We start from the raw sequence: 71642 nt of genomic DNA on the forward strand, positions 1-71642 counted from the left end.
ATTTTGTGTGTACCAGTTCATTATGCACATTGGTTGCAGAGGCTTGAAGAAAACCAAGAAGTGGAGCTAATCCATGTGATCCAAGAAAGTACATACAAAACAGTTTGTTGTGTGGAACAATAAAGCTGCCTCCACATGGTAGCCACAGTGCATGAAATTTAATCCTTAATTTAACTTCCTGAAAAATTATAGACACAGAAGATGTAGGGTATGTAAGGGCAATCTTGGTTATCAGGGAGAATGCATATTAAAATATTAAAGGGCACTTATTTCAACATACATAATGATGAATGTAAAGGCAATTTTTAAAAATTGAAAGATTGGGTTGTGAATTACTTGAATTAATTAGACAGACTAGAAATTATAAAGATGACTCAGTTTCTAGTGATTGATATTTAATTGCATTTTTCAGGGGAATAAAAGCAGCGGCTTTTTACAAAATGAGAAAACATCCACCAAACAGAAGAGGTATCAGCTTTGAAGTGGGAGCCCAGTTGGAAGCCCGAGACAGATTAAAAAACTGGTATTTCTTATTTCATGATAACCCTTGGATACATTTTTGTGATGCTGACACATTGTGCTACAAACAGAGAGTCAAACCATTAATCTTCAGTCACAGTTGAATGGAAACCAGTCCTAAAGTTCTAGTACAGATAACTTTTTCATAATCAGTTTGGCATACCTCTTTCAGTTTCCAGTACATGTAGGCGAAATTGAAGATGCTGATTTGTACATGTGCTGAGGTGATTTGTATCCTTATGACGTTGTATCCTAATCTTTCTACTAGATGAGTAACCATACTGTACAGAAAAGTCTTAATCAGCTGTAGGTATCCTGACCCATGTCAGAAGTTGGCAAGAAACTGATTCAGCAACTTTAACCATGACATAAACTAGCTAGAAACTGCAGCATGGGAGAAATAGTCTGCAGTGCTCAGAAATACTCTCCTTCCAGCACCAGAAGCTGTTCAGTCTGCTTGATACTGAATTGCATGACAGAAGCAACAGGTCTCTATCCTGCTTTCTTCCTTCTAGCTGATGGAAGAGGACAGAGTGCAGATGCTTAGATTAAAGAAATATATACAAATTCTGAGGCCATTGAGTACATCAGTACTTGTTAGTCAAATCCTTATTTTTCTCTGGTTTTACTTCAACACTAGTTGAGCAGCAAAAATATGGTTCAGATTCTGTTCCGCTTCTGAACAAAATAAAGGTTCAGGTAAGCTTTTCAGTAAAGGTTTGGTTTGACTCCCTGGTAACAAATTGGTTATGATTCAAATGTTCTCATCGTTATTCTTATTTTGTACCCATAACACAGTAATATGAGTAAGAAATATTGTAGAAATTTGGGAATAACAGAGGACCAAGTTATGGTGCAGGCTGAATCTTTTAGAAGTGTGATCCCGTCCACTGTAAAAGCTACTTGATGCTCGTGGCTTGAAATGAAAGGCCTGTGTTAAGTGACTGAAGTAAAAGTAGATTCTAATCTTCAGAAATTGAGGAGATTTTAAAAGGAGGTGAAGCACTGGAGAATTTTTTCCATGTTGATTTCAAAATTAACATAATGTAGTTTTATACTGCCGAAGTTGACAGTAGCTGTCTGGTAGAGAATGCCTTACAATAATCAGGAGCCCAGCTGTATTTTGTGTGGTATGAACAGAGAATATTTGACAGGCTGCTTGCTACTTTGTTAGTCATCTTTAGGAAAAGGGAGGAGGGTGTTTTTGAGAATCTGAGCTGGACCTTTGAAGCTTTAAAGCAGGGGAGACCAGACTTTTGCACACCAAAATCAAGCTACACTCTGGCTTGAATACTGTTTCCTTTCTCTCCCCCCTCCCCCCAAGTCGGGTTCCTAGAGCATGAACACTTGCTTTGGTATGCGAACTTTTTTTTGTAAGGCTGTCAGATTTATAGCAGATAGTTTGCATCCCCAGACAACTTGCTGCCTAACCAAAGGAGGCTGTTATGTTTAGAATGGATTAGGACCAGAGTGTAGTACTTAACAGCTGTGAAAAACATTTTGAGTTAATGACCTTCGTTAACTTAGAACACCTGATGACATAGTTGGAATTGACATCTATTAAATTCCATATTTATCAGATCCACTGCTGATATTTTCTAGCTATTTAATGTGCTTTGGGGGTGTATCTTAAATTTTGAAACCTTTTTTTGGATTCCTTAGAAAGTGGTCTGAAGGAGATAGTGTAGTAAAATTTTGATCCTGTACCATTGATCACTAGCAAAACCAAGAGCTTCTAATGCATTAGGAACTCAGATGGGCATTTGATACTCCTGTATAAACCACAAGGTCCCCATTTCAAGCGTGAAGAACTCCTCATTATTGAAGATGCCTGTGCTTGCAATATATGAGATACTTTTAAAAATTGTTACTTAAAACATATTAGTGTTTGGAAATATCAGAATGTTCAACAGTTGTTTAGTTATTTACAGACATTTTTGGACAATAAAAATGCCTTATAAAAGCAACCTTTAAATAACCACTTTACTACTTATAACATGCAAGTAAAAAAACCTCTGTGTTGCAAGGAAAATTGCAGTTTGCTAGGCTGACACTGTGTTATGTGATTGCCTGAATAGTATGAGTGAGACTGTGTGGAAATAGCTGTTTTTTACATCAGCTGATAATTTTCAACAGAGGCCTTTTCTTGATAAGATACACAGCAAGAACTGGATAGGACTTCACAAGAAGAGGGGTTACATACTGTCAATTAAAAATTACTTTTAGTAAAAACTCCCTTGGAACTACACATAGAGTTCCATGGGGCAGCACTATGATTTTGCAGGCATATCTTCACAGCTTGCAAAATGGCTGAAAGGAGTTAGGAAGCTGCCTACAGGCAGCTCCTCCCCTGGGAATGCCTCCCAGGACGCCAGTGTGCACAATTGCGCTGGACATATGCCACCCCCCCTTCATGAATAGGCTGCCCGAAACACTTAAAATGCATCCTCTTTATAATGGAGATATTTTAAATTAGACTATTGTTACTCATCCAGAACTGGTGTGATAGGTTGGATTAGAAATTGTGCTAAATACCTGATTCTTGAGAGATTTAATCTAGCTATTAGCATTGCAGAATACAAGGTGGAAGCATGACATTGTTTAAACAGCTCAGCAGTGTTCAGTGGTATGTTAAATGATGGAAATTCCACTATATTGGTTTTCAATCATTGTGTTTTGTTTTAAGAGCCCAAGGGCTTCCAGTCTTTCATTGACTGAAGGTGAGTTGAGGACACATCTGGTGTTCTACTACAGGGTAGTAATGAATGGAAGCTGAAGTGTGTGGTTGCTTTCACTTTCAGGTCCATCTTTAAACAGCTGGGACAGACTCTAGGATAGCTCAGCAGTAGCAGTTGATGATGAGTAGGCAGTAGGAGAAGGGGCAGGAAACAGCATAGGTGTGTTGATGTTGGTAACTGGTGGTTTTTGTGCTAAAATCTAAGTATGAGAAAACACACATAGTAATCCTATACATTTAGGTACTGGAGAATTTGGGGTATGGTTAAGTTGATTTAGCATTTAAAATAATTAAATAATTTCAAGCCTCAGTCACAACTGAAATTTGCAAGTCATTATTAGAAACATTCAGAATACTCTATGTTAGATCACGTGCCCCCACAGCATAAGACACCGCTCACTAAAGCGAAGATAGCAATGAGTCTGTAGCCTGGGGAATGTCTTCTAGAGTTTCACTATAGATGTGATTGCAATAGCAGCCTTGTAAACAATAAAAGGATACATTACTATATGGAGTTTTTGTTGTTGTTGCTATTATTTGCTTTTAGACAAAGTAGAGGGTATGAATACGTATGATTTTTGGATGCCAGATATTTAGCACTCATTCTGTTGTGAACTTATATGAGTGATCATGTGCCTTAGACAGACAGCTTGCCATCTTGCTTCCACTGGTGATTTCTCCCTCTTGTCTGGAATGTTTCTAAATTGCCCAGAGCAGTCTTTCACTTTAGAGCTAAAAATTCCCGCCAGCAAAATGGAATGGTGAAATCTATTTCCCAGCTTTAACTGCTGTCAACAGGGAATAATTCTCCATGATAAGCCGAGATGCTTGAGGGCATCTTTTCAGTTTTTGCACCCACGTGGATATTGCACTGCTGGAAGTTTCTTCAAGGAGCATGAAGCTTTCAGTATAACTTCTGCAGTGTTTCCCAGAAGACTATTTTCACTTGTGAAAATGGACCATCCACAAAGTATTGTTTTTAATTTTAAAATAGACTAGTTTTGAATACTACTATTACAGCAGTATTAGTTGGTGGGGCTGATGAGTATCCATAATTATTACCACTCTTCTTTGTCTTATGGAATGCCCCTCCCTTTGAGGCTCACTTGGCGCTTCTGTTCATTCAGGCTTTTAATTATGGGGTTGATCTTTTTAATACTATTTTAGTCTAGAAACTGTTATTTTAAGCTGTCAGTGCCCTGTTTTTATGGTCTGTTTTTTTATTCTAGGCTAAGTTTTTAATGATGGATTTTTATTAATATCTTTTAACATTTTGTTTTTATTTTGTAAGCCACGTTGGGTAAGTTCCTAGAGAGGTGGCATAACCATTTTATAAATAAATAAATGGCTTACTTTCAATTTGTTGCTCTCCTTTTGAGCCAATATTTATATTGTTTAGGCTGTATTTTCGAGCCAAGAAGTCCTAGTGGGCAAATAACAGTCTCAGAGATGAAAAATAGATGAGAGAACCCACATTTATAGTCTTAGAAGCAAATTGTGCTATGAATAGCAGGGGGGGGGAGCAAAGTCTTCTTGCCCACAACTATTTTTTTCTCTGATTGGCCCACTTTTCTCCTGCAACTTATACCACTATTCTCCCTCCTGTCCCATCAGATTTGTTGTAACTCTTCTTTCCATTGCCACACCCTGCTCGTAGGTTGGGCTCCCAGTCCTTGTTAATGAAGTGATTCCACATGAAGCAGTTAGTGCTGGAAAATGGTATTTACACAAATGGACATCATCACTCGTTAAATTGTTAATACCCCAAGCACATACGAAATAGTCTGGATTTGCATTGTAGCTTGCCTGTCATTTTGTGAGAAACACTAATTTTTCTTAGCAAGAATATTTTAAATTAACTTTATTTGATTTAGGTATCCAGCTCACATTGAAGAAATTGATTATGAGGAAGGAAAGGTGCTTATCCATTTTAAACGCTGGAATCATCGCTATGATGAATGGTTTTGTTGGGACAGCCCTTATTTGCGTCCGTTAGAGAAAATACAGCTACGGAAGGAAGGATTACAAGAGGAAGAAATATCTTCTGTAAGTAAAAAACAGATCTTAGTGTGCTTTCCATTTTTTGAGAATTGCATGCAAATTTTATAAGCCTAGAAGGCCTTTAAGAGCTTGAAGTTAACTTGTAATTTCTTATTATCTTGTTCCTGCCACTTTTCTTTAATAAATAATATGTTTTTTTGGTTATTTTGCTAGCTTCCCTCCAGAGCTCTGCTCACAAGAGTTTAAAACAACTTAAAATGATAAAAGAAATCAGTGAGCAGTTTAACCTTGTTTTTAACCCTGAGATTCTTGTTAGCCTACTTCCCATTACAGTTTTCTAATTTTGAGTGTTTATATACTTTTTATTTATATAAAATACAAGAATAAAAACAGCCAACAGCTACCTGTTAAAATTATATCCAATCAAAAATACATAAGGCATAATTTTATTCAGAATTTTTTGTTTTAAAACTTGCTTAACATTGACCATCTCTTCCTTTACAAATCTGTCAGATATACCTTGAGTATTTTTAATTACATTCTGTCAGAAGGATTAGGTACTTTATTAACACTATAATGAAGCAGTATATTTCTGCCTGCACTTCTATAGGTTAGAATGTTAAGGATCTGTTTCTGGTTTGTTTTTTTAAGGGATTTCATACAAATGATCAGGTGTTGGCTTGCTGGTCTGATTGTCGTTTTTATCCAGCCAAAGTTACTTCTGTCAACAAGGATGGTAAGACTTCATTAAAACATTTTAATCCCATCTTAATTACCTACGGAGCCAGCTAAAGCTTTGTGTGAGTGGAAAGTGTCATCAAGTCGCAGCCAACTTACGGCGACCCCTTAGGGTTTTCAAGGCAAGAGACTAACAGAGGTAGTTTGCCATTGCCTTCTTCTGCTTAGCGACCCTGGAATTCCTTGGTGATCTCCCTTCCAAATACTAACCAGGACGAACCCTGTTTAGCTTCCAAGATCTGACAAGATTAGGCTAGCCTGGGTCATCCAGGTTAGGGATAGCTAAAGCTAGCAACAGGTATTAACATCACAAGCTTCACAGAGATTAAAGCATCAGCAGCCAGCCACCATCAGAGGTAGACTGCAAGGCCAAAATGGCCCTGGAAAGGGAACTGCTTCCTCCCTTTGCCCTGGCCCTTCCCACTGCCACACACTCCCCACCTGACAAAAGGCTGGAAAGCTGGCTGAAGGGGAAGCAAACTGCTTGCTTGTTCTCACTGGCCACTCCCAGGTGTTTTAGGGGGCAAAGAGGGAACCACAGTGAAGAAGAGTTGTTTTTTATATGCCGACTTTCTCTACCACTTAATGAAGAATCAAACCGGCTTACAGTCACCTTCCCTTCCCCTCCCCACAACAGACACCCTGTGGAGGTAGGTGGGTCTGAGAGCGTGTGACTACCCAAGGTCACCCAGCTGGCTTCATGTGTAGGAGTGGGGAAACAAATCCAGTTCACCAGATTAGCCTCCACCGCTCATGTGGAGGAGTGGGGAATCAAACTTGGTTCTCCAGATCAGAGTCCACTGCTCCAAACCACCACTCTTAACCACTACACCATGCTGGCTCTCTCCTATGCTCCTCCTCGTTGACTCTGCTGTGTGCACCTTGACTTTCTGGGTACATTTGGACAAAAGACCAAAACCATTTCAACATAGTTTCCTGTTTTAAAGAACTATTTTGAAAACTGGTTAAAGATTCAATAGAGGAACATTTCCCTTATCCCGCTGTATTCAGAGGCCATACGCTAGAACTAGAATAGTCTCCATCCAGGCAAGGCCTGGAAACCAATTGAAATTGATAAAGCGCAAATGAGCCATCCAGGAAATTGTGGAATTTCTCCACCACTGCTCTTCTGTTACTCTGCCCAAGAATGGTAAATGAGATAATTAGCCATGGTATTTTAAAACAAAAGGTGAATTATTACCTTCTTCAGAATCATAGGAAATTCACCCTGATTCTCGAAGGAATTGTTAATATTTCAGAGTGAAACCTTCACTTCCCCAAAATGATTTAAACAGCAAATAGGGAATATTTATTTAAATATTTTAACCTGCTTTTCTCTCACACTGGGGACGGGCAGAGCAATCCTGAGTGGAGGGGTGGTACACTGGTGGCCATGGACAGTGCAGCCGCGCTGTCCCTGTGAGGTTTCATGGCCAGAAAAAAGGTAGGAAAATCAATTTAAAATTAGAAATAATAAAAAAAACATTCACTTTAGCGAGGCTGTGCCAGCAAAATAGCTGGTATAGCAATGCTGTGGCATGAGGGGGCGTTCCTAAGCCAAAAGTGGTTAGGAACCTGCCTAAAGGCAGCTCCGCCCCAGGAACGCCCTGGGAATGCGTCCCAGGATGCTGGCGCAGGGAGAGATGGTAGGACAATGTTGGTGGGGTGGCTGCGCCATTGTCCCCATGCCACAGTGCCTTGTTGATCTCTGGGGCCAGTGTAAGTGCCCTAGCACTGGCATCAAGTGCCCCTTATCGTGGTGCAAAGGGGCACTTATGCCGGCACGGGTTTGCATCAGCTCCTAAGGACATTTGCCCCCCCCTTTTTCAGGATTGCATGGGTAAAGTGAGTTATGAAGTAAAATAAACCTAATACAAATTTAAATTAAGTATACAGCAGAATTCCCTTTGCAAACTTAACACTACAAGTGGTTGGCTTTACAACTCCTAGGATCCCATCAGACTTTAGTACATTGTTCAGGGAGATCAATTCAGAACTTTCTGTAAAAACGGATTATATGGAGTTTCTGACAACTCTGCTACTTGATCTGTCAGATTGGCATCCAGTTTGGACCAGTGCTGAGATATTTTATCAGCAGAGAATCATAAAGTATCATCATGGCATAATGTTTTTTTATTATTTCTTTTCACAAACATAAAACATTGAAACATAAACAATCATCATATTACAGTTTATATGGAACTTACTTTTTTGAAATAACTTTTTAATCATTAACTTCTTTGAATTACAATACTCTATATTCTCAATACGTCTTCATATCTAATAATGTATTTATTATAAAAACATGTATTACCTAAATCACTCTTATTCTGTTATGGTTTAATTCTATTCTTAATTTCTAGTATATAATTAAACATTCAATTTCTCCTGAAATTACGAGATTGGTCTGTTATGTATAAAATATGTTAGTTTTGTCATAGTTACATATTCTGTTATCTTATTCATCCATGCAGTCACATCTGGGTATATTTCTGCTTTCCATTTTGTCATGTATATTATTCTTGCTGCCGTTCATGGCTTAATGTTGAATCCCTATCACTTTGGGACTGAATTCTAGGACTCATCACATTTTGCATTATTCTAAACAACAATTCAGCTAACATAGATGTGGCAGAGAAAATACTTTGTCACTATCACCACCATCTCATAGGCCTTCAAATGAGCTGTACAATGTGCTCTTTTAAATTTGGCATGAGTCTACTGCCAACACTGTTCTAGCCATCACATTACCTATAATTATTTGTTTAAAGAATGATAGGTAAAAAAAAAGAAGACAAAACAATGTTTTAATTGCATGTATTTCAGAATTTCCCTGACTGGAATAGCTCAGACTAGCCTAATATCGTCAGATGTCAGAAGCTAAGCAGGGTCAGCCCTAGTTTAGTATTTGAATGGTAGACCACCAAAGAAGTCCATGGTCGGGACGCAGAGGCAGGCAATGGCAAACCACCTCTGAAATCTCTTGCCTTGAAAACCCTATGGGGTTGCCATAAGTCGGCTACAACAGAATTACTGATATACCAAAAATATGGTTTGGATCTTAAGGTTGGTCTCATGGAGGCAGATTTCCCCCCACCACCACCTTCTTCCCATGGCAATCCTCTGCAGACCCCCCCAAGAAGGCATTGATGCAGGTCATGGGTCTGTCATGGAAAAAGACAAGGGGGCTTCAGTGAGGAGAGGCAATTGCGCAAAACTGGCTCCACCTCACTCTTTCATTGGTAGAGGAGTGTCGTGGAGCAGGCTTTCAATTCGCCCAAGAGCAAAATTGGGATGGTTTCACCCAGTTCCTCCTCACTCGAGACTTGCTGTTCCTGGTGGCTTTTGGACCACAGAGTCATGCTACCTCCAGCAATACTTTTTAAAGAGATTCTGTGGAAAGATGTGCTGCTGTAAGGAAGCTCTTGCTCTCACAAACACAGGATCAGATTCTATAACCTCACCTGAAGTGAGCTGGGAAAAATTGGTCTTGTTATTTAGAGAGACCTGAAAAGAATAACTTATTTTGTGGAACAAGCATCTTGCTTATATTAGATTTTAAGCTCAGTGTATGTGTGCCAGCCTTTTCCTTTTTCTATGTTAAGTAATTGGGACAGTTCAAAATAAATCATACTGGTCGTTCTGACTTCTTCTTTTTTAATTCCAGGTACATACACTGTGAAATTTTATGATGGTGTAGTTCAGACAGTAAAGAATATACATGTCAAAGCCTTTTCCAAAGATCAGGTAGGAAAGATTTTAAATTAATTAATTAAAATTAATTTGCTAACATTAAAATTGTTTGAGGATGTAGCAAGGTTGCTGATTCTTGTGTTTCATTGGAGCCTAAAGATGTTAAAGCTGTTTTTATGCATTAGACCTATATTTAATCTATAGGTTTGTAGAGGACAGGTCTATTTTTTACATGCAGGGTACATACTAAAGAAAGTTACTTATTGTTTATGAATCTAAGATACAATTTCGGAACATCTATTTTCAACACATTATTTAGGACATCCATCCCTGTTTTATTCTGTATTTTTCATAAAAGTATCAAAGACTACAGACATTTTTGCCTGCTGTCCTCTACATAGGTTGCTTCCACACAGAGGTTTTACTCTGGTTTGGCATCCAAACCAAAGTGGCAAGAATGATCCCATATGAATGCCTCTGCATTCATAGTGGCAATGACAGGTAATGGAGAATTCTTGCCATATAGATGCAACCATAGTCTTTTGTGAACTTCAACTATTGTCAAATGTGGTACCTATTTAACTTATTTATGGATTTATACGTTTGTTTTTATGTTTATGCAATTGAATGAGCGGTAAAAACAAAAACCATAAACAATAGCATGACAATACTACGTGTTCACAAGATTCTAGCTATTGTAGGATCCTGTTAATTTGCTTGCTTCGGTTTTGGTCTTCTAAATAAATTTTCTTGCAATAGAAAGAAATCAAATTTTGCACTTTTGTTTCTAGTCTGTAGTGAATAATCCAAAACCCAAGGAGAGAGGTAATGAAATCCCTTCATCTCCTGAAAGATGGGAAAAGTTTAAAGAACAGAGGAAAACAGCTGAGAATAAAAAGAAAGACAAGGATGAAAAGGCGTTAAAGATTGAACGAAGGTCTAAACCTGATAAAGATGGAAAACTAATAGTTGCTTCAGAAAAAGGCAAAGTGTCTGAAAAGGCTCTGCCAAAGGATGGGAAAGAAGACAAAGAGAATATATCTGAGAATGATAGGGAATTTTCAATAGATACCCAGATTGAAAAGAAACCTGAAAATGACAGCGTAAAGACCCCACCAGAAAATCTCAAAGAGACAAAAAGACGGCGGGGTAGGCCTCCTGTGGTACCACCAGCAGGTCAGTTTTAATGTTTGAGACTGGTTTTCCTATATTCTTATAACAGGTACGATCTCTTGTATATAAACATATGCAAGGAGCCCAACATACACAGATTTCTCTGTGCATCACACAACTAGGAGCTGAAATGTGTGTTGAACCTTGATCTTCACTTTCTAGAGCTAAATGATTTTTACTTTAGTAAAAATATATTTTTATTAATTTTTTGACAGTGAGGACAGTCTCAATGTGATGTTCCTTGCCTGATGTACTTTGCCCAGGTACAAGACATAGAATCATAGAGTTGGAAGGTACCACCAGGGTCATCTAGTCCAACCCCCTGCACAATGCAGGAAATTCACAACCATCTCCCCCCCAAACACACACACACCTCAAGTGACCCCTATTCCATGCCCAGAAGATGGTTCTGACCTTCTGGGGCAACTCCACACCATCCTCTATATGACAGCCCTTCAGGTACTTGAAGATGGTTATCATATCACCTCTCAGTCATCTCCTCTCCATGCTAAACATACAGAGCTCCTTCAATCTTTCCTCATGGGACTTGGTCTCCCGACCCCTCACTATCTTTGTTGCCCTCTTCTGGACACATTCCAGCTTGTCTTACTTCTTTCTTAAATTGTGGTGCCCAAAACTGAACACAATACTCTACGTGAGGTCTAACCAGAGCAGAATAAAGCAATACCATCACATCGTGTGATCTGGACACTATACTTCTGTTGATACATCCCAAAATCACATTTGCCTTTTCAGCTACCGCATCACACTGCTGACTCATATTCAGTGTATGGTTGTCTAAGACCCCTAGATCCTTTTGGCACATACTACTGACAAGACATGAACAAGTCTGTTGTGTGTAATTCTGCACTACAGGAAGAACAGTATTTAAACATTATCTGCAACACCATAACTGTAGAGAATCAAAGGAGAGGGAAATCGGGAGGAGTAACCTAGCCTAATAGCCCAGCCTAACCTTGTCAGAGCTTGGAAGCTAAGCAGGGTAGGCCTGCTTAGTACTTGGAGGGGAGACCATCAAGGAAGACGGGTTGCTGTGCAGTGGAAGAAATGGCAACCACCTCTGCTTAACTCTTGCCTTGAAAGCTCCATGATCCTGTGGCTGCTCTGAGTCATTTGCAAGTGCGTATGTCATTTTCCTCTCCCTTAACTACAGCCTTTCTTTTTCCTGAAAGCCCCCGTGGCCTCTCCTCTTTTCCTGATTCCTTCTCTGTGAGCAGCAGCTACTACTTTTATCTGCTACCCTGTCTTCAGCTTTCCTCTCCCCGGGAAAAATATGGCCCAGATGTTCAGTGCCATCCAAGCTTGGGCCCATTTGCACTGGGGTGAACCTGCAAGGGCTGGGGGCACTTCCTTTTGCCCTCCATCCCCTCCCCAAACTATTTACTCTTTCTCTTATCGTAGCACCTCTCATATCCTTATCTTTCCCTGCTTCCTTCTCTCCTTCATACCCACACACCAATCTACCTTTTATCTGCCTCCATCTTATTTATTTACTTCATTTATATCCTGCCTTTCTCCATAGTGCAGACCCAATGCTTCTTACATCAATCTCCTCTCCTCCATTTTATCATGTCAGCAACCCTGTTAGGTAGGTTCAGCTGAGAATGTGTAACTGGCTCGAGGTCACCCAGTGAGCTTCCATAGCAGAATGGGGTTTGAGGTCCCAATCTGAAACTCTAACCACTGCAGCACACTGGCTATTGTGGGGTGGCTGCTGTTGATTAGCAGCAAGCAGCAAGGTGTGGTTGAGTCATGCAATTCAGGTGATATCAAGTTGCCCAGTAGGGGTGTGCAGCAAAAAAAAAAAAAAAAGGTCTTTTTTGAATCTGTATATATTGGAGCCAAAAAATATCAGAATTTCCAGTTTCTGTGTAGTATTGGGATCTGGGTTTTGTCCAGGTTTCCAATATTTTTCGGCTCCATTATTCCCTATGGGGAATCTTTCTGGGGTTGGGGGTGATTTTAAAGGTACTGGCACCAAAATTGCAGTGGAGGTGCTGGTGTCTATTCTTTAAATAACCCCCAAATTTCAAGTTGATTGGACCAAGAGGTCCAATTCTATGGGTCTCTGAGCAAGGTGCCCCTGGTTGTCCTCCATTGTTTCCTATGGAGGAACCTTGCCACACACACAAAATGTAAAACTCAAGAATCTCTCCACCCATTGGAAGCTCTTGCTAAGCCCCTCCAATGTAAGACCTGAGAATCTGAAACCATGCAATGCTCAAGAATTTCAAATATGTAAAATGTAAGAATCAGGAACTAGGTAAAACAGGAGAATCCATAAAACAAAAAACCCCAAGCTGGACATAAACCCAACTTCAGCAAAGAGGAAACTTTTTAAAAACAACAAAAACACTTGCAACTGACAGAACCATACCTAAAGCAGCCTGTCAAGCTGAAACAAGCCGCAGGAGACACAGAAACACAGGGAGGGGAGGGGGGGAAAGTCCTGGGAACTTCCTAACATTGGCTAATTCTCCAGGAATTTCCCAACCTGGAGCTAGCAACTGTAGCCAGGCCTGGTCCCAGTAGTTCTTCCCTCAAAATTCAAATCTGGCCTGGAAAGGGCCCTCCCCTTGCCTTTTACTGACAACCAAGCCTAAAATCTGTGGTTGCATTTTTCTGCAGTCACTGGATTTCAGAATCCTCAGCTTTGGCCAACTTTTCTGTTAGAATATAAGATGATGATAAACAGTAGATATCTCCTTGTATCTGAGAGAGAATGGAATTCTTATTTAATTAAAACTCTGAAGAGAGAGTTTCTGATGCAGGCATCTGCTGTGACGGTCAAAGGAAGCGAGTGAGAGGCACTTTCCTGCCCCCTCCAGGCATACATAGTACACTGCTGTGGTTGGAGGAAGCACCAGAAATGTTTTCTAGAAAGTTCTAGTCAAGGTTCTACGTATAGTCGAACTCCCAGTTGTGTGACTACACAGACAACCTTTCTGATGACACCATACAAGGTAGACATCCTGTTTTTGTTATTAACACAGCTGGTTTAAGTGATGTGAAATTACAAAGCTGCATTTTACCAATGCAGACAGTTGGTCCATCTAGTTTACTACGGTCTAGACTGTTTAACAGTGGCTGTCCTGGGTCCCGAGGCACAGAAAGGTTTTCCATAACACTTCTTACTACCTAAGTTTTTTTAAGGAGAGATGCCAGAGATTGCACCTGGTTTGGGATGGGCCTTCTTAGAGATGTAAATATTGTCATATCAAACCTAAGCTAATTTTACAGCTTTAACAACATAAAACACATCTTTTTTTTAAGTTAGCCCATAAAATTGCAGTATTTGCATCTTGGATTTAAGAGCTGTATAAGCATGCCCACCTTGTCTATAAAAGCATTTCATTCATTCTAAAAGGGAAAATATTTCATAGGGATTTTTTTAAGTACTCCCCAAAATTTCAAATTTTTGCATCGGAAAAATGGGGGGGGGGAGGCCTTGGAAAAAAGGGGGAATGTTTTTTCACTGGATTTTACCTGGTATTTTTCCAGGACTTCATATCTCTAGGCCTTCTGCCTGCAAAACATGATCCATCATTGAACCATTGCTACTCCCCTAATTTGCTTACGCTCTTTTTATCTCGCTCTTCACATACACTTTATGTGGCCAACAATAAATAATGTAAATAAAATGTGTTCTGCTGTAATAAATATCCTGAAACTCCACACTATATTTTGTTCAATTTATCCTCTTCATATGTTTCTTCCTTCACTAATGTCATCTACATTGACTGCTGTTTAAGTGTCTTCAAAGAAGCTCATGTATACAACAGTGAACAGACCTATCTGTTAAAACGGTTGCTGATCTTTGTTACTATGACTTGTTAGAACCAGAGACACCACTAACCTTTTAACCCTGGCACATACAACTTTTTTACAGCAAAGTGAACAGGTGATAATTATGGTACAGGAATAGTATCACCATTTATTGTAATATATATAGTACAATTGGATAGTTTGTTGTAAAAAAAAAGAGAAGATAAAATTAAGGGATTCCTAATGCTAGATCCTTGAAGCTTTTATAAGTCAGCACGAAAAATATTATTTTAAAAAAAGACAGAAGGTTGGATGCTTTTTCTCTTGTGATATTTACAAAACTTTTCCTTTCTCTGTTTACATATTTAGAGCAAGGCTCTCAAACATTACAGCCAATAACTTTAGAATTAAGAAGGCGGAAAATACCTAAAGGAGGAGAAGTCCCTTCAAAACGTCCCCGACTTCAAAAGAATATGTGTGAGTATTTTTCACTCTTAATAATGTGAGGCCTATTTAAGTAAACAGAAAATATTCTAGAGCAAGGCTGCCCTTAAAAAAGAAAGGGCCTGGTTCAAAAGACAAGATTTTCTTAAATCATTGCTTTCATTACAGTGAAGATAACCAATCATTTCCCTTATTTAAGATCTCCAGGCATCACTGTAGGCAGCAGGTTGGATAATACTAACATACCAGTTGGGGGAGAATACAGATAACATTACACACCATAAATGGTGCTGTAGCTGCTCTTTGGAGGACTGAACAAAGAATGTGGTAGTTCAAACTGCTTACGTTTTGAGATATTTGTTAAAATCTGTTCATTCAGTGTATTTATTAAATATATACTTAAAATATCTTTTAAGCACAAGAAAAATTGAAAAATTCTCCAGGCAGTGAAAAAGATTCCATAAAGAGACGGTCACGACATTCTACGAGTAGTAGTCAAGAGGCTTTAGATACTGATATTGTAATACCACAACTAGATGAAATTGAAGCCTTAAAAGATCCAGAATCAAGCCCAAAAGAAACAAGTGAAGGTAAATAGCTTACAGTATAAGTGTTTTTTCTTCATGCTTTACATGATTACATGGCCCCGTGTAATTTGGTTGCTAAATTAAATTAATTTGCATTATTGAGCAAGCAAATTATTGCTGTATAAGAAGGGATTTTAATGGATTTTGCAAGAATTGAGCATGGGTGGTTATAGAATGCAGAAGTGTAGAAGCACTAGTAGTGCCTAGCAGACCTTTACCTTTCTCTCGCAATTGCGTGAACTGAACAGACATTCAAATCAGTTTGTACATGAGTATTTTATAGCCTACTTGAAAAACAAAAAAAACCACTTGTTTCATTTCTGCTAATATCTCAGCAAGTAGGTATTATCTGAAGGTTGCATGTCTGTGTGTTGTTTTCAACTTATCTTCTTTTCTTTGTCTTTTAGGTCCATCAGAAACATGTGTTGACTCTGACCAAAATATTAGTGAACAGTTGCCTCCATCTTCAGAAGTATCTCAGACTTTAGTAGATGAGAACAGATTAAAGGAAGTGAATATAAAAGAGTCTTCCTCTATACCTGAATTACAAGAGACTTCAGAGGCATCTGTTACAGGTGTGTGTGTGTGTGTGTGTTTATATTTATATATGTATATATGTATATTCAATATTTCCCAATTTGTCAACAACAATACTATGTGGAACCTTGTCTAAAGCCTTACTGAAATCAAGATAAACTTATGTATTCAGCATACCCTTGATCCAGCAAGGTAGTAACTGTCTCCAAAAAGAGATAAGATTAGTCTAACATGACTGTGCTCTTATTCTTTGGTTTTTTTTTGGGAGGATCCTATTTTTATATTTATTTCAAATATTTCTGTGCATCTCTTCAGAGTTCTACTGGAGGCGGCTTACAATTTAAAAACACAGTATTAACATACAAGCCATTAAAACACAAGCCATTAAAAATAAACAGCATAACTGTCCATAAAACAGAAGCAAAACATTAAAAAGCAGATAAGATAAAAGCTCTAGTTAAAAGCCTGGGTAAAAAAGATTTGTTTTAGCCTGGCACCTAAAAGAAAGTAAAAGGTGCCAGGTGAGCCTAGAGGAGGAGGGCATTCCAAAGGCAAAGTGCCACCACAGAAAATGCCCTGTCTCTTGCCACCCCCCTCACCTCTGAAGGTGGGGGCACAGAGAGCAGGGCTTCAGGGGCAGATCTTAATAAAGACAACCTTTTTTAAAAAACTGCCAACCTCAGTTGGTAAGTTTCAGTTCTTGTTTCATATTCAGTGGAGATTTTCAAATAAGGGTTCAGGTTCTATTTGGCTCACATAAAAGGGGAGGGGTAGATCCTATACACAGATCTTTTCTGCCTTCTAGCAATCCCCTGTGAGTACTGTAATGGCAGTGTCTTGGATTGAAGTCCTTTGTTGACAAAAAGCCACACAATGAGCAGATGTCTAATTACCAGATGCTGGGGACAGTCAAATGAGATTGCTGTCACCCTGCTTATGAGCTTCCAAAGGGGCATCTGGCTAATTACTGTTGGTAACAAGCTACGGACAGAACTTACTTCCTGGTGAATTAGAATTATCTAGTTGATCTCAGTTGGTATTGCCTCTGGGTAACTATGTTTTTGGATATTAGAACAGTAAAAACACTGCTAATTGTAATGTTCCATAAGAGATTAAAGCCTTACGCCTACATTCAGATCCTAATGATGCTGGGGGAATGGGGCCATACCTGACCACCCTAAGCTTGTAGGTTTCAATGCCCATGAGAAGTCTTACATGCAAACATTGAGTAGGGATGGGATAGTGAGTAGGACCTAAACGTTTACACAGAAGAATGACATGAGTTTTATTTTGAAACTTACGTATTTGTAATACACATTTTGTTTTATTCTTACAGTAACCAGTGCTGCTAAGAAAACGGATGATTCTGCTGCTTCCAAGGCTGCAATTGACCATGAACCCAAGTTTCGATGCAAGTTCTTAGACTGTTCAAAATCCTTTAGGAAAGCAAAACTATTGCATTATCATATGAAGTATTTCCATGGGATTGAGAAGTCACCAGAACCACAGCAGAGTCCAACAACAAGAAACATTCAAACAAGGTCATTAGCTTCTGAGAAGGCCAGCCAGGGAGGTCCTAACAGAAGGCGGACTACATCAGGTTGCTCATGTAAATATTTTGCTAACAGGCTTCTTTTTTAATAATTACATCCCCCCTCTTTTAATTCTTCTGGATATTTCTCAGTTCAGAACTTAGCTAGCAACACAAAGCTGTGAGACTGAATTTACCTTTTTTTGTATTTAACTTATGATGTTGGTACATTTTAGTAACTGTGGTAGGAATGACCCTTTGTAATTCTTAGTGCAAAATGAAGGAAGGCAGCGTTTGTGTATTCTGTTTTGAAAGTGCATTGCGTTTATTTGCGTTCATGTGGATGCAGTTGTCCAAGTTAACCATGAACCAGCATAGTTTAGTGGTTAAAGTGTTGGACTAGGAAGTGGGAGACTCAGATTTGAATCCCCACTCTGTTATGTAACTTAGCTGGGTGACCTTGAGCCAGTCACACACTCACAGCCTAAGCTACCTTGCAGGGTTGTTGTGAGGTTAAAATGGAGCAGAGGAGAACATTGGCAGCCACTTTGGGTCCCCATTGGGGAGAAATGTGGGCTATAAATAAAGCAAGTAAATAAATAAATAAATACTGGGAGAAGAAATAGAAAGGCAGTAATTTGATGAGTTTGAACTATTTATGTATGGGAAATGGGCAAAGATTTAGTACTTGGAGAGGAAACTGAAATCAAGTTAAATTGAGCACACTCCTGATCTGGATTTATCATAATTATGCATAAAGTATATATGTAAATGTGTTATACTTCCACTCTGTAAGATAGCAAAATGACATAGATTTTCATTGTAGCTACTAAAGAAAAGGAGAAAAATAAAGAGAAGAAACCCAGAGATATAGTACGGGCAAAGTCGAAGAAAAAGAAGAAAAAGAAAAAGAAAGCAAAATCAGGTAAGATTGTAATACGGGAACTGGATTCATTTTGTTGACTTGCTTATTCCCTTGGCTGACCATTTTCTGGGCAGAAAATACTGAGAAAACATAATATTATGCTGGGGCTATATGCATACATGTAATTTGTCTTTTTAATAATAGAACCTGTGCTCTAGAAATCTTAAAGAGCCTATTCGTGGGAGGCAGAGCCATAAAGGACTGATGCAGACACAAATCTCCAAATCCCTTAACTAGAGAATACTGTATATGTCTATTTTGTGTACTAGATATTTCCTAGTGTTAACACATTCCTAATATTTACAGAAAATTCAGGCAGTGAAGAAAATGTTGAGTTTTCCCAAGGTCTTTCTCCTCCAAGATCTGTCACCACAATGAGATACAATCCAGCAAACCGGCCCTGTGCACATTTAACTACGCAACTTCATGGTTCTGATACCAGTCACCATAAACACAGATCAAAAGTAACTGGTAAGACTGATTTAGTTTCTACTTGGAATTGTTTTCTTAAGAACTAAGAAACACTTTTAAAGGAAATGCAAAGATTTTCTGTGTGGAATGGAGTGGGTTGATAACTGTATTTGCTCAGTGTCATAAAACATTACTTATATGTGTTGCAGTCATATATGCCAGTTCAGAGATCCTAGATTGCTACATCAGTTAATAAGTTCATACTTTCTAGCCCATTTTAGCAATTTTGCTTCTGCCTGGTTAGATTTTTGGCTTTTCTTTTTTAGAATTATTTTTTACTTTTGAAACTTTTATATTGTTTTAGACAGCTGTGAACTACTAAAATTTTCAGATGCAGTTTTTCCTTCCCCATATCATTGATAGTTTAATAGCCAGGACAATGCAGGAATGGCCTGATTTTAAAAATGGTATTTAAATTTTTTTTAATTAAAAAAATGGCTTGAGAGGGAGGAGGGAAATGTGCTAAGGGAGAGCAATCATGAATATTTCACAAACACCTGAAAAATATTGGCACAAACAGGGAGCAAATTCAGTAGGAATGGTCTGTGACGAGAAAAGTCTGGTTTGCTCTCTAATTGAAGGTATGTTAGCAGAAGAAAGAATTTGAGCTAGCAATGCTGGAATTTAACCCCCAAATAGCATTGGTCCTTGCTATGTTCAAGGCCAGCCCCTGGATTCAGTTTGCCATTTTACAATCTGTAAAGAATGCAGAGTGATTAATATAGTTGCATAGACCAGAAAGTAAATATACTGATGCTGAAAGCAGGTGCAATTTTGAAGCCCCTATGTAGTATGCATAAGAAGGAATAATAAAACTCAAGCCCCTCAAAAAATCAAGCCAGGTGCCTATCACAGCAGGGTCTACATGGAACAAATAAGGCCTTCATTTTATGCAGACAGTATTAATTGACAGATGCATTCTTGTATCATGCCTGATAGCCAAATTGTTATAGAAGGGACATAGCTAGAGGTGACACCATAATTTTTTATATGATTTTCTACATCCAAACACTCTCTAAATGGATTTACCTTAAGGAATGAGGAGGCGCCCTAATCATAGCTTCATCCTTGATTCTCAGATACATAGTTTCAGTATATGGATTAGTAGTTCAAGATACAAAAGTTAATTTTAAGACGCATTACTGAGAAATAGCTCACATTTTCAGACATTTGTAGTTAACAGGAAATCATAGAACACTTTATAATATCATATTCTCACTTCTATTAACAAGCATTCCATGTGTTCCCTAACTTGGTAGTAACTTGCTATAAAAATATTGCTGTCTTATGTATTTCTCCTCTCTTCTCCCAAAAATACTAGATTTATTGGAGCTATGACATTATTGTATCAAACTTGTATTAGATAAACACACATATTAGTTATCTTGCCGTAGACATTATGGATTACTCTAGAAACAAGATGTTTCATCTTGTAAAGGAAGCAATATTTTAAGTAAACTATTTTAATTAATTGTATGTATAGTAGTTCTGTCATAGGTTCTAATATTTTTTCTTCACGATTTGTCTTTTGTGTTTTGTGACTAATAGCATATGAAAGTAAACATCATGTTAAAATAATTAAGGCATTTTTACAACAAAAATAACTAACTGCTGAAGAGTTTTTAGTGTATTTGAATGCTAGTCGGTGGAGGTACACTGTGACATGCAGTGTCTGCTTACTTCACTGTTCCAAGATCAGCCACTCATTTACTACTAGTTTTTAGTCCTTGATACTTATTAAAATGAATTAAGGCCAGTTCTTACCAGTTACTGTTATGTTCAGTAAGTTTCCTTTCTAAATTCTTGCATTTGAATCATTTATATCTTTCCAGAATGCTCAACCTTCAGGCTGAAATCTTCTAGATTTGGTTTCTGCTTAAAGGTGACTTGTATTTTTTTTAATCTTAAAACCAACTTTACCTACTACTTATGAGAGGTAATGTTCACGACTACTCTAAAACAAATTTAAAAATTGATCATTGCGATCTATATCTACTACAATGCATTTCCAGTCTCAGTCGTTATATTGTAACTAAATAGACTGAAGGCTTTAAAATATTTCCTGCATGTAGAGAATTAAGAAAATAATACAAGAGGAGGGAAAATGAAGTCTGTAGATCCAGATCTAAACACTTCCTGAGCAAACCTATTGAAGTCATACAGGTCCGCTTGTTGCAAACTAAATGTAGACAATTCTGAACCACTGAGAAATATTAAGTGTAGCAAAATGAAAGGTCAGTGGACTTGCATGATTGGAGAAGGTTCTTCTGTGTGTTTTACTCACTCACTCTAGACTGCCCTTCTTTTGCTTCCCCCCCATTTTCTGTATGTGCAGAGACTGGTGTACGTACCATCCTGGTTGAGAGATGGTATCAATGATATCAATATTAATACAATTTTATTGCTACTTTGGGGTTTTCCCCCAAAAGGTTCTGTTCTGTATGAGATAACTAAGTTGAGACAGCCATTTTAAATAGCTTTTTATCCTCTGCAGGGAAAACCTGGCCAGACTACCTAAAAAGAAACATACAATTATAAAAAGAAACATGTAGTTATGAAGTATAACTTCAGATACATGCATATTAATCCTGAAATATTTTTTTACAATCAGGGCAAAATGCTACATATATAAGAATTATGCGGAAAGTTACTTGTGACACCTATTAAGCCATCATAATGCAGAGTACTTACATCATATTGAAAGGTGTACATTCAATCTTACAAGTATATATAAACTTGTATAGTGTATGCAGATGTCCAGATTTCATTTCTGACAATGAAATGTTATTCCGTGTTCATTAATAAGCTAACTGTTTTCTGCTGGGAGAGACAAGCCTTTTCCACTCCCCGCCCCTTCCTGCCAACCAGGGTAGCCTGCAGTCCTTCTTCACCCTTCTCCCATTTGTTCCATGTTGTCTGCTTGCTGGGCAACCAAGGCAGTACCACAGGCATTACCTAGAGCAGTAGCTTTCAGACTGTGGTTGAAGGAGCCCTGTGTTTTCAGAAACTCATCGGGAGCTTTGTTGAGAAAATAGGAACACCAGATCACCTTCTAACAGACAAATTCCTCACTAATACCCATGTTCCCCCTGCAGTATGCAGTTCAGTGGAGTGTTGTTAGTTGTAAGGCATACTCTTTTATTTCTTCTAGTAAAACAGTGAAGTCCAACCAGCCTGGCCAGTACTGTATTTAAAACTGAACATGTGGTCTGTGTCCCAGTTTCTTTGCAAGACGTAGAGGTTCAGATGGTTCCAGAGCAGATGAATTGATTGATAAAGGGGTTCCCTTCATGTTGAAAGTCTGAAAACAACTGGCCTAGAGCAGTGATCTTCAATCCATGGATTTATGCTCAAGGGTTTGGTGGGTCACAGGGTTGCTCCTGCTGGGTCAAAAGTCCCTATTAAAGTATGCATTTTTGCTGCCTTTTGGAAGGAACTACAAGGCCCAAGGATGCAAGGATGCAGAAGAGCAGCAAAACAGCAAGATAGTGTCAGTCAGTAGTAGAGAGTATTTCCTCCATGGCACAGACACTTGGCTTGTTCTTCACAATAGTACACCTCTTAGTACTTGGCTTGTGTTGCCTTTCCCCAGCTCTTTTGATGTGGTGCCTATGGTCCTGGTCTTAACACTGGTGAGGTCATAACTCTGCTCCCTCCTTCCTGTGATATGAGTCAGATGATATGTAACTTCTGTTATGTCCTTGCAACTAATTGAGACTTGGTCTGGAAAGATTGAAGACTAGTGGCCTACATTGTCCCAATGCCAAGCGATGTTGTTTGAGAGATACTTGAAGAAGGCCACTATCCCACCTGCACTATTAGTCCAGTACAGGTATGGTAGTGCCTTCCCCAGTTGTTCCTTTTTCTCCACTGCCCACCCCAGCTGTGTGAGTATGGAACTCAGTGGCCTAGAATCTTGGTCCACTTACATATAATTTGGGCAGCAGGCAAGAGAAGCATTGGGAGTATATTTTATCATATCTTTCATGTTCACTGCTTTCACACCTCATATGTATGTGGCAGGGAACCTTAAGAGTACAATTATTTATTTTATTATTACTTTAAACTTCTCTCCTGTCCTCCCCAGCCGAAGCCGGGCTCAGGGCGGGGAACAACATTAAAATTATAATACAAAAGCCCTAATATATATACATTAATAAATATAAACCATGCTAAACAGCATAACCATAATAAAACAACAGATGGCGCTCTATTAGAGTAGTAATCACTGAGAAGCACGGCAGACAGACAGTCCCCCAGGTTCATAAAATGAACAGAAGTGGGAGGTAGGGAGGCCAGCACAGATGACATCCTCGGCTGTCCTCAGTAGTAGGCCTGGTAGAATAGCTCCGTCTTACAGGCCCTGTGGGACCCTTTAAGGTCCCACAGGGCCCTGATGTTACCTGATGTTACGAGAGCCCTGGCTCTCGTCAAGGGCAGACGCACACTCCTAGGGCCAGGGACCACCAACAAGTTATTAAAGGTGCGCTTTGCTCACTTGCACACATTGTTCCACCTATTGTCAGGGTAGTGAGGAATGAAGGGCAGTGTTTAGCTCTTTTTAAGCATGACTCAGATTGCCTGTAGTACTTTAGAACTGAGGAGGCCAACAACATGCTTTCTCAGTGTAGCCCAGTATTGTAGTAGGACATTGGGAATTGGCTTTTGTACAATTGGAAGATTGTAGCCATTAAGACAGTGTAAGAGGATTTCTATTCAGAAGTGACAGAAGAAAATATTTTATGTAGGATTGCAGCTGTATATGGGCATGATTCAGCTTCTGTTGTATACTTTTAAATTCTTTTGATTTCAGTTGGAGGTACTGTGTTTATTTAAATTTGTACCCTGCTTTTTGGCTAAGAAAAGCCCATAAACCCTAATTGAAATCAATGATTAGATTGCACCATATGCTTTACATTCATTTAGTAATAGTTAAAATTTAGCACATTGTGTAAGTCTGGCACAGAACTACTATTTCAGACATAAATTGGAATGTTTGATAGCAGTGGCAATGGATATTTCTTAGTTTACACTGATTTAGAATGGCCAACTCCTCTGGCAACATTTCTATAATTACTCTGATGGTTTTTATTTCAATTGAACTTCTTGCCCACAGAGGACGATACCTTGAGTGAGTCGTCTGCAGATAGTTTGCTTTGGAGTGACGATGACTGCAGTCAGGATATTGATGTAACAACTAATCCTGATGAGGATCTTGAAGATGATGATAATGACTTTGAAATTGTCCGGTGCATTTGTGAAGTAGAGGAAGAAAATGACTTTATGATTCAGGTATATGGTGATACACTGTAAATGCACTGAAGTAAATGGAGACACAAAAATAGTTATTTAAAATACATGTAGTAGGAGTCTATTACACTGACTGTAATGTAGCTCTCTCCCATGAATATCCAAACTGTATTAATATTAAGGGGGCAATACTGAAGGGGGGTGAAGCTCCTTAGGAATGGGTGTGAACCCCGTGCCAGCATAAGTGCTACCTTATCACAGAATAAAGTGGCACACTGTCCCGGGGCCAAGCACGCCCGCATCAGGGAATTGTGGAGCTGCGGCAGCCCCCACCACCAGCGCAACCACATCATCAGGGAATTCCTGGAAGGGAAAGCCCGTGAGGGCGGGGGCACTCCCAGGCTGTTCCAAGAGGTGGAGCTCACATTAGTCAGTTCCAAACCCCTTTCACCCCGGTAACACCCCCTTGAGTTAAGGCGTTGCTACACCACCTTTTTCGGTGGCATAGCCTCACTTTGCTCTGGGGGCATTTTTGCTTTTTTATTTAAAAATACTTTTTTCTTTCCTTTTGGTGGCCAGGAAGCCTCTGAGGATCTGCCCCCCCCTTTCAGGAATGGGCTGTAAATTATGTAATATAGCTCATGTATTTTAACTGGGAATTCTCAGTATAGAGCAATGATGCTAAGAAGTTTACACATTTATTTGGATCCTATGAATGTTCCACTAACAGCCTTTCTCCAGTATGAGTCAACTTCCTCCAGTACAATAAGATTTCCATTGATTTTAATGTAATTCTATTTGTAAAAGAAATTAACAAGCAGTATTATTATTGTAAATCTGTATGCCTATAAAATATTTTAAAGGGTTTTTTTTTTGTTTGGTCTGCCTGCCTAGATGGCTGATCTAATTGTAGCTTTATTTCTGCTTTTCATTTACCGTAGTGTGAAGAATGTCTGTGTTGGCAGCATGGAGTCTGTATGGGATTATTAGAAGATAATGTACCTGAAAAATATACCTGCTATATTTGTCAGGATCCTCCAGGTACAAAGATTTCTAAGGTTGCAGAGTCTTCTAATAGTATGTAGTAATTTTATATACATAATATATACGCGCACACACACACATGTTTAAAGAACGTGTGGGTTGGATCCCATGGTCTGTTATCCACAGGAACATGGTATCTTCTGCTAGCTAGGGGAGAGGTTTTATTTTGGCCAATTCTTCCCACTGCAGCTCCCCATGTTGTACCCTGTGCTGTTCCTGGAGGTAGCTGGGGGGGGTCCCCTAGATCCTGTGTACTGTTTACAGGAACGGGAGGTTCAGTGGCAGTGGGGAGGCAGGAAAGGTCCCATTCCATGAGTGGACCTACATTCATGGATCGTTGGATCCAAACCCTTAGTGTACATACTGTTAACACGCCTGGTACTTTAAAACAACTTTGCCCCTTAATCCTTATTGTTTTAAGGGTTACAAATTAAACTACAGGGAGCAGTTGGTAAGAATCCATATAGCAGATGCATTTTGCTGATAAGATTTTAATTTCATGGGGAAAGGATACACTGACTTACTTTAAATCTACTTTATTTTCTACGTGCCCTTTCTCAACATTTGAAAGAATGTCTTTATTATGTCCATTTCCTGCTAGTGCATATTGCTCATCATTAGACTAAATGGGTGTACTAGTCTGTAGTTCTGACAGGCAGCACAGGCCACTGCAGAGCAGTACTACAGCTTTTGCCTTCTGAGGGAGCTGCTATAACCTACACAGACTTTCACAGCTCCTTTCGTGAGAACAAGGAGAGCACTTCGCCAGTTCTTCTTCATCGTTCTCTCTGGGAGTTACTGGTTTTGCCTTCAGTAGGGAGAGAGAAGAGCAGCCGCTGCTGTAACAAACAAGGAATCCAACTGTGATTGTGATTTTCTTGTTATCTGTGACAAGGAGCCAGCATGGTATAGTGGTTAAGAGTGGCGGACTCTAATCTGGAGAGCCAGGTTCGATTGCCCACTCCTCCACGTGAAGCCTGCCGGGTGACCTCAGCTCACGCAGAGGCAGGCAATGGCAAACCACCTCTAAACGTCTCGTGCCCTGAAAACCCTACAGGGTCGCCATAAGTCAGCTGGGCCTTGATGGCACTTTCCACCCCACATGGCAAGGAGACGTTAGCTGGTGTAGTGAGGGTGTTTCTGTAGAGGCTGTGGCTCAGTGGCAGAGTCTCTGCTTGGCATGCAGAAGGTCCCAGGTTCAATCCCCGGTATCTCCAGTTAAAGGGACTAGGCAAGTAGGTGATGGAAAAGACCCCTGCCTGAGACCCTGGAGAGCTGCCGCCGGTCTGAGTAGATTATACTGACTTTGGTGGACCAAGGGTCTGATTCAGTATAAGGCAGTTTCATGCGTTCACTAGCATATGAATTTTGGGAGTATCAATTTATTCATTGAACGGAATGCTTTCTGCTAGCATGATTAATTAGGTTTCAAATAAAGTATCGTGTGCAGCCCAGTCCACCGCATGTTTTCTCAAAAGTAAAGCCCACTACATTCAGTGAAGCTTACTGAATGGTAGATTTGTACTCTTAGTGATGTCAGTTTCCACAGACTTTTGAGATTTGCATTTGAGTTGTCTCCCTCCCATTCACTTTTCTTTAGTTTACTGTTTTTAAAAACACTGGAAAAACTGAAATACTATTGAAAGCCACTCTTTATTTGTGTGCTGTGACACTGTGTAGATGTGAGTCATTCATCAATTACATTTGTATCCCATCCTCAGGAGCCTGGGGTCATAGTTCCCCCCCCCCTTAAAAAAATTCTATCCTTATGTGGGGAGGGGGTTACTACTAAAGTTTTTATGCCTTCAGGGATTTTTAGTTAAAACTACCTTTTTTAGTGTTCCTGTTTAGGAATTTCCAATTCATGAAATAATTTCAAGACTTCGTAGATGATGAGAAAATTTTGCTAATGATAATAGTCAGATATTTAATTTTATTTGCCATTCACCTCATCATTACTGTTGCTTTAGGTAAACGGTCCAGCTTGAAGTACTGGTATGAGAAGGAGTGGTTATGCAGTGGTCACATGCATGGCTTAGCATTTTTGGGAGAAAATTATTCCCACCAGAATGCTAAGAAAATAGTAGCTACACACCAGCTTCTTGGCGATGTCCAGAAAGTAATAGAAGTACTCCATGGACTTCAACTGAAGATGAGCATTTTGCAGTAAGCAGTGGTTTGACATTCTGAATTATAGCTGAATTTTGTGCAATCAGAACTTTTCTTTTAAACCTGCTGCTATGTTGCCTCGTGCTCTGACCTGGATAGCCCAGGGTAGCCTGAGCTCATCAGATCTGAGAAGCTAAGCAGGACTGACCCTGGAAAGTATTTGGATGAGAGACCTCCAAGGAATACCAGGGTTGTGACGTGGAGGCAGGCAATGGCAAACCACCTCGGAACGTCTCTTGCCTAGAAAACCCCACCAGGGGTCACCATAAGTCAGATGTGCCCTAGTGGGTTTGGGGGATTGTTTTCTGCTTTGTAAGGTTTTTAAAACTGTATTTTCATGTTTAATGTTTGAATTTTTTTAACTGCCTTGAATACTGTATATGTAGATAATAGAGGTTTTCTAAAAGAAATCAATACAGTTGCTTTTAGATCTGTGTTTCGTAGTTTCTTGTATACAATGAAAGCTTTGATTAAAGCAGTTGAAATGTGCTGTTTGTATGCAAATACAAGTCTTCAGGTCAGTGGGGTAGAGCAGGTAGATGCAGTAGGTTGGGTCCTATGGATCCATTCCCTTAATGGTGGTGTGAGAAGCTTTTCTGCAACCTCAAAGAGCCGCCGTAGTGGAAGTGACTAATTTTTCTCCTGCACCATTTCCCAACAAGCAGTTTTTTTAAAGGTGACTTTTTCACTTGTTTACATCTTTCACCAGAAGCAAAGAACATCCTGACTTAAAGCTCTGGTGTCAGCCTTGGAAGCATCTTGAAGCAGATGAAAAATCTCCTAGCACCCGCCTCGTTCACATTGAAGAAAACTGCTGCAAAGAGGAGACTACAAGTTACAGAACTTTTAACGGAACAGTCGAGAAACCTTCTACCATCCCTTCTATAGAGGAATCTTATATCACTAGTGAACACTGTTACCAAAAACCTCGAGCCTACTATCCTGCTATAGAACAGAGACTTGTTGTAGAAACCAGAAATTCGGACATAGATGATGGTGTCAACAGGATAAGAGAGAATGGAGATGATACTATAGTGGAGAGATTAGGATGGGAGCTGGATAAAGAAATATGCAAGCTGGAGAATGAATCAAAACACAACTACTCTAAGGTATGTAGTACAGGAATCTTTCTGACTTCGAGCTGAAGAGCAGAATTTTCTGTTAAAGCAAAAGAAGCAAGAGATCCCAACATTTTACAGAGCCATGCGTGTACACTGAGCAGCCCTGGTGGTTCAGCTGCATGCAGTTTGCGGATTCTGAGTGACTGCTAATTGAATGAGAAAAAAATGCCTTTCCTAATGATTGACAGATAAATTGCAAAAGCCAAAATGATGTGATTTGTAAATATAAAAACATTTACATTGAAATATACTTTAATTGAAAGCTGTTTATAATCAAACACTGATTACTTTCTATGCTAAATTATTAAGCTGGAAAGTTTTGAAGAATTATGCTGTCTATTATATATTCATTATACTTATATTTATTTATTTTATGTACGTTATTTATAGTCCAACTTTTTCACAGGAACCTGAGGTGGATTACACATACTGAGTCAGTACAGTCAACAAAATGGGACATTCAGTAAACAATGCATTAGGTTTGTAGAAGTCTGGAACCAACCAGAAAGAGCTGAAGCATAGCATAAGTATTAAAATAACACATTAAATCGAATCCTACTTATAGTAAGCTTTACACAGCAGTGTAGACCACAGTCCCTAATAATTTATCCAAGTAAGATTGAGAACCATTTTGTACAGTGCAGCCCTATTACCTGTGAATAAAAGCCTTCCTGAATAATCAGTTTTGCATAGTTTGTGGAATGCCAAGAGAGTGGGAGCCTTCCTGACATCTTTGGGCAGGCCATTCCATAAAGTGGGGGCCACAACCGAGAAAGCAGTTGTTGATTTAACCCACTTATACGTTGGCACCCTCAGAAGCCCCTGCTGACATGAGTGAAACTATTGTGGCAGAGCAAAGGGGGAGAGGTGGTCCTGTAGATAAGAAGACCAAGGCTTTTTATGTGACAGCCAGTAGCTTAAATTGAGGCCAGTAACAAATGGGAGTAATATGCATGCTTTATCTAGCTCCCATTAATAGCCGAGCTCCGGCATTCTGGACCAGTTGGAGTTTGCAAATTGATTTTGAGGGGAGACTAATGTACAGTGCATTACATTAGTCTCGATATTACTGTGGAATCAATCCAGGTGGCCACGGTAAGGGGATATCTTACAGGCTAGGCTGAGTTGGTAGAAAGCATTTTTTGCAGCTGCCTTAATTTGCTTCTCTAATAATAAGGTTGGATCCAGTATCACCTGAAGGCTTTTAACAGAGTCAGCAAGAGTCAATTGAATTCAGTTAAAATTATATCCCACTTTCCATGGAATACAAGATGGCATACGTAAAGTTCCTAGGTGGCCTCTTATTGAGGCTCTGACTTGCTTAGCCATAAGGTTGTCATATCAGTTACCTTCAGATTATTTTACGCAAATTATTTTACGCTCCAGATCTGCTCATCTGTATCCAACGGTATTTCAAAGACTTAAGGGCACTTAAGTTTTCTTAACAGAGGGCAGCAATTTCTACAAGTTTCCCACTGCAGACCCCCACTGTGCAATTTCAGGGAGCTCTGGAAGCTGCCTGGAGGAATCAGCAGAAATCACCACCCCCTCTTAAAATACGAGACACAAGTTTTCTAAGCTTACTGGATACAGGTAGATATTATGTAATTAAAATTAAAAAAAAAGAAAAAAAGAAAAGCTACCTTTCAGAGTGCCCAAACCTGGATGGCTCAGGCTAGCCTGATCTCATCACATTTCAGAAGCTAAGCAGAGTTGACCCTGGTTAGTATTTGGTGAGAGACCACTAAGGAAGTTCAGGGTCGAGATGCAGAGGGAGGCAATGGCAAACAACCTGTGATCATCCCTTGCCTTGAAAAGAGCTATTTTAATGCGTTTTCTAATATTCCATGTATGTTTTCAGTGAATCCTTTTACTTCTGCCTGAAGAAGAGTTTATAAACACACTAAAATGTTTTGGTGGCTTCATATTCACACTGAAATTTCTGTAAATTCATACTTGTTACTGGTCTTTACACCAGTAAAAAGGGGGAAAACAAAAAGCCCTATGTGGCTATTGAAAACCTTAGAAATTGCAAATAACCAGTTGTACCGCCAAGTACTATTAACTCCAGTATCCGTCACTTTAAAATTATACTGGCTGATTCAGTGCCTACAAGAAACGCTAACTTCTGTATTTTGGCAGGTAAGGGAAAATATGCCTAAGAAAGTCACGTCAGAAGAAGCTATTGAAGTGAAGCTGCTGGAGAAGGACAAGGAAGGAGTTGTGAATTCCCAGCTGCAGTGGCAGCTTAACCTTTTAGCCCATGTTGAGTCTCTACAAGATGAAGTTACACATAGGATGGATTTAATTGAAAAGGAACTGGATGGTAAATGTCTTGTTTTCTGTTTTGTCCAAGATTTGGCACCTTCATGAAGTTTAGTTCATTGTGAATGCCTGTTGGTCACACTCATTTATGGTGACAGCCTGTCTTGTGAGTATATAGAAAAATAACTCTTCATTCCCAATGCCATACATTAATAGTAATGGCAGTGGAGAATGCAGATGAAGTTGGGGTGGGTCAGGGAGGCCTTTGCTGAAGAATTGGGCCGCAGACAGAATTGACTTCACATGTACAGCAGAAACTGTATGAACCCTTGGAAACTGTATAACAGAAGTCCCAGGCACAATGAGAGCAAGTAACAAATAAACTGCTTTAAAAGTGAATGCTTATTTGGAGACAAGGAGGCAATTACAATAGTCTACATGACAAATGCTTCTAGAGCACATTGAAACATTCAGATATGTTGTATTGTTCTCCTTTTCTCATGTGCCTGATGCATTCTCCTGCTAGAATGAAAGAGAGCTGACAAAGGAAAGACTGAGAGCTTTAAAGACACACCATATTCCTCTTGGAAGTTTTCAACAAATTGCTAAAAGTGTTGCCAAGACAGTTGTTTCTTTTCCCTTTCCAAATTGCACAGTTGCATTCTGTTTGTTGGAGCATGCTAATGAAATCTCAGGATTTAGTGCGGCCTTCCAAGATGCACACAAAATGTGTTCAGTAGAACCCTAAAGTAAAAATTGACCTAAAAGCTGCAACCTACCAACGTTTTGTCAAAAAAAGAGTGCTCGGCGGGGGTGGGGGTAGACTTTTCTAGTATCACTCATCCCATAATACACACTTTCCCCATCTTCAATTTGAAAACATTGCTGAATATTCCTAAAGTCCTAATTTCCAGACCCTTGCTTTATCCCCAAAGATCCATTTGCGAACTTTTCCCTTGTTAGTAATAATAATTTTTGAGTTTCAATTAAAAGATACTTACCGTATGTTTTAATATTACAAATATTTAACTATTCAGAAAATGTACAATTTCAGAAACTGCACATTTCTACTAAAGGAAATTGGGGGAGGAAAGTATGAAATACATTTACTGAAAAGAGTGTGAGTCTATACACATACAAATGTCATAAAATTGTTTATGCTTATATGATACTGCTTAGTTATATAGATAGAAAGAATGTTCCCTAAGGACATACGTTTTTCTCTTTTAAAAAATTAAGTATCTGAAAAGGAGAAATAATCTGTGTTGATAAAGTATTTGCATAAAATGTAATCTACTGAAGTTATAGTTCAATCCTGAACAAATTTACTCAAGAAATATGTTCCGCTGAGTTCAGTGGAATATGTTTTCTGATAAATGTTCTTAGGCTTGCCTCCAGACAGCAGTGATTGATATATTTATTGTATTTATTCATTCATAATTACCCACCTTTCTCTCTGAGGCTCAAGATAGGTAACAAAATTTAATATGCAGATTGATCAGACAGCAAGGACAGTAAATAATACAGTAGGAGTCAAACAGCAACAAAAAAAACAGAAAAACAAATAGCTGTCTAAGGCATGACAATCCCATAATACCGAAAGTGGGCTGCAAAGGTAGAAAACAGTACGGTAAAAGGAAGGTGATACCTACAGTAAACACTGGAGTAGACTGCAGTCCCATCCCCTTATACAATCTCCTCCCTGAGCTGTTTCATTATACTACAGTTTTAATCCCTTTATAAAAATGCCCTCCTGAAAATTCTGTTTTGCCCATTCTGCGAAATGATAGAAGTGTGGGGGCCTTCCTGACCTCCTCAAGCAAGCCAGTGCACAAGGGAATCACCACAGAGAATGTACGTGAACAGACAGTTGTTGATCTTACCTGTTTGCAGGATGGCACCTTCATACATGAATATTTGTGAACATTAACATTCTTTCTTTTGCAGTTTTGGAGAGCTGGTTGGATTATACTGGAGAGCTAGAACCACCAGAACCACTAGCCAGACTCCCACAACTCAAACATTGTATAAAACAACTCCTCACAGACTTGGGCAAAGTGCAACAAATAGCACTTTGCTGTTCAACATGATACTGGAGAGTTCTATATGGTGGCTGGAGCATATCATATGATGAACACTGTTTAAGTGGAATAGCATGCTCGTTGCATGTGATGCAGAACTGACTTCAGGGAATTGTTTCAAGACAAGTGTTACTCTTCAAGAACAATAAAATGAGGTTGCCCTTTTTGTTCATTTGGCTTTTGCTAGGCATTTTTTAACATTGTGGAAAGGGATTTGTTCTTGTCCTCAAAGGCAAGAAGCAGGCTGGCAATAGACTTTCACTCCTTATATTAAGTTATTTAGAACTTCAAGATTAAAGTTCATTGCATATATACACTGACAAAATTGTGCCACTGGAGAACAAAGTTCTAAGAGCCAAAAAAGATTAGTTGACCAAGGCTGTAAATTACATTCTGCATAGTTTATTTAAGTGACTAGTGCACCAGATTGAGTCTATTTTATTCTACCGGTTTATGCATAACCACAGTATTTAATCAATAGAAGATATTACTTTCAAGCCTAGCAAATATGAATGTCTAATTTTATTGTAAACTGTTACATGGGGTTTGCAGATAACGACCTGAAATATGTCTACTATTTTAGATAGATGTAGTAGAAGGTCACAATTTGGTTGCACTTCTTTTCTTAGTAAATGATTGTTTTCCATATTTATCATGTCATAGTAGCATGCCTTTTATGGTACCGGGAAACCCATTTATGTTGTACTTCTGTGCATTCTTGAATTTCTGAGTCTGGCCATGCCATGCCTCCCATGTTATAGTACTGATGAGTCTCGCCCTCATGGTAGGGTACAGAATGCTCTGTGAGATAAATGGTGTACTGCAAATTCAGATTTAGCCATGGTCTGTGATAGACACGGTGTAGTTTTCTACCCAGTTGTTAATAATTTCCATTCCGGTTATAGTTTCAAATGTAGTCTTCAAATATTATAAACTTTCTCCTTGTAGACACTTGTAAATGTGTGGTTTTGGGAATCAGTTTATTTTATATATGTGTATATGAAGCCTCAAGATCTATGCATGAGGTACTGTCCCCAAAGCAGTGGGGTATTACGTTAAACAGTATGTTTTCAAAAAATCCTTTTTTTGTACTTTTATTTTTAGTTTTCTTATTTGTATTTGTGAGATCAAAGTGAAAATGCTGCTTAAGCTGAAGCTACATTAGACAGTACCTTTGGAAACATTGGTGTATTGTATGTATTGGATATGTTTAAAACACCTTTTGACTGAAAATCATATTTCCATAATTAATTTTTTCTTTTTGTTAGACAACATCTGGGACAAAAAGGTTACTTTGAAGTGGACAGGAATGGGCTATTCTTGCATTGATGGAGTTCTGAATAAGTTGTATTTTTATTATCTTGATATCAGAGTTGTGTTTTTGACACCAAAGTTTAAAATTAAAGCACATTTGTGAGATGAAGGCCCGCTTTAAGTGTAAATTGTTAACTATGGATATAAATCTGTAATGCTTATATGCTGCAAAAATTGATTATGTATATTTCAGTTAGCCAGTGTTGTCATAGGAATAACATTGACTACAGTTAACATTTTGACCAGCTGATCTCTTTCAGAAAGGATAACTACAAAAAGGCTTTTGTGCCAAGACTAATTTCAGGGAATACTTTGTCTTCAATTTATTGGCACTTATTCATTTGAATAACATCTGTACAGCAGATAAAATTACCTTGCTGTAATAATTGGAATAAAGATTATGTGATTGTTAAACGACATCTGACTCTAAGAAACAAAGTACTGAAGTTATGAATGTTTGCACCGTAATGTAGGTTGGAAGAAACTCCCAACTTTTCAGTGGCCAGCTACAAACAGGTGGGTGGCTAAAGTTTATGATTGTCTTTGAATGTTTGACCAGGTTAAAGTTGCTGAGTTTCAAAAGCATAAATATAGGTAAGTGGCCTCAGCCATTGCTGCCCACAGACTTCTGCACCCTAAAGACAAGAATCCATATGATCAAGTGACTTTCCCTGTTACTGTTGTTAGAGTTGTTACTGCATGCCTGACAACGGGCTCTTTCATTCTCTTGTCCCAAGAAGCCTCTGAGGGGCAAATAAATACACATTGGCAAAATGCACTACAGGACAGTGGCCTGCAGTGAAGAAGGGGAATTTGATAAAAACTGCTTTATCCTCCTGGTGGTAGCTTGCTGCAGCATAACAGCCAGTTTTGTTTTCCTTGTGCTTGCTGCATTTTGTTCATAATGCTCCCTGCCCTCAGGGAAGAAACCCATTCACTCCTGCAAGTGTTTCTGATAAATTAACCCTTTGCCTTCAGCGCAATGCTTGAGGAACATGAAAGGTTCTATGTCTATGTTATTTTAATAAACAGGGTTAAATACAATTTACTTGTTTGACTGTAATGTTCAGATTGTTCATGCAAGCATGTAACTAGTCTTTTAGTTTGGTATGATCTTAAGCTGTTTCAAGCTTAGTCCCTCAGGTATAATTGTTTTGTAACGTAGTTGATAATAACTGTCAGTGCAGGGACAGTGGAGCTTTGCGTCTTGTTCCTTCCTTTGTCTTGGTTCAGGGCCACAAAGTGCTTCACAGGTAGAGCCTGCATACAGCCTCTGACGCTCACATATGCGTGTTTTGATCAATCTTGTGGTCATTCCTATATACATTAAGCCGCAAAGGCATTGTATGGTGTAAATTACACTCTTGGAATTTACAGTTTACAAATTATTTTATGTAGCAGCTCTTGGTTTGGAATGACTCATAAAATACCTTGGTTTTAAAACATAGGCAATATACCTTCCTTTTTCTTGGCCAGGAGTCACCGGGTGAGATACATACCGAACAGCCAGGATCAGATACAGCAGGTATGCTATGCTGAATTGGAGCAGAAAATCCCCATTAAGCCCTGAAGCAGTTATTTGCCCAAGGCCATTTAGTTTACATCTCAGCCTATTACCCTTTCTAAGGCAGTTTGGTGGGTAAAATAGGCTGACCCCCTTGTAAGGTACCCTCACTTTCCTTCAAAAGAGTTGAGAATATAAATTACTCATTTACATATATAAATTACTCATTAGAGCGATTCCAATAATGGAATTACGTTCCAATTCTAGAAGCAGTTGGAACGTAAATAGCAACCTCTAAACCATTCACAAGCTACAACTGGGAACACTTGGATTTATAGGCACAGGATATGCCGTGTGGCAAGCCAGGAATCCACACTTGAGCCTCTTGCCACTGAAACAATTCCAAACAGTCCTCAAGAGAGTAAATGCTGTGTGTGAGTTGGTCTTAGAGAGATTTACTGCAAGTACAGTGGGACAAGGCTATCAGTGGTAAAAGAAGCGGTAGTGTATGCAAGGTGGTACGAATTAGATTTGTCAGGTGATCCACTGCCTCACTATTCTTGCACTTAAGATAGCCTTCCAATTTGGTCTTTATGTGGGGCCTACTTAAAATAGGTAACTCTATGGCAAACACCTTAAATGTATTGTGAATACTTGTGTGTGATTCTTGTTCACCAAGATTAGACATCTGCAGGATGTTTGGCACCTTCAGAATCAAAAACATACCAGAGGTCTCTCAGGAATCAGATAATTCGTTGAGTTATTTTGGTATTAAGAGGTGGAAAAAGAATAAATGTAGTTCTTTGGACTAGAGAGCATCCTTCTGGAAGTGACTAGAGAGCATCCTTCTGGAAGTGACATCAGACATTTAATAGCAGAGCGTTATGAATGATAGTGGATTTTCTGTATTCCCTTCAAGTTCCATGGGACAAATGGTTCCCAAAGGTGATCAAGTGTCTTTGCATTTCTTCCCCTTTTTGGTAGATGTGTTCTCTAAGGGCAAGTCTTCAGTCACCAACAAGTAAGAACTGATGGCTTCCCTCAGGCCCAGACTGATTGGAGAGTCTTCTGGCAGTGGACCTTCTGACAGCAGGTCTGAACTGGACCAGAGAAAGCAATTATGATTGAACCAGATGTGAAGTATAGAAGACAACATTTTTCTCATACAAAGAATGAGTTTACTTCATTGCAGTTGTAAGTGGTACAGCACTTAAAGATAGATCTAACCTGTTGATAAAAGTTGTCTTGGTACTTTTAGGACTATTACTTTACCAACTGACATGAAATGCTTTCCTTCCGGAAGCAATACTGCCTTTCCATAGAACAAGAACTAAGGGGCTGTATGCTTGTTGTCTTACGAATATCAGCAGTTGAGTATCCCATTGTGCCCTTGTCTGTCCAGTCCCGTTACGTACCTGTTGATCTCCTGCCAGTTGTGGTTTGGCTGTTTCACTGTCACTGGTTTTGAAAGGCTGGGTAGCAAGCCTGAGTCAGATCCTTGGATGAAGCATGGTTCTTGCAGGCGGCAACATAAGCCATCCCGACTATCTACAAGCAGAAGTCAGAAAATTACCTTAGCTGTGCAGGGGGCCTTATGAACCAACAAGCTTGCTCCAGCTGTTTTTTCCCCTTTGGTTACTCCTACAATACCTTAGCATGTTCCTAGAAGCATCTCTATAAAGAATACCTAGTGTTCTCACACAATAGCACAGTGCAGCCAAAAAGCTCCCTGTAAATTTCTTTACTTCTGGCTTCACTGTCTCACCTTCTGTTGTATGCCGGGCTCTTAAGGATGTGGATACATCAAGCAGTGTATTAGGTCAAATGGCCTAATTAGGTCTAATGGCCATTTGACCTAATACACTGCTTGATGTATCCACATCCTTAAGAGCTCAGCATACAACAGAAGGTGAGACAGTGAAACCAGGTTTTAACATATAAGAAGTAACGAAATTTACAGGGAGCTTCACTGTACTAGAAGGGCTTTTAGATATTTCTTACTGCCCATTATATGATTATATCATGATGTGTGATAAATTATAATTTTATACTGACCACTGAGGAAGGCCTTTCCAGGCCGAACGCGTCTGGTCCTTTTTGGATCTCATATTGGTCAGTGAAAGAATGTACATCGCAGTTCATGTTTGTATTTATTGAATGTGAAAGTTATTGTCTGTACTAGGAGTTTTATGCTTTTAATCTATATGAGCACCTTATTAAAATTTATATATTTGTAATTTTATAATTTTTCCACTCAACCTCTTTGGTTTGTAATCAGCATTTTGGTTGAGTTCCATCAGGTCCCCCCCCCTTTTTGGGAGGTATTTTTTCAGTGGAAAGTAAAAGCCAAGATCCTGCTGTGAATAGACCTTGTCTCTTGGTTGATGCTTAAAATTGCCTCTGAATAATATGAATTGAATGAATGAATTTATTTTTACAGCATTAGCCAGGACACCACAGCCATGTTACCAACCTAAAGGAAGTAAAATAATCTGGAAAATATCAGAAGTTTAAAAATTTAAAATTAAAAGGATTTAAAAATTTAAAATCGCATGTTTGCCAGTTAAAATTAACCAACACCATTCTTCATGTTATTAGTCCTTTCCAAACGGACCTTAATTGCTGCGGCACAGAATGTGGCCGCTTGAGCAAGACAGAAAGGGACCTCTGAATAATATGGATCTTCTTGTGTAAAAAGATGGGGTTAAACTTTAAGTACGATGGTTGGGAAGACTTGTTTCCCTCCCTTTTAACAAATCCAAAATACACAGGGGTGGGGGGAGAAGTTACCAGAATAATGGTCCACCAAGTCCTGCAAGCTGGGGAAAGTGAGGCGGGAAGTGATGTAAATCCAGTTGTTTTCCAGGCAGTTAATACGATAGTGTTTCACAGAGTCCCAGCCTCCATGCTGTGCATGTCTGACAGACAAGGAATAGCAACCTGTTTGCAACAGAGAAGAGAGTTAAATGGCATGCTGAACTTCCAGGTGCCCTGGCTTCTGTAGTGGGTGAAGTTGCCTCCAGCCTATGAGATTGTTTTTTTAAAAGCCATCAAGGCCTCCTGAAAGTGAGGTGCTGTTCAGGGGGATTTTGTACTGATGGTTCCTTTAAGATCCTAGATTAGGCTTTGCTCGGGCTGTAGTATGTTTTGCTGGTTGCTACTGTTTATTGTCATTCTTGATTTTATGGTTTAATTTTTATTTGTTTTGTTTTGAAAAGTTGGGGTTTTTTTTAACTGATTGCAAGCTGCTCTGAGTGCAATGGGAAGGCCATACAGCTTAGAAAGAATTCCATTTTTCTCCTCGTTTCTAGAGATGATTCACTTCCTTCCCTAGTGTTTGTCAGGTTTAGAAGGGCTCTCTTCAGTACCTTTCCTTGTTTGGCTTTTTCTTATCAGGAAGGAGCCTTCACGGTTGGAAGGCAGCATCAATAGCTCCTCAGCTTTTTCTCGGCTGATGCCTTCATAGAGCCACCTGAAAAACAAGCAAGCATTGACGTGTTTACTGGCCATAAAACTTGACCCATACAGGTTAAAGGGGTAGTGAAGGACTGATTCCTCAGGAACGTGTCCAGGCCCTTGTAGAGGTGGGCCTTTGGGTACACGCAGGGCTACCTTCTGCTCCCCTGTACACTCTGACCAGTCCATATTTTGATGTTGCAAAATTAAAGGAAAAACAGCAGCTCCTACCTGTAAGATATTTTTGCTACGTGGTTGCTAGGAATGTGGCAGTGTCTGCCAGTTGCTACTGATATGACTTTCCACCATTCACCATCCCTGTAGGATCAAAGCATACTCATTCATTAAAGTGCCCCTGAGCAAAAGTGTAAAACGGCAAAGGCCTTTTTGGGCAGAGGCCATGGCGGTAGACTATCTGCTTGGCATGCAGAAGGTCCCAGGTTCAGTCCCCGGCATCTCCAGTTAAAGGAACTAGGCAAGTAGGTGATGTGACCATTGACTGAGATCCTGGAGAGCCGCTGCCTGTCTTAGTAGACAATACTGACTTTGATAGACCAAGGATCTGATTCAGTATAAGGCAGCTTCATGTGTTCATGTGTGTGACATGAGCTTTCTTGGAGATCATTCCTTCCCCACAGTTAAGTGTCAGAGGAAGGGGCAGCTGTTATAATGAGGTTAGTCCCATTTACTCTCTAGAGGGGTTAGGCTAGTGTCCTGAGAAACAAAACCTTCCATTACAAACAGTAGTTTATCCTTCTTTACACTCCAGGAAGAAGGTTCACCCCATGGAGCTGTGTAGAGGGAGGAGGGTAGCAAGTGTTTGCTCCTTCAGCTTCTTTGTTAGTGCAGATACTCACTCGGACAGCAAATGCAACTGTTCTCCCATCTTCAGTATTGGCTCTGCTTGGCCAGAAGGGAAGTCCCATACTGCAATAGCTGCAAGTCAAGACAAAATGCTCGTGTCACTTTTAAGTTATTCCCCACTGCTGTAGTATTCAAACCACCCATGTTGTTCTAAGGGAACCTTCTTAGTCTTTTGGGTTAAGTGTGGCCCAGGATGCCCCCACCCCCTGGTTCAGATCTCATCTCCGCTACAAACACAGGAAAAGATCTTAGGCAAAAGCCACTTTCTCTCAGACCCATATATGGAGCTTGTGCTAGTTTACTTTAGAGGGCTTAATGTAAGAATTACCATGATACTTGAAATATACTATATAATGCTACATTATTTTGCCTGTGGGGAAATAGATTAATTTAGGGGAGCCATTCATAATATTAAAAGATAGCTATACGGAAAGATGAGCTCACAGTAACAAAACAGGAATGAAAAAACAACAGATCAAACAACACCAACAAAATGCACTGGATTAAAAGTAGGTTACGTGTTCCAAAATATTTTAGAAACCTTAAAGCCACAGCCTAAACACTACAACAGGATGAGGTAGCTAAGCCAACTGCAAGGGAGGTCTAAATGAACAAGATGTCTTTTCCTGGCTGTTAAAATAAATTTGGTGTCAGGCTACCCTTTTGTGGGGAGAGAGATTCAAAGTTTAGGTGCCAGTACTGAAGAGGTCACAGCTTCAGAACATGGGAGGCATTGCAACCGGCAGACAGGTGTTTTTGGGATCCGCTAGGTACCTGATCCCAGGACAAGTAGTGCTTTATCCACCAAAAACAGTACTTAAGATTAGGCGTGGGAATAAACTCGGCAGCCAATACAGAGCTTTTAAAACTGGCAAGATTTGGTCTGCATAACTTGCACCTGCTAGCAATCCAGTTGCTACAGTTTTAACCAGCTGACTTTTCTAATCTGTCTTTGTAGGCAGACTTGCCTAGAGCACTCTACAGTGCTCCAGTCTGTAGGTACTTGGAGGATGGGTAACTTTGGCCAAATCATTCTTCTCATGATAGCACTGTGCTTGGCAAGCCCACTGAAGGTGACTAAAGAGGAGATCTGTATCTCTACCTGTAGCCCTGGATAAGAAAACACCCTGAAACGGTGTCCGTGCTCCTTAACAGGGTCTGTAACCCCATCCAGAACAGACAGGCTCCCCAAAATCTTGACTGGCCATCTTATCAACCAGTAGTACCTTGTTCTCTGGATTGCTCTTTCATTTATTAACCCTCATGCAGCCTGTTACTGTTTCCGAACGCTGGTTCAGGATAGCCATCTCACCTGACTTGACTGAAAGAAGTACAGCCAAGTGTTACCCACTTACTGATGACACCTGTCCAAATGTCCACACAACCTTTCCCGGCAGTTTCATATCCATTAGGGTGCAAAAACTCACATTTATGTGGGCCATAATGGATCTTGACTGGAGCTGTGGTCTCCCCCACACCACCTGGCTTCATCACAACCCATGTAACAGAGTTAAGAATTTTCAGGGGGATAAGAGATTTCTTCACTGCATCAATAGACTGAAATTCAAGACCATAGGATTCAATGGGGTAATTTCCCCTCCTGGGGAGGGAAGAGGGACCATGTTCTGGGAAGGATCAGAACTCCGACTCCCATGTGGAAGCTGACATAGACCATATAATGTGTGATATATAAAATATATCTCATATTTTAAATGCTAGGGGTCAGTACGTTGTTTCCCAGTGCCATCTTCTGAAACTGTATCAGACAGGTAGGATCAGAACCACTGGAGCACAGTATTTCCAACCCACTGATCCAAGAGGATACTATGGTTGATAACAAACTGGGACCTCCAGAAGAATCAACTAGGGTACTCTCTTGACAACTCTCTCCCAGAGATCATCCACCCAAGATAGCCATTTCTGCCCCAAAAGCAGACCTGAAACCAGAATGAAATTGGTCTAGATAATCTAAATGTGGTGGAGGAGAGTGTTACGGATTCCGTGGACTGCCAAAAAAACAAATCAGTGGGTTATAGATCAAATCAAGCCTGAACTGACCCAAGAAGCTAAAATGACTAAACTGAGGCTATCATATTTTGGTCATGTCATGAGACGACGACGAGTCACTGGAAAAGACAGTCATGCTAGGAAAAGTGGAGGGCAGCAGGAAAAGAGGAAGACCCAACAAGAGATGGATTGACTCAATAAAGGAAGCCACAGCCTTCAATTTGCAAGATCTGAGCAAGGCTGTCAAAGATAGGACATTTTGGAGAACTTTCATTCATAGGGTCGGCATGAGTCGGAAGCAATTTGACGGCACTTAACACACACACAATCTATTCCCAACCATGGAAGTCTGGATTTGTGCGGCCCCAACTCAAGTACCTTGCCCCAAAAGGAAATATTTGCTGCTTTCCAACAGGCTCTGAAGAGTGCTTCGGAGAGATCTCTCCCTCAGCACTCAGGTGACAATCCCTTCTGGCTAGATACTTTATGCCAAATTGAGTAAAGGCAGAGGTGTGATAGGATGCGCTAACTCAAGCAGCATGTCCACATCCTCAGGCTCCAATAGCTGAAGTTTATCCACAGAAACCTGATGAGACTGCACTCCAATGACATTCTGAATTCGATATGCTGTAACAGAGTCCCATCACTGTTTTAATCTGCAAAAGGCCTTGTAGTCTGTTATACAAGCTGGGCTTGAATTGTCAACGGCCAGTTGCTACATTTAATCATGCAAGCCCCACTCCAGATTTAACTACCTCATCCACCATTTGCAAGAACTAGATCTAAGACTACAGCTACCCTACTTCCCAAGTCCCTTGGCCAAGACTGGTTTGTAGCATAGAGCAATCCCCACCTGTTTGTTTTATACCAAAGCCAATGAGTTGGTGGTTTGGTGGGATTGGCTGAGTAGCAACTGGCTTCCTCCTGCTGGGCAAGCTTCCCATCATAGTCCTTAGCCAACTGGTGTGTTTAAGCAACAGCCGTGTACTAGTACAGTGCAGAGAGGCCTTTAAAAAAAACAAGCAGAAAATAATGTGGAACACAATACTTATTGTTTTGGTTTGTTCCGAGTTAAGGTCAACAAGGAATGTTCATTCTACCTGAAGATAGGCAGTAATGGTGGATGCAGGAAGTAGCTAACCCTAGGAGGCACAAAACCAGAGGAAATCATGAAGTCATTTGTCCAGTGAGGGACGATTACCCCCCACCCCCACCCCAGGAACTTATGGAGAACTATCTGGCCTTCTGCTGCCAAGGATCCTTTAATTGGGGATGTGAAGGATTGAACCTAGAGTCTACTGCATGCAAATCACCAAGCCCCTTCCTAAAGCATGGAGCAGTAGAGATTTGGTTCATGCTCTGTGACTTAGAAGATCAGAACTTGGTATCAGCTGTTTAGATTATGATTGCTCATGGATAAAAGGGGGGTTGCATATGCTCAAAGATCCCCTCTTCTTTGTTACTTATGAGCAGTGTCCAGACAGTAAAAATCAAGTTGTATCAACCTAGTGGCTGATACTATCCCTTTGCTCCTAGAACAAAAATAAGATTTACTAAGGAAAAGCTGTTTCCTGTCAATGGACCAGCTTGACAATGGCTCTTCTCCACATTAATGTCTTCTGCCATGTTTCTAGTATCTGAAACAGAGCATGTTTTCCTACATCAACCTATTTCCCTCTTGTCTGAATTTCCCTTGAGATTCCCTTAGTAAACCATTCCCTGATCCACTTTGGACTAATTAACCACATTTGAGACGGTGAGGGTAGAAGACAATTGCATGACAATCTATTTCCCATCCCTGTTGTCCTTTGAATGTATACTATGTAAATTCTGTAAGGCATTGCATCAAATGTCCTGAACTCCCTTTAATACATTGCCAGTATTGAGAACATCATGGCCACAGAAGCACTCTTGGGCATATATTGGATAAGACATCTATGGAATGGCAACCATGGTTTTTCATGTGCTAGTAAGGCAACATGTTCAGCAAGCAAGTGGCTACAGTCTCCGGATTTCCAGACTAGTATGCAGCCCTAATGATCCTGTTTACTATCCTGATAGGCTATATCCGTTACATAATATTCTGTCCTGTAAGCACAAGAGTGGGCATCACTTACCTGTCATGAGATGGTAATACTGTAAGCAGAATCTTATGGCAGCACACAGTCTAATCCCAGGTCTTCAGTTTGCAACAGATGTGTGCAAGACCTTACTTCGTATCAGCACACGGGGGTGAACACAACACAGTTCCAGACCTATTCCCTTTAACAAGGCATGCCAAAAATATAACTCCTGACCAAACTTTCTGTAGGCATCTCGTCGTCTTAAGCAGTATTGAGCCCTTGCTTCAAGATTCTACAGGCAACAGGCTGCCCTGTGCAGTCCTTAAAATCCACGTAGCAGGACCCTCTCCTGATGTACAGATTAGCTGGATAGTTTACATATACAAAAGTGTTGCTAGCTGCTGAGAACCCACAAACACCTCACGTTTCCTGTGACGCAAGTGGAAAGGTGGCTGGTGTGATTTTTTTTTTCTCTGCAGAAAACAGAGGAGTGTAATAGCCTACTTCAAACATGCTGCTGTAACAGTCTTTAGCTCTCTCAGGCACAAAATGGCCAGAGCATCTTGTTGCTTGAGGCCTGGCAGTCCAAGTACAGTGGCTTGGCTTAGACCCAAACTGAATGCTGCATAAATTCTGGAGACCAGGGCTGATGACTTGCATGTATTTTTATCATGAATATATTCAAACCCTACACTTTTAAAATGAACACAGACTGCATCCATTATAGAAATAATCTAGGTTAGTTTCTCCTCCTCCTCTGCTCGGATTCCTTTGGTTGTGTTTTGATTGAATTTGTGGATCCTGGAATAAGATGCAGAAATGGAGCCCTTCCTGAAACAGATGTCATTTCACACAGGATGTTTGCACATCAGTGAATTAGCAAGTGTGCGAAGTTGCATCTAATGAGCTGCAAGCAGACGTGAGAGTTCTCTGGGCAAAAACCAATTATTTTTAGGAATAAGTAAAAATGAAACAACCAAGATCTGCCAGCATTTCCCTACAGTAAGCGGCATCACAAAGGATAGATTTGTGCCTGTGTGGATGGTTACAGTTCTGTTACTCCTTGATCTAATGGAGTTGGCAGCAGCTATGGCAAACTCTGGACAGGGCACTGGCTCCCATGTCTCTACAGCAGGGGATACAGCAGCACAGATTCAGATTTATTGTTCTGATAAAGAATTGCTCATGCTATACCTGCCCCATTCCTCCAGGGAGGTAAAGGCAAGCGGTGAGCCAGCCTAAGACTATGAGTACAAATACACTTTCGCCATATTTAAATGCTGCTCATACAGAAGGGGGCAGGGGCTGGTCTTCGAGAACTAAAAGGGTACGGACATGAGGAATACAGGATCAGCCTCTTGCCTACTGCTTAGCTCCCTGCAGTCCTCCCTCTTCTCTTAACTAGGCTGGCTCCTAGAGTTTTTAGCTAACAGAAAGTGGCCCACAACCTATAGGGAGTTCAAACACAGATGGGGAGTGTAGGGTTTAGCCCCTCAAGCATGCACCTGTGCCCCTGTCACTGGGCCCCCCTCCTGTTTTCGAAGTGATTGCAACAGACCTGACACATGCATCTGCACCCTCACACATTCAGCCTTAAGCAACATGGTTTGCCTGCAAGTCCTTGCCTAGTTGTTTTATAATGCTTCGTGTCACTGGAGACCACGACATGATTAAAAGTGTGCCTCAAGATATCTTGTCTCCCTCAGAAGCCTAAAAATAGCTCTTTATCATCACAGCTATCTCTTCCTGTGCTGCACAACATGAATGTGTGACTTTGTGGGCATAAACTTTTGCCTCAAAAACTAAGCAAACACTCACATGCAGTGGCCAGAGGGTGCAAGAGGTGGAGCTGGAGGTTAGTAGTACCAACCCTCTTTTCTACTATGCTGTTGGTTTGGTCATCTTTCTACCACCATACTGCTAACCCTAGAAATGTAGGTTTCTTTACTAACTGTCCCCCAGCTACACCTGTTGGCGTAACTATGTCTTATCCAACTATGTCCAAGTTTTTTTTCTTGCTCCCAAACATTTCAGGCCACTGCCCCGTTGGTTCCATACACTCAACCCCAGCACCCCTACCCTATCCTATGAAAAGCATTATTCAAAATAGGGGTTTGCATGACTCAGTAAAGAAGATAATAACAATTACAATTTCAATACAGTAACAATCAATTGCACATCTATTCAAAATCAAAAACCTTTTAGTTGAAATTTATTCAACACAACTGGTGAACTTGATCCAGTGGTACCAACTCTTCAAAGTCTGAAGAAAAATTCTGATAGTTTCCACCAAATTTGCCAGCATGGTGCCATAGCTTGAGCTATTGTAAATTAGTGAACAACACAGTTGAAGGGGCCCACCTCTAGCGCGCCCCCCTGCTGTCCCCTTGCCTCTTAGTGCCCCCTTAGGTAATCCAACCGCCCCCCAGGGGGTGGTACTGCCCACTTTGGGAACCACTGGCTCTGATGCAAGTTTCCGCAGTTTCTTTGGCCCCATGGAAAATGAAAGATTACTGTTGCATAATACCAACATTTTCACTTGTATTTCAATGTACCCCAAAATGCTTTATAAACTGATTATAAATAGGAACAGCAGCTGTGGCACAGTCATAACATCCCTATTAACTACGTCAGGTGGTTTTGAGCCCCACCTCCTCTTAAAAAAATCTTGCCAGAACCATTATCATTTTATTTTTTACCTAATACAAGAACTGAGGGGCTATCATTTGTAAAATCTGATGCTCCATTTACGCAGGTTGCACTCAAAAGAAATCTTCAGTCATATCCACCCTTAGCCATCTTTTTTTATACTGGAAGGTCCCAGACTCTGCAGCCTTTCCTCCTGTGAAAGGTGCTCCAATCCCTTAATTGTGTTGGTTGTGCCCTTTCCAGCTCTGCAACGTCCTTTTTCAGAAATGGCAACCAGAATTGTGTTGCCGGGGGTTATCAGACAATCATAGATAGAAATGTCCATTCAGAATAATTTTGATGAGAAGAGATATACAGTACTTATGAGCCTTATACCTTTATGATTAATATGTCTTTTAAGTTTATGGCATTCATTATTATTTTTTTAATACCAGCTTGGGTTCAGGGCTGTGCAAACAGAAACAGACTTGGCACAGTTTTGCATGCACAAAATTTTGCACGAAGTGGACATGCAAGTGGGGATATGCTAAGCTAGACTTAGCAAAAATGGCTCTTCCATCTTTTTCTTGCTTTTTTGCTTGAGCGAGAGTGCCAATGCTAACAAATTTTGTGCCAGATCCAAGCCACCAAAATTGATCTTGACTGGATTGAAAAATGACTTTTTCTATACAAGAACAGCAAAGCTAAAGATTTCTAGTGGCTAGCTAAATTTATTAATGGCAAGCTATCACCTGAAAGGGGGAGGGAGAGATGAGTGCTGTACTTGGGTGTAAGGCATACCGGGAGCAACAATGAGACCCAGCAGTGGAGCCTGTGCTTCGGGGCCTCACCTCAGGCCCTCACAACCAGCTGAGGGTTGCCGCCTCCACCTCTTATCTGTTTGGGCATGTTGCATAAGCCACACTTTACTAATGGGGTAGTAATATTAGGCACAGTTTTACAGGTGTTGGGGGAAGAAGGGCAGTTCTAGTCTTTCCCAAGTTGCCTTCTCTTGTTGCCCCCACATCTCTCCTCCCCTCCTATACACCTTGCCCCATGTTTCTCCCGATTTTCTGTATCTTCACAAGCCCACAGCATATGCAAGCTGAAAGGCAGGCTTAACCTCACCCCTTTGTTCTTCCTACTGTAACAACACAATGACGAATGGGAGAACAAGGTGAGAGCCTGTCCTAAGTGAGCTGAACTCAGTTTCACTCCTCCTTGCCTGTCAAATACTGCAGGTTGGTTATTATCAGGAACTAGCCGGTTTGTGCGTATCACACCCACTATGCAGTACACACCATTGGCTGTGGTTTCTGGGTTCAATTTAAGGTACTGGCCGTCACATACCAAGCCCTCCATGATCTCAGAAGCTAAATCGGCAGGACCTCTCCTCCTCTGTCCCACAACTCTGTTCACCTGAAGAGGGTTCTCTCACACTTTTGGCTTTCCACAAACTACATAAAGCAGACCTATTAAGGAGGGCATTTTTATAAAGGAACAGGACTACATTAGAAAGACATTTTGACAGAATGGGACTGTTCTGTCATATATTACTAATATATTAATGTGTTACTGTGTGCTTTTATCTTGCTCTCACTGCATTGTTTAACATGTCAACACTTATGCCTTGTTTCAGATTTCTGCAGTCTTAGTCCTATCAGAACAAGGGAGCAGTCAGTTTGAAGGGTAGTGCTGCCTGGTAGCGTGGCAGAATAGTTTCACTCTACCTCTGGGAGAGGACAGAGGTCTGTCTCTGACAATGAGCAGACCTTGTACCATTTTGTCTGAATCTTGGAAAAGGGCAGGCTGTTGTGTATGGAGTCCTCTGTGTGTGAGAGGATCCAACCTAGTGGCTAGTCAGTGAAAGCTTGTTCAAACCTATAAGCACTGAAGATAATTCAAACCACACTCTGAAGCCATAACTAGCTTAAATTTATGTGCCAGGCTTCTCCTTGGACTGACTGGGGACCAGTGCTACTGATCCGTTCTTAAAAACGACCTGCAAATAAATCAATCTTTCTTATTTACATACCTCTGCTGCCTCAGTGATCTCTGTGTTCTTCTCGCTCACAAAACTTACATCATGGCAGTGAATCCAAAGTCTTTACACTTGCTACTGTAAACATCTTGTAACTGTGGGGAAGGTTTACAGTTCAAAGCAAACCTGGTTCCCCGAAATCATAAAGAGGCTGTGTGAGTCCCCCTCAGTTGGAAGGGCCTATCACAAGTCAAAAAGTACTGTACTCTGGAAATTCTGCAGTCTTAAGCTCCATGTGTGTTTTGAATACTCTAGTCAAAGGAGGAAAAAATACAGTCACAGTAAGATTTGATTATAGCTTTATTTAAATGATACAAATTCACTCTGAGGCAGAATGTCCCAGTCTTCTGCCTGAAACAGAGCCAAATATAATTTCTTCCAAGGAGCACAGGCCCCATATGAGCCAGTAGAGTGCAACAGGGAAAAGAAGACATTCTGCCATGACTTCAAGAATGTCAGCTCCATATTCCCCACCCCACCTGCAGTTCTCTCTTGTCCCCTGCCACATCACACTCTTCTCGTCTTCCGTGATCCAGCCAGAACAAAAAAGCAATTTATTTTGAATTCCAAAAAACAATTTGGAAACTGCCTAGCTCCCAGAGGCAAATATTCACAGTCCTGCAAGGAACACCATATTTGTCAGACAATCAAGTTTTATATCAGCCTATGAAAAATATAAAAATAGGCCTCAAACAGAGCAGGATATTACAGTATACAGTACATCAATGCATTCCCTTTGCCATTCTTTTACAAGCTGTAGAAGCCTTTATAGTGCAAGAAGAGCAAGTCACAGACCCAATTTTTAAAAGCCTTTGTAGCAACACATCTATTTGGGGAAAGGCTACGAAAATGGGTAAAGATGATTCAAAGCTACATGTAAGATGTATCTCTAAATCAGAGCTGACCGGGTCACAAACTGGTTACATTCTTCCTGTGAATATGACCAAGATGTCTCAACTAGATGGGTTCTTGAACACTTGGGATCATCATTATCCATCTTCTACAGCACCGCTATGGATTGCTAGAGAGGGCTGGGCAGTCTTCTAGGGTGGAAAAGTGTGGTTTTAACACCAGCTTTTATCTGTAAAATGGAAACAAGCCCCATAGAACTATAGAGATCTTCAGAGAATAAACATGGTAAATTTAATGTATTTATGCACCAAGATAGTTACAAATATTTTCCAACTTCTGTTTTATCCAAAATTGGAAAAATAATATCTTCAGCAGTTAGTGGATGTGGTATGGCCATTTGGATCTAGACTGGAAGTCTCCATCTATGCTTCAGGAACAGAACTTGTGTAATGTGATTTCATCAGGTGTGTTTGTGTTGGACATAGAATATATCTTATTCAATAACCACCCATCTACGCAGACAACAGGAGTGTTGTTGTGCCTTAAAGAGCAGCAGATTTATGTTGGCATAAGCTGTCTAGGGTGTCCCAAGAATTCTATTTGCACTAATGGAATAAATATTTCTGTATCTTCAGATTTAGCTTCAGACTATTATTTCTAAAACCTGTATGTAATTACAGCAATTTATGTAATTATACAGTTGTGGCAACAGAAGGTTACTGCTTTAAACTAGGTCTTAAACTTATCCTAGTATAGAAAGCACTAGTTTCCTTTGGAGTTGTAAAAACCATCCTAATTAAAAAACCACATCCCTGCAGCCCCTACACTGCAGTTCAGACTTCTGTAGTGTATGAACCCTTGTATTCGATTGAATAATGCAACCATTAGTAAGAATTAGGCTCATCAGAAGCCTTGCCCTTTTTAAAAAAAAATGGTCCCACAGTCTTTGGTGGGAGATCGTTTGCAGATAAGAGACCTTTTGGTTTCTTCCATTCAGTTATAAGACCTAAACTGTCCTGTAAGTCGATTAACTATGCAATATGCTGGGGTCCATTCTGTGTTCAACAGTATAGGATTGAAATCCCACCCCTGAAATTTTAAAAACACCGACCTTTCCCTTTATCCCCACTTCAGAGACACTGTAACAACTGCAGCCAAGAGCTCTAACACCCTTCAGCAGAAGCACAACTAGAAAGCAATTTTAACTGCACAAGCCACAGAAATGGTTACTTAAAAAGGGGGGAAATGGTGAGGCCCACCACTTTCATCTGGTTTAACAGCACAAAAAGCAAGGGGGAAGGGTGGCATCAGCATATACAGCGATTCTCTCCTCTAGCACCAATGGAATGTTAGCAGTTAAATGTTTCTGAAGCCATTAAAAAAAAAAAAAAAAAAGAACCCAAAGCAATACCCAACAGACAGGTGAGAAGATGGCAACTAGGATGGGCAGGCACAAGTTAGAAAAAACCGTTAATGCCACTTTTCTGGGTGAACACTGATTCTGGGTGGGTTCGGAGTAAAGGAAAGGGGTTGTCTGAATACACAAGAGGGCTTGCTTAGCAGGATACTTCCATTGTCTGAGGAGAGCCACGAATGTCAGCTGCTTCAGGCATTCCAATCGTTGCTTCTGGTTTGCTGGCCTGAGACCTTGTCTGAGCACTCTCGCCAGAGCTTGAAGAAGAGTGGGTCCGGGAGCGGATCAGCCTGGTCATACTAGCAGACGGCACTGTGAGGAGAGAGGCAACAATGGCCAAAATTAAAAGCAGCTTGCAAACTACTACAGATGCCCTTTTTCCAGTAGGAATGGAAGAAGAGAGATGCTGAGAAACAAATTCGGCATTCCTCGTCATGGGACGCAGTACTTCACTTAGAGTGTGTGACTCCAGCAAACGTAGGTACCCTTAACCTGAGTTTGCCTAACTAATGCCAATGTTGTGGCATTTGTAAGGGAGAATCAGCAGATGGAGGAGAGGGGTGCTTAAACCGTATTACCCTGCCAGCATTCCCCCAACCACTGATTTGCCTTAAAAGGAAAATGCAGTTTGGGAACTCCATGGCTCTCCATAGCATGTAGTTCCACCCTTAAATGTGACAATGAAGCGTCTGTATAGGATCAAATGCAGGATGCTGAAGGCCCGACATGGACAACTGCCGACAGCTCTTGCCAAGCGTGATGGTAGCTTGCTCAATCCATCACACCGCCATTTAAGAAAACCGAAGATCACAACCCTTACTCCTGAATCTTCCATGAGCTGCAAACCATGCAACAGCCAACCAAATACAAATGCAAAAAACAAAGGTAGTGCAAGAGGTGTAAAAATAGAACGGCCTAGAATACAGAAAGTTGCCTGGCCATGCTGTAAGCAGTCAGAGTAATGCAGCCAAGGTGGGGAGGGGGAGGGAGTGGGTAAACTCAGCCAAGCCAGTCACAAAGTTGTAGGTACCTGACTCAGTGCTGAGGTGGCTGAGCTGCACGTAAGGGACTGGAAGCAAAAGGTAAGAGAAGGAATGGAAAACACAGTTAGCGCGTCTCAACTTGCCCAGGGCTATGCGAGCCACTTGAGCATCAAGCATGAATTTTCAGCCCTTTGGGGAATCATCTGCTACTACTGCCAAAGGCATGTGAAAAATCCTCTTCTGTCTTTAACAACATGATGTGGTTCTTTTCCTGACACTAAAATTAATTTTCATGTCGGAAACCATGTATGAGGGAGACACAAGGGGTTTTCCTCGGCCATAGGTACAAACCTCTAGAAGCCAGCGCATACAGCAGCTGTACCAGGATCAAAGGATTATAGCCGAGTTTTCAGAAGAGAGCAGAAGTCAGGCCTATGTAAGGAATGTTAGTTCCTCACTACCCTGCTGGTTGGTCAGGTCAGTACATTAATAACCCAAAATTGTGGTGCCTGGATTAAGAAATCCTAAACTGAGACACGGTTGAAAATATGCATTTTAGCCATAGCTTGGGTCTCGGCAATTTTTCTGGCTGCCAAGTATAATACCACTAGGGCAAACAATGCCGATACACAATACATTTTGGACAAGACCTCTTCCAGTTCAGTAGTATGTATGAACAATACGGGCCAACAAGGTTCTTAACCAAAAAACCACATCATCAAGAGCTCAGTGGGGCATAATGTAACAGCAAGACAGTTAACCTCAGCTTAAGCTTTTAAAAAATAGTATAGTATTGTCAGCACTTACTGTAGCCCATTCCTTGCACAAAGTACTTGAATGCTTCAGTCAATTTCCCGGGCTGGAAAATACAACAAGCAAGACTTAAATATAAGTAAAGCTAGGTTTGTACTCTCAAGTGTACCGAACCCAGACATTACTGAGATCTCACCTGAACAACCTGAGGCAACCCTCCGCAGTCTGCCATCTGAAAGAATAGAGTTGGTTTTTAGCCAGATATCATTATGACTGGTTCTACGTCTAAACTACAAACGAAGACTAAATTCATCACAGCCCCACAGACAAAATGGGTAGACTTCTGCAACAGGCAGTTTTATGCAGCATATGATCTCTATATTTCTTAGCATGCATGGCTTTATAACCATTTTTTTCCAGAGAAATTAAGCAGCTGCAGGAAATTGAGAGCCAACTGAGGTGTTCCCCATTGGTAAAGAAGTCTAAGCCAACATAAATCCTACTGTGGTTGGTTAATTCTCATATCTGGACAAGGGATTTGGAGGTGGGAGAAATGTATTTCTGAAACACATTTATGACAGTGCACTCTGTTGCCTTTTAGTTTAAAATTACCACCGTAAGAGGAGGTATTCTACATCGATCTAATACCCTTCTCTTGTACTGGAGGCTGGCAAACAGGAATAGATTCCTAGAGGCCTCTGTGGAAGCCACACAGAGATCTCTCTCTAGAGGTCAGCACAGCTGCCCACAATAGTGTGTTACCTTCAAAAATGTTGTGTTTGCTGGATCCAGCCGTGAATTGCACTCAACCTGTAAAATACAGAGAGAGACTTTTCATTTTCACAGACACAGGAAGTAAAAACAGCGACAACACACTGGAATAAAGAACTCAGTCTAGAAGGGGAAGGACTTGGTGAATAAAATGCAAAAGTAACAAAAGTAACAATCACTGCCTTGATAAAGGACCAAGCTCTTCCTGCAGTAACTCACAGATAGGACCGTGACTTCCTTTGGGAACCAATGCAATTGTTGATATGATTAACTGCTGGGTTCCAAGTAGTAAAGAAACACACAAAAACTTGCATTTAGGGGAAAGGCCCACACACAGAGACCAAGAAAATGCTTGCTATCAATTTGTGACATCAGATCAGTGCTGTACAGTGGCTAACGTTGCATTTGGATGGGGGAGATGTGGATAGAAATCTCTGCTTAGCTCACTGTGCAAGTCATTCTCAATCTATTCCTCAGTGTTACTGTGTCCATTACAATAGAATATAATGCTACGTATGCTGCTCTGAGCTCCTTGAAGTAATGGCACGTTATAACTTTGATAAATGAACACTGAAGAAAAGCCTCCAAGAAATGTGCAGCAGGGACAGCTGACATTACACAAATACTGAACATGCAGAGTTGTCAGTGAAGGTGGGAATTCAAAATTCCATTAGTTATTATAGTGTCCACAGATGGTTTAATTTGATAACAGCCAATAAGCAATGTAAACGCTAAACTTTAAGGATGTGGCCATGTGCATTAAACCTTTAATAAAAGGTTTAATGCAACTGTTTGTCTATTTACATTTTTAAGGGAAGCCAAAACTAGATTGAGCATTGGGGGGTGGGGGAAAATAGAGGGGGATTCAACAATACATTGCTTTCATAATATCAGAAGGCTCCATCAATGAATCCTACATATCCTACTACCATCGCCATCCCACCCCACCCGACCAGAGATGCATGCATTTAGACTTGCTCAAATATGCACCAAGCACTGAGGCTCCCTGAATCCATCTTCATTTGTCTGGATTTGTCAAACGAATGTCACAGATCACTAATTCATTCATAGTGAACAGAATTTTAAATAAGGTAAAGGTCCCCTGTGCAAGCACCGGGTCATTCCTGACCCATGGGGTGACGTCACATCCCGACGTTTCCTAAGCAGACTCTGTTTACGGGGTGGTTTGCCAGTGCCTTCTCCAGTCATCTTCCCTTTACCCCCAGCAAGCTGGGTACTCATTTTACCAACCTCGGAAGGATGGAAGGCTGAGCCAACCTTGAGCCGGCTACCTGAAACCGACTTCCGTCGGGATCGAACTCAGGTCGTGAGCAGAGTTTGGACTGCAGTACTGCAGCTTACCACTCTGCGCCACGGGGCTCCTTGAACAGAATTTTACCCGCATACAAATATCTGTTAACAGAAGCAACCTACTCTCTTGATAAATGCTATTCAACTAGCCATGCAAATTCGAAGAGTTCCACCACAACATTGCAAGGGATCAACAAAATGACCGGAGAGTGAATATCAGGAAAAATGACTAAGCATACTTACCACAGCTTCAACTGCCGGCGAGCTATCCCCAACCACTAGTAAGGCAGGACACCTGGATGAAAGCCACAGCAAACAATTGAACTTTGCAGAAGTACACACATCCCCACCCCACAATCTTCTGTTGGCTATGAATCCTGCTCAGCAAAAATTACACAGCAGTATAGACCACAGCCCTTAATAATTTATCCAAGCAACTTTGTGAATCATTTAGTACAGTGCAGCTCTATTGCCTGTGTAGAAAAGCCCTCTTGAATAACTCCGTTTTGCACAATTTGAGGAAAGCCAGGAGAGGGGGACCTTTCCTGACATCCTTAGACAGGTAATTCTACATGCTGGGGGCCACAACAGAGAAGACATGTGTACGGGCAGTTGTTGGTTTTGCCCATTTGCAGACTGGCACCTGCTGAAGACCCTACTCTGATGAGCAAAGCTATCATGGCAGAGTGTAGGGGGAGAGGGTGGTCTGTTATAAAAAAACTATAAATAGCAACTTACTTGAGTGTTTTTGCTGTATTTTCATTCACACCTAAGACTGGTCTCTCAATGTCCAGATCTCTACGGCTAGAGAACAAAGCAGAGCTACTGTCAAACACCAAGAAGCAGGTTGGTGATACTAAGGCCTTCTGTATGATATGCAAAACAGCACAACTTTTCAGCTTGGATTAACCTTGACAAGGTCAAGACAAATAAATAGGACAGCAGATCTGAGATTGGAAAATGAAAGGGACTAACATCACACTAAAGAAATGGTAGCTATTAGGGGTATGCATTCGGCAAAGTCAAACCAACACCCCCCCCCCAAAAAAAACCTTATTAGTATTTTCTAGGATGGGCTTGGCCTGGCCGAGCCCCAGCATTCAGCTCTGCACCGCCTGCCGCCTCCGAGACCCATGTGGAGTTCTGAGTTGCCCCATGGAATTTTTCAGATTTTTAATAGACCCATTTTTTTTCAAATTTTCCAAAAAAGCAAAAAAAACAACAACAAACCATACCATTATGAGGGTTCAGCTTTTTTTTGGATTTTTCAAACATTTCAGAGTCTATTAAACCCAATTCTGAAAAAATGGTGCACACCCTAGTAGCTATCTTAAGACAATGTGTATGTGTGGGCGGAGGGGCTAAGTTTCATATTCTACAAGTTATTGGCCACAGAACCAAAAGCTGGCTCATGGAGTGAAGTGTGCTTGATGTCCATGTTTTAAACAACAGTTTCATAGCTTCTTCTGGAAAGCAGGAAAAAAATTGAAACAACCAGTGAAAAAGGCCCGAAACACCTACACCAGCATGACAGGATCATATGGAAAACACAGCTGAGCTTAAAGGGGATCTGACAAAACCACTCCCCTGAAGCATCTTATAGGAGACTGCTTCCTACAAAGGACAATACAATCAGCAATTTGTAGCAGATGTTTAACATACTGAGTTCTTTCCACAGCTCTTACCAACTACTTCAGCACCACTATTTTTTTAAAAAGGGGAGAAGAAAGAAAGCTCGTTTCTATATGAACTAAAAAAAAGGCCTGTACCTATTGTAGGAGGTGAGGAAGAGCTGAAGATTTTCCTGATTGATGTCCTGTGCTATATGAAGTCTGTATGTCTGGATCAGGTCCAGATTAGCTTGCAGTTCTTCCTGGTGAAGAATGACAAACATTCTGATCAGCTGCCATGTTAAAAGATTCGTTTTTGTAAAGTGTTCTTTAAATGTGTTAGGGCACCATATGATACACAGAGCAAGAAAAACAATATGTATTTATTGTTTACTTATTTTATTAGTCTTATAGCCCACCTGCCCTAGCAAAGCTGAGCTCGGGAAGGCTCACAAATATAGCAAGCAATTCATAAAATTACAATAAAATGATTAAAACATTCAATAGTCTCAAAAATAATCCAAACATCTACAAAATAAAATATGAATAAATATAATAAGATGGCGCGCCAGATAGCACAAAATTACAGCAGGGCCGACAAGCAGCCAGAACCCCCCACATAATTCCCAATTAAAAATAGAAGTGTGGCCTGGCAGTGGCCCTTTACTGGACTGTGTTACCTGGCCACCCCAAAGATACATGTCGCCACTGTTCCAGACATGCAGCAAGCCCTAGACGCTAAGGGAACAACTCATGCATCCTCCCGCGAGACAGGCAGCACGGATCCATGGGCAGGACAGCCCCTCCAAGTGAACCAGAGAGAATCCATTTTCCTGCAAACTGTTCTAGTGTCCATCAGACGCCATTTCGCAAGGAACAACTAGACACGTATCCAGCCCCACCCCATCTGCATGACTAACGATCCCTCGGACGCCCCCGAGGTATCAGCACCAAAGAGATCGCACCTCAGGCAACTAGGAAGTGACTCACGCCTTTGTATCAACTCAATAAACCCATAAACAATTGTCTCCCGGGTCTCCCGGAATTGCGCAAAGTCCATAGGTACTAGTTAAATCACCCATTGCCCCAACCCAGTAGCTGATCGTTAACGCTATTGTCTGCCTTTGTTTGCCATGGGAACCACGAGGGGGTAAGCCCATCATCCCCTATCCCAAAGAGTATAACTGGGGTAGTTTTCAGCCACAAACTAGCCTTCTTTTACCCCTCTCCTACTTGCTGTCACTCTGTTGGTGTGGGTCTTGCGCAGCCCAGCCAATATATCCTCCCGACTTGCTGGTCAAGCCCCGGGAATCCCCGTCCCCCTCCTTTCTATTAGCCACATGGAACTCAGGACATCTCCGCTACTAGACCAGGTGTAGTATTACCCTCTTCAAAGAAAACTGCCACATTGGCAAACGTCTCTGTATTCCTACCTTTATTTCCTAGCCTCTGATTGTGTGTACGTATTATTGGACTGCTTGTGCACATATTTTAAAGTAAACCTTTTAAAAAGAAACCATTGCTTCCGACTCTTGTTTGAATCTTGGAACGGACTCCCGTAAACAAAGGTTAGATCCCAAGGTTATGCCCATTGCCAGTTATTGATTTGCTAATTCCCCCATATAAATATTCATAACCGAGAATTTTAGCTAACAGGGGGGGTAGGTAGGGAGAAGAGCATTAGATTTCTAAATCCTGTAGACAACAAGGTTAGGGAGGGAGTCAACATATGCAAGTAATTTCCTACTGCTGAGAAAGTTTCATAATACATCAACAATACAGAAGACATTCATGTCTACCTCCACGTTGCCTTTCCACCCAACCGTTGGACATTATTACCCTTAATGGAAAAGCTGCCCCAAAGCCCCAAAGTGAGATTGTGATGCTGAGAGCCAGCATGGTGTAGTGGTTAAGAGCGGTGATTTGGAGCGGTAAACTCTAATCTGGAGAACCGAGTTTGATTCCCCTCTCCTCCACATGAGCGGTGGTCGCTAATCTGGTGAACTGGATTTGTTTCCCCACTCCTACACATGAAGCCAGCTGGATGACCTCAGGCTAGTGACAGCTCTCTTAGAGCTCTCTCAGCCCCACCTACCTCACAGGGTGTCTGTTGTGGGGAGGGGAAGATAAGGTGATTGTAAGCCGGTTTGATTCTTCCTTAAGTGGTAGAGAAAGTCGGCATATAAAGACCAACTCTTCTTCTTCTTGACAGCTGCTACAAGGACCAAGAACAGTTTCTACCACATTTTGAAACACATTAATTCTAAAAAAGCCAATTAATATAAAATTTGCTGTTGACTTACCTGACCAAAAAGGTGAGTCAGGACAATATCCACAATGTTAGTTGTCCACCCAGAAAACTGTAAAGAAAACCCCCACAATTAACGAAAGTGGTGGAATTGTATTCTACTTTTACTACATTTTCATATCTTGGCCTTCTTCCAGAGAGCTCAGATCAGCAACATGGAATACACAAAGAGTATTTTTTTAAAGTAAATTTGTAATCACAGCCTAAAATACTTCAAGACAAGGTAACCAAAGCAATGATGCCAGTCAGGAGAGTTTCTATCAGATGTATATAAAAGAGAAGCATTTAGGATGTAAAGTCACCATTTTACATTAATAAATTGAGTACCTTTCTATAAAAAGATTATGCATAAATATTTCAAGTGTAAGCTTGGCATTTGGCTGAATTCTACAGGGGAGCCTTAATGGCCCTGATTGGGCAGATAGAGGGCATAAAAATGTTAGATAAATAAATAACATGTACAAGCCAATACAGAATAGCAAAAGTCTGGTAAACAAGGGCCCCACCCTCTATTATTCCGACTGTTTTGCATTCATGCACAAGGCATCAATTCCCATATAAAGTCTATGCCACTACCTTTGATATGCATGACCACCCATCTAATATTGGTCTTATCACTCTTTATCTAGGAATCATATACTGTGCTTTCATTTGCAAACTTATATATTGCTTGGTTAGATGTTAGTTTTTTAGCTGGGGATTTTCATACTACTGCATTATTAGTAACCAACATCCAGTCCAGTATGCAGAATGAGCACATTGCTTTGTGCTACACCTCTTGCTTCAGGCATCATGAAACAAAATGCAAAGAAAGGAAAGCCAAAGGAATCTTCTAGTGCTGTTTCACATGCTATTTTCATGATCCTGTAAAGGTAGGTTCGTAGGGGCTGTGGCTCAGTGGTAGAGCATCTGCTTGGCATGCAGAAGGTCCTAGGTTCAATCCCCAGCATCTCCAATTAAAGGGACTAGGCAAGTAAGTGATGTGAAAGACCTCTGCCTGAGACCCTGGAGAGCTGCTGCTGGCCTGAGTAGACAATACTGACTTTGATGGACCAAAGGTCTGATTCAGTATAAGACAGCTTCATGTGTTCATGTATTATCATCCATGTATTGGAAAAGTCACAAAAGCCGCACCTTGGATGCTGCCCAGTCCATCCATCCTTTTGCACACGGGTCAATATTAATAAGCACAAGGCCTTCCACCAAGTCCGGGTGATTCAACTAAAAAAAAAGAGAGAGAGAGAGTGGAAGGGGAGAGGAAGTTATCTGTCTCTGAAATCTCCAAATATTTGTGCTTTAAATGGTATGGATGAATATGAATGCTTCATCTAGATCACACCATTTGTTAAAATGATCACACACATGAGTCACAATATTTGGGCTAATCCTGATGTACTCCCTTAATTTAGCTCAGGGAAGAAAAAAATATGGGCATGCCACCCGCTTTGACTGGCACTGAACAATAATGACAGAGCTCTTTCCAGAAAAGGACTGGGAGCTCTGCTGTATGCAAGGAAGGGGCGTTCACTTTGAATTAGCTGCTTAAATTCTGATCAGCTGTTAAGGGTGAATTTTCTTCCTCCAGAGGGGTTGGGATACCCATAATTCAAGCCATTTGTTCTTGCCAGCATTTCTTATTACAGCAATCGCCTTTACAAACAGGTAGCCCTAAGAATAGAGCTGAGACACTCTAATTTTTCAGATAAATAGTCAAAGAAAAACAATACTTACTGCAAACCGGCTGAGAATGTAAGCACCAGCTCCAACTCCAATGCCAATTATGCTTCTGAGACTGAAAGAGTTTAAAAGGAGGGCCTCCTCAGTACCAGCAACATCTTCTACATCAGCTGTTTTACAGCCCCCTTCCAGCACACCAAGTGTACCATTTTATATTCTACTAGTAGCCGCAGTAAGGAATAACAGATGACTAAGTATTCTGCATTTGGGATACGAATAAAAAATACCTGGCGAACCTTTTGCCCATTGCAATATAAGCAAACAGCCTCCTCTTCTAGGGAAGTATCAGGAAAAGAGTATTTGGCCACTTGCAGTAATTGATATGATAAATCTGGGTAACTATGTGCATACTTGCCTCAGGTGTGTAAGAACAGCAGGGAGCATTTCAGCTAGCTCATCAGTTGTGGGATACTGGAATCTGAAGCGTAAGAAGATGCTAGTTAGAGACTACACACCAGCAATCTCGAACATACATTAAACTATATCAAGGCCATTTCATTTCACAGTTCTGCAGAGATACACCGCCATTCCACAAAAACAGATACTAGGTTGAATAGTTTTATTTGCATTTAGCTATAGGCCATTACAAACATGTCAAGGATACCACAGATACATAATAAAAGGAAATACAAGGTCAATAAAATTCAGGATTGATAATAAATATACATAATAAAACTGTGCTAAAAATGATGCATACAAAGAAATAATAACTAAAAATTGTGGTGGTGTCCCAACTGGCCAATGGGACCTAGCAACCATTAAAGTCAACTCGAAAGTTCAGCTCTCTTAGCAACCATATTGGACCTTATTTTCTTTGCTGCCAGAGCATACAGGGAAGTCCTATAAGCAAAAACAGATACTAGAGCTTGGCAAAATGGCAGTGAAAACTTATACTGACTAATACACGCAGGTAAGGTGCCAAAGAGGATCACAGCAGATTCATATACTGAATTACCATGTCCATTTGCATCTCATCTCCCCCAGGTCATCCCTGTGCTCACTTGCCACTGCATAAATGTACAGGCAGCTCTAGGAAATAAAGGCCCTCTCTAGTGGCTTTAGCATTTCAAGTGCTTTTGATAGGACTGCCATGGCAATATTGCAAAAGCTAGAGTTTGGTATAACAAAGGGAAAGCAAGAGGTTAACTAGGCAGAGCTCCTGTCAAAATGTCATTATAAAACAGGTGCTATCACATCTACAACAAATGCCACACCCATTGGAATGGAATGACCTCTTGGATCTGGAGGCTACGGCCACACTTACCCAGAAGGGAAAGGGGGAGCCCCTTCCTGTTGTCCTGGTGCATCAACATGACACACAGCAAAGTGATGCGTGATCTCCTGCATGTCTTCAAAGTTGAAGAAAGCATTGAAACAGGATTTATCTGAAAGCGAGAACCCCAAAATTACTCAAGTAAGAAAGTACCACTCCATTCTACTATCTGCTTCTCATAGCTGAATGATCACATTCATGCTTTGTGCCCAACAAGTTATCAAATCGTTCAAAAGTAGAAGCCATGGCTCTATTTTGCCCTTGAAGTCATCAGTAAGAATATAACTGAGCTAGCAAAACGCATGTACTAGACAAGACAAAAAAACCCAGATCTGATAACCTAGAAAAGAGGACTTACGGTTGAGGCCGATATCATGGTACGTGAGGATGATGGGCCTGTTTCCTTTTGGTGTTCCACGCAGAGTGACGTGAACAACTCCAAAAGCTGTCTCAATGTCATGCTCCTGCAGAAGGAAAAATTCAGATGGTGGGTAAAAGAAAAGAAAAAATCCCCTGGAAGACATCTAGGCAGGAAACAGTAAGCCTCCATCAGATAAGCTTATTTATTGTATTTACAAGATGCCTTTCCAACTCACCACAGAGCTCAAGGCAACTCACTTAATACAAAATAAAGCCTAATAATATCAAGTATATAATTCATACTTATAACACTGACAAAAAAAACCCCTAAATCAGGCATACTTCAACAAGCCTCAGCAAAGACCTCAGAACACGTTTGCAGCCAATGGCAACATAATAATAAGAGCGTCCCTGGGGTCTCTAAGGGGAAGGGGATCCCGCAGAGAAGGCCCAACTCTACAACCTTTGTACAGTGAAGGAAGAAATGTGGAGCAAATGCTTTTCAAGCTCTTCAAGAGGCATTTTTAGTTCCCTAATCCAGCGGTAACCGACTTCAGCACAACAAATCCACACACCGCCTGCCTCTCAACTGATCAGCCATAGTTTGACAAAACACCTTTCTCCTCCCCCTTCAGTATCACACCTATGCGCATTTGCTTTGCTTCATCCAATCTGCTTTCCTCCTTTGGCTCAAGCAGGTGTCTCCTGAACCGTTCCTTCGCAAGGTTGAGGTGGCCTTGAGAAGCACTATTCTGCTGAATAGCTGGTTATGCCACATAAGGCGGGGAGAAGTGGATACAACATCGTATCAGCAGATTGTACATTTCGTGATGACGCACACAGCCATCACTGTATTTAAACCCGATCACATGACATGCAGTATAAGCTTATCGGGATTCATTCCAGTTACTGAGAAATTAACTCCACAAAATAGCTACGACAGTGTCCACACGTACATTCAAGAGCCTTTATCTTGCTTTTCTCAGAAGCCCACTATTTGCATGTTCACGGTTTCACACTGCTTTTGGGGGAAAGGGAGAACAGCGTGCCCATGAACCGTAGCTTAGAGGGGGAAATTCAAGCAGGTAGAACTCAGCTTCCAGAAGCAAACCAGGACTGTTGGCTACTGGCATCTTCCCCCCCCCCCCTTTACTATATATAAACTGTCCTAGTTTGAGAGAATAGGAAGAATCAGTGTGGACAAACAAGTCAAGGTTTAGACTGGATGTAAACAGCAGATGGCACCAGCCTCTCTTTTAACCTACAATGCTCCCCGCCCCCGTTGGGAGACAGCAGCCCTGCCCTAGAAAACTCATTAGGTGAACCTAGTGTGCAGTCTAATTGCTTTTTCTGGATCCACCTGGTGACGGCATGTCACACGAGGCCCGCAAGAGGCAGCTCTGATGTCTGCAGAAAGCGACTATTTCCTTCACACTGAAGATGTGAGGAGGCTGGTGGTGTTAGTAGGAGAAAAGGGGGTAGAAAACAGTTACACATCCACTATGCAGATTGCATTAGTACATCTCCACAGAAGTATCTGAAAACAAAGAGGATCAATTTAAAATGTTTATCAGATTGCCTAAAGAAAAAAATCAACATTGGTCCCTCTAGTTCTGAATACATATATAATATCACAAGATTACCAGTTCTGATTTAAAAAATAAATAAAGCAAGTTTAAGATACCTTAGAAAAACACAGATGGGATCCAAAAGGTCTCTTTTTCAGAGGAATGGGGGGGAGAGATTTAACAAAACAGCACCAAGCACTGAGACAGGAAACAAGCAACAATTTTTAGATTATGAACATCTCTGCACTGAAGGTTCAGCAGATATGCTTTTTATGGTCCGTGTGGCTATTTCTGTTGTGCACGGTCAAATATGTGACCTTAAACTCATTTAGTTTCTTTAGCAGTATAGCACAGTACATAGACAACTTGTGCCATTTATGAGCAGAGCTATGGAAATTGACGGTGGAGCGCAGCAGTTGTATGTACAATTCTCAGAATCTCAGCTTCTGTTTTTAAAGCAGCTTCAAGCTCACAAGATGGCAGAGAAAGACATGTTGACTTTTTTCAATGAAGCAGAAATTAGAGATTGCATGGCTGGGTATCCCAGCAGCAGGGGGAAGGGACTGGAAGAGTTCCCAAAATTCATGCCAACTCAGAGCATACCGAAGGCTTGCCAGGAAGCAGCCTGTAATTTTAAGGCAAAGCGGTGTTAATGCAGATGTGGTTAGGCGGTCAGAGGCAGCAAGGGTGATTGCCTCTTCCTCCTTCGGGGGGAAAAAAAAGAATGACATAAAATAATGGTTTAGCATGTAAATAACCCTGTTTGACTTAGATACTTAAGAGGACTTCCCTTTGATACGTCTGTTCTCAAAGGAGAATCTTTCCACTTTGCAAAGACAACAGTGCAAGAAAAACAAGTCTTACTGGGCACGCTCCCAAGTCCAATTGATTTTAGTGGACCTCAAGTAGACAAATTGTTTCTAAGCAGGTCACTTGGCTTAAAGTGAGAAAAGCCAGGCAGAAATAGGCTGTGAGAGTCTTTGGCTGAAGAGCAAGGGAAAGTGCCCATAATGCAACAGTCTCACTTGATAATACAGTGCCACTATATAAGAAGTAAAAGAGAAAGATGCCTGGTTTTACAGTCTATTGATCACCTGGCCTGCCTTCAATGAATGAAGGGGCTTTCAGGGATCACATCACACAAAGGGTGAAAACGCATGGTCGCTTTATCCTGCTTTAATCCCTGTTTCAGCCAGGATTCAGCCAGGATCGAACGCATGCGTTTCGCCTAATGTGCATTCGATCCTGGCTAAAACAGGGATTAAAGGAGGATAAAGCGACGGTGCGTTTTCGCCCAAAGTGTGGCTGACTAAAATCATAAGGTAGGTTAGATATATGAATAACAATATATTCGTGCATATCCCAGAAAATACCCTTGCAGAGGTCCCCAACCTTTTTGGGCCTGCGGGCACATTTGGAATTCTGACATGGCACGGTGGGCGCAGCAGCAAGATGGCTGCCACAGGAGGTGGAGCCAGCCACAAAATGATTGCCACAGCTTAACTTCAGTAACACAGTGTAGATCCTTACGCTATGCTGGCAGCTGCAGCCAATGCAACTTTTTTAAAAATATGCACAGCCAATCAAATCTCCAAAAGTCAATCAGAAGCCTTGCTGGGCAAAAGCCCCTATCTAACCCCACCCACTTCCTAAAAACACTTGGGTGCCAGAAAAGGTGTCGGTGGGCAACATGATGGGGACCTCTGTTGTATTGCATGGTAGCTCTCTATTAAAACAAACTGCATACAGCTTGCCAGGCCTTTCCTGGATAGTCATGGCTTGTTTTCTTCTAAAGCTTTCTGCCATTTAGTAACCTTTCCTTACCCTTTGCCTCTCCCCTAACTAGCTCTTAGCTCTGTCATCTCCCTATTACAACCACCACATGGAAGCTACCAGATTCTCTTCCACATGGCTACAGCTCCATGTAAGACACAAATTATGCAGAACTGAACGTCATGTAAACTGGCCCTCTTGCATGAACATTCTCCATGCCATGTTAATCCACATGCTCAGTTTGCTTCTCAGAGCCAGCTTGGTGTAGTCGTTAAGAGCACGGTGGTTTGGAGCGGTGGACTCTGATCTGGAGAACTGGGTTTGATTCCCCACTCCTCCACATGAGCGGCGGAGGCTAATCTGGTGAGCTGGATTTGTTTCCCCACTCCTCCACATGAAGCCAGCTGGGTGACCTTGGGCTAGTCTCAGTTCTCTCTGAATTCTCTCAGCCCCACCTATCTCACAGGGTGTCTGTTGTGGGGAGGGGAAGGGAAGGTAATTGTAAGCCGGTTTGATTCTTCCTTAAGTGGTAGAGAAAGTCGGCATATAAAAACCAACTCTTCTTCTTCTAAATGTTATGGCTTCTGCATGGAAACACTTCTAATGGCCTCCTCTATATGGCAGCCATATAATTATGCAGAACCTCTCATGAGCAGGAGGCAGCACCATCAGTTTCCCATATAGTACACAGCTATTGAGGGTTACCGCACTTTGCATTCCCAGCGATGTATTAAGAGTTTGAAAATGTTATAAAAAATACTGTTCGCACTATGTATTCCCAGCGATGTATTAAGAGTTTGAAAACGTTATAAAAAATACTGTTCGCACTTTGTTTGGCCCCTTTAGCTGTGAAGACGTCTTCCAACCATTTATAAACCGTGGTATCCAAAAACCCTTTTAAAGCAATGTTTTTTACAACATTTTCAAACTCTTAATACATCGCTTTAAAAGGGTTTTTGGATACCACAGCTTATAAATGGTTGGAAGACGTCTTCACAGCTAAAGGGGCCAAAGTGCGAACAGTATTTTTTATAACGTATTCCCACCAGTGTATTGAGTTTGAAAACAAGTGCGGTAACCCCCTTAGTCTTCTACAGAACTAATTTTTCCTTAGACTGAAGTTCCCAACATGACCTAAGTGTTTTGTGAAGGCCCTGTTTACATCATTGCCATTAAGTATCTGCTGCTTCTCTGCCATAAAGTTGCGACTGAAAGAAGGATCATGTGGGATACCAGCTGCTCAGACTCAAACTAGCACACTGAACTAAATTATTCATACCCACACAGAACAGAAATATTAATAGAAAAACAGTCTAGGCAGGCGGGCGATGGTTTCTATGGCATTTCTGTAAATAGAGATCAAGGTGTAAATTAACAGCAAAGCTTTGTGAAACCCAATCACTAGCTGGAGATTTTAAAATGCCCTCAAAATTCCAGCAGGCACCCAAGGATAGAGCCTAATCAGCAGTTATGTCTGCACACATTTCCGTTTCTCAGGGTACCTTTATTCAGGCCCCTGCTGTCCCTTAAGTCTATTTTCAGGATCACAGCTGAGTGCTGAAGAAGAGTGTGAGGAATCTAGTCCATCTAGTCTAGCATCCTGTTTCACACAACAGCCAACTAGATGCCCCCTGAAGGCCTACAAGGTGAGCACATAGGCCAAGCCCTCCCCTCCTTGTCGCCCCACACCCCAGCATTAGTATTCATAGTATTGTAAGTCCAGCACACCGCTGTAAGAACGAACATAAGAAAGGCCCTGCTGGATCAGACCAAGACCCATCAAGTCCAGCAGTCTGCTCACACAGTGGCCATCCAGGTGCCTCTAGGAAGCCCACAAACAAGACAACTGCAGCAGCACCATCCTGCCTGTGTTCCACAGCACCCAATATAATAGGCATAATATAATAAGCAACACAAAATGTTAATTAGCAAAAGCTAATGGGCCATGAACCAATAAATACATATATTTTAATATGCATACAGGAACTACACGTACTGCCACATCGTTCTATAGAATAGCGGTGGTCATATAAGCAGGAGCTGTGAAACTAAAAGGGATGCCTAATGGATAGTAGTAATAATGTCAACAAGACGAGCCCAAGAAAAAATCCTCATAACTGAGACTTTCAAAATATAGGCTCTCTTTTATTTGAATAAAGAAATTAGAAATTTGCACCCTACCTCTCCATATAAATAAAAACTAAAGTTCACTAGAAATAAGAACAATGCGGAAATAAAACAATTAAAATAGGTTTTTAGTCTACTATATCTTTATTCCCTACCCCTGTTATTATACCGAGTGCAAGTCCTTAAAAATAGCAATGATATAAAACTAAGGTGACTAATAGTACTCACCTTAGAGCCAGCGCGGTATAGTGGTTAAGAGTGACGGACTCTGATCTGGTGAACCAGGTCTGATTCCCCACTCCTCCACATGCAGTCTAATCAGTGACCCTGGACTAGTCACAGTTCTCTCAGCCTCACCTACCCTCACAAGGTATCTCTTAAATTGAAAGGGATTGTAAGCTGCTTTGAGACTCCTTTCGGTAGAGAAAAGCGGGGCATAAAAACCAACTCTTCTTCAACAAGGAAAAAGGCTGCTAAACAATGATATATAAGCAGGCAACTAATAAAAATAAAATCAGGGGGTAGTTTGGAAGAATGAAAATGTTTCCTAAAAGATTGCCAATTAAGTGCCAGGTTAGCTTCTGTGGGGAGGGAGTTCCAAAGCTTGGGTGTGACTTCTGACAAGGCCCCATCTCTAGTGATCACCTACCTATTCTCCAACAGTGGAGACACACAGAATAGGGTCTCAGAAGACCCTGACCAGTGGAGAGAAACTCATACAGGAGAAGGTGGTCCTTCAAGTAGCCTAACTTGGGACCATGTAGAACTTGATAGAGAATATATACCAATGAAGTTCACAACATAGTTAAATTGTGGAACTCCCTGCTCCAGGATGTGGTGATGGCTGCCAACTTGGAAGGCTTTAAGAGAGGAGTGGACATGTTCATGGAGGATAGGGCTATCCATGGCTACTAGCCAAAATGAATACTAGTCAGGATGCATAGCCATTTTCTCTAGTATCAGAGGAGCATGCCCATTGTATTAGTTGCTGTGGAAACAGGTGCTTTTTTCAGCGTCATGGAATACATGGTTACTAGTCAAAATGGATACTAGACATGATGCATACCTATTCTCTCCAGGATCAGAGGAGCATGCCTGTTATCTTAGGTGCTGTGGAACACAGGCAGGATAATGCTGCTGCAGTTGTCTTGTTTGGGGGCTTCCTAGAGGCACCTGGTTGGCCACTGTGTGAACAGACTGCTGGACTTGATGGGCCTTGGTCTGATCCAGCATGGCTTCTCTTATGTTCTTATGACATCATACTAGGACTTGGAAGACCCAGGTTTAAATCCCCACTCACCTATGAAGCTCATTTGATGACTTTGGGTCAGTTACATTATCTTAGCCTAACCTGCTTTGCAGGATAGAGGAAGGAAGAATCACATGCTCTTGTCCTGGATGCAGGGCAAGATAAAAACATGACAAATGGAATGCCTAGTGTACTGAATTGTGCCTACAAGTCAACAGTTAATATGTAGACCCCATTAATCCTATCTGCTAGCAGACGTAGATAACTGCCAGATGTAAGTCACTAACACTGATTGCACACCTTCACTCATTTAATTTAAGACCCAGTCCTTCTGCCATTGATAGTTTCCGTCTCAATGTCTTCCCACTTTTAGTTCACTAAAGGCCAAGTATTCTGAAGGAGGAAATCCAGAGATCAAACCAATAGTTTCCCAAGGTAATAATCTCCATAAAAATGGAACTGTCCCAGCCAGGAACTGTGGCAGGGTACTGACCTTGTGGTCTCATGCGCCTTTCCCATGTACCAAGCATCACTCCTCTCCCAGCTATTTTAGGAGAGAAAAGTTGCACCTAGTTGGGGGTGGGGAGAAAAGCATGAACCTCATTCACCTTGACTGATGAGACACAGGACTGTCTCTCCTACTATTACCAACTACTACAGTCACAAGCAAAAGGAAAGAAAAATATAGCCAATGTGTCCTTCAGCTTCTGTAGCCGCCAATTTGTTGGGGAGAATTATAAGAATTCTGCAGCGGTTTGGCAAGAGCAAGCTCACACGTTTGGACAGGTTTCTAAAATTAGCAGTGTGAACATGTTATCAGCATATACAGATGTCACTTTGATTTTATTGTACAACCTTGACAGAGGTAAATGGTATCACTATTACACAGAATCCCTTCTTGCCAACCTAGGAGCTGACATTTCCCTTGCAAAATACATTTCCTACATGGCAAGATCACTGGACAGGACTAGTTGACTGTGACCACAACAACTCCCCTACCCTTCTTTTTCTCATGTCTCCACAATTACCTTAAACAAATGGGAGGAGACAGGGTTAAAATATCACATCCAGAAGAGATCGTTTCCAACAAATTGACTGGTCCATTTGATTCATTTCACAAATGGTGCCTATACAAAGCTTCATGCCTACATCAATTTTAATGGTGTCTTGTGCCCTCAGAGCATCCTTGTCAAGAGGTGAAGTATTGTTACAATAAAAGAAGGAAACCTGGTCTTGTAGAATTATACAAGAAGAATTATCACATGTTCTATGACACCATTTATTGCTGGAAGCATACATTGAAGTAATTATGAAGAATACTACAGCAGACTATTATTTCAACCAAAAGCCTTAAAAAAATTTGAATTAATGTGTTTAAGTGTATCCAACTTTTCCCATTGTGTGTGTAGTTTCCATTGTTCCAAATCCATAATGGAACACAACAGAAGACCAGGAAAAGAAAAGGTTTACTTAAAATCAATTACAAAAATGGAAATTAAGCACAAATGTTACAAGTACCAAACTGATGAAATATGACCATCTGATCTGGAGAGGTTTATGTTCTATAGCCTTGTAAATTAATAGATCTATATAGGCATTTGCAGTTCCCAATACAAATTTTAAACATGCCTTCAGTCTCAAGTATATTCTTTTTTTCTTGGCATCACTGCTATGGATTTAGGGTTTTCTAGAGCAGGTAATGTTGCAATCTTAAGGAGACAGTTGGAATATCTGAAAATGTGATGATGTCTAAGAATCTTTCATGATGCATACCTATTCTCTACAGTATCAGAGGAGCATGCCCATTACATTAGGTGCTGTGGAACACAGGCAGGATGCTGCTGCAGTCGTCTTGCTTGTGGGCTTCCTAGAGGCACCTGGTTGGCCACTGTGAGAACAGACTGCTGGACTTGATGGACCTTGATCTGGTCCAGCATGGCTTTTCTTATGCTCTTAAACTTAAGTAATAAGACCAAATCTGTAGGAAGCTGGGCTTTTCCAAATCCTGCTTTGTGTAAAGTATTATGCTCGGGCCAAAAGTATTTCGGATTTCGGAATACTTGCATCTACATAATGAAATATCTTGGGGATGGGACCCAAGTCTAAACACTAAATTCATCTATGTTTTATGTACACCTTATACACATAGCCTGAAGGTAATTTTATACAATATTTTTAATAATTTTGTGCATGTGGAGCATCATGAGGAACCTGCCTTTGGCGCGACCGGCTTGCCATTTTATTACCCTTTGTGGGTGTTCAAAAGGTTTTGGATTTTGGATATCGGATTTTTGGATAAGGAAAACTAAACCTGTACCCTGACAATCTTTTTGGTTAAGGTGATACTGGACTCGGCTCTAGCTCGTCAAGAAGCTGGGCTTTCTAGCGCCTACATAATCAGGCTTGTTTTAAGTGTGTTTTCCAGCCATGATTTAATACTGGAAGTGACCTTCTCAGTGAACAAGCACCGGGAGCATGACAAGTCAGAGCTGAGGTCATACTTAATTACATGACAAGCAAACAACACACAAAGCACAGTTAAAAGATCGAACATTAAATGCTTGAAGTGGAGGCAGGCACAATATGAATACACCCATGGCTCTA

The 71642-nt window shown here is 40.8% G+C and overlaps 3 protein-coding genes across 4 annotated transcripts in view; 1 reads left to right on the forward strand and 2 right to left on the reverse strand.

Moving 5' to 3' along the window:
• Positions 1-393: 393 nt before the first annotated feature.
• On the forward strand, positions 394-34813 carry PHF20 (PHD finger protein 20). 2 transcript variants are annotated; one of them, XM_056867420.1, is made up of 17 exons: positions 394-523; positions 5131-5302; positions 5909-5993; positions 9663-9742; positions 10480-10864; positions 15017-15124; positions 15508-15681; positions 16086-16253; positions 17552-17824; positions 18573-18671; positions 18978-19142; positions 24259-24434; positions 25334-25433; positions 27407-27602; positions 28315-28714; positions 30869-31052; positions 32939-34813. In XM_056867420.1, the coding sequence occupies exons 1-17, from the start codon at positions 441-443 to the stop codon at positions 33079-33081; spliced, it is 2991 nt and encodes a 996-aa protein (XP_056723398.1). In that variant the 5' UTR covers positions 394-440; the 3' UTR covers positions 33082-34813. The 2 variants fall into 2 exon arrangements, with proteins under 2 accessions (XP_056723398.1, XP_056723399.1); XM_056867421.1 differs by having other exon boundaries at positions 28318-28714.
• Positions 34814-36809: 1996 nt separating this feature from the next.
• Positions 36810-41701, reverse strand: SLA2 (Src like adaptor 2). Its single transcript, XM_056844861.1, has 7 exons — positions 41566-41701; positions 40204-40282; positions 39578-39664; positions 39259-39362; positions 38681-38830; positions 37306-37438; positions 36810-36990 (listed from the first exon to the last, which is right to left on the reverse strand). Exons 1-7 carry the CDS (start codon positions 41699-41701, stop codon positions 36840-36842), a joined length of 840 nt encoding a protein of 279 aa, XP_056700839.1. The 3' UTR covers positions 36810-36839.
• A 9496-nt stretch (positions 41702-51197) lies between these two features.
• The window catches only part of NDRG3 (NDRG family member 3), a 30023-nt gene continuing 9578 nt past the window's right edge, over positions 51198-71642 (reverse strand). Inside the window, exons 3-16 of the mRNA XM_056867565.1 lie at positions 62320-62425; positions 61953-62073; positions 61044-61106; positions 60683-60743; positions 60086-60172; positions 58947-59003; positions 56803-56906; positions 55772-55837; positions 55277-55328; positions 53714-53761; positions 53148-53183; positions 53006-53057; positions 52246-52284; positions 51198-51527 (exon numbers count right to left, since the gene is read on the reverse strand). Coding sequence (XP_056723543.1) covers positions 51358-51527; positions 52246-52284; positions 53006-53057; positions 53148-53183; positions 53714-53761; positions 55277-55328; positions 55772-55837; positions 56803-56906; positions 58947-59003; positions 60086-60172; positions 60683-60743; positions 61044-61106; positions 61953-62073; positions 62320-62425 — 1062 coding nt within the window. The 3' untranslated portion in view covers positions 51198-51357. The remainder of the gene's footprint in view (positions 51528-52245; positions 52285-53005; positions 53058-53147; positions 53184-53713; positions 53762-55276; positions 55329-55771; positions 55838-56802; positions 56907-58946; positions 59004-60085; positions 60173-60682; positions 60744-61043; positions 61107-61952; positions 62074-62319; positions 62426-71642) is intronic.

The sequence above is a fragment of the Euleptes europaea genome, chromosome 2 (assembly GCF_029931775.1).
Source record: "Euleptes europaea isolate rEulEur1 chromosome 2, rEulEur1.hap1, whole genome shotgun sequence".
Lineage (NCBI taxonomy): Eukaryota > Metazoa > Chordata > Lepidosauria > Squamata > Sphaerodactylidae > Euleptes > Euleptes europaea.

Excerpts from the sequence above, each read along its gene's own strand:
- SLA2 (XM_056844861.1), bottom strand. The coding sequence starts at position 41,701 with ATGAAGCCAGGTGGTGTGGGGGAGACCACAGCTCCAGTCAAGATCCAT. Across the intron at positions 40,283-41,565 it reads CATTTGGACAGGTGTCATCA|CTATTGCAGTATGGGACTTC; the intron begins GTAAGTGGGTAA and ends CTTGACTTGCAG. Across the intron at positions 38,831-39,258 it reads AAAAAGCCAAACAAGGAAAG|GTTGCTATTCCTTGTCTGTC; the intron begins GTACTGAAGAGA and ends TGTTGCAAACAG.
- PHF20 (XM_056867420.1), top strand. The coding sequence starts at position 441 with ATGAGAAAACATCCACCAAACAGAAGAGGTATCAGCTTTGAAGTGGGA. Across the intron at positions 10,865-15,016 it reads TCCTGTGGTACCACCAGCAG|AGCAAGGCTCTCAAACATTA; the intron begins GTCAGTTTTAAT and ends TTACATATTTAG. Across the intron at positions 28,715-30,868 it reads CAAAACACAACTACTCTAAG|GTAAGGGAAAATATGCCTAA; the intron begins GTATGTAGTACA and ends GTATTTTGGCAG.